This window comes from Rhopalosiphum maidis, chromosome 1, assembly GCF_003676215.2.
Source record: "Rhopalosiphum maidis isolate BTI-1 chromosome 1, ASM367621v3, whole genome shotgun sequence".
In the NCBI taxonomy this organism is placed as follows: domain Eukaryota; kingdom Metazoa; phylum Arthropoda; class Insecta; order Hemiptera; family Aphididae; genus Rhopalosiphum; species Rhopalosiphum maidis.
In genome coordinates, this window is record NC_040877.1 from 27999120 (window position 1) to 28060067 (window position 60948).

The following is a 60948-nucleotide window of genomic DNA, read 5'->3' on the forward strand; positions in this document are numbered from 1 at the left end:
AGATTTTTTTTGCGATAATAATGTGTACCTACTACCTTCTAGGTACCTAGTCACTTATCGTGACGTCCCGGGAAAAAATATGAACAAAAATAGAAATTACATATAACAGGTATAGGGCACCACTTGCCACTCTGCAGTCTCACTGCTTGTGTGTAGTAACCAACATCAAATTTTGGGTTACTGTGCTAATATACTTACGAGCCTATACACCTATACAGACATACAGTAAACTTACAATAATTAAAATTTACCACTAATTATTAAATGTCAAGAATAATAAGCATTTTGAATATATCAATATAATTTTTATTACAATATTACTTAATGAAAAAGGAAAAAAAAATGTTTGATTCGATTTTATGGAGCAATACATTTTTATTTAATAAAATGTATTACAAGGAAATCGCCAAACTATGTTAAGATTGATTTGTTTCACTCCAAATTTACAAGTCCCGAACGATTGGTGATTATTTAATGAATTCGTATTTAAGATAAAGTTAGTAAAAAAATTACCATTAAGAGGACGCCACACACGGAAATGAAACCGACTGACGACCGATAAAACGCGCTGTTAGGTGTTTTCTAGATAGTTTTAACCAAATTTTCACCAACAGAAAATAATTTAAACTGTGTGTAGCGTTTTTATTTTTTCGACAAGATAAATATATCAAGAGTTAATTAGGTTCGGAAAACGTAAAAATATCACATTTTTATAACATATATAATTTTTTCTTATTAATGATATCAAACAAATAAAAACGCTACGACCACCCGCGGACTTAATAGAACTATACATGTTTTAGATTTTGAGCAGAGCGATGAATATATTAATTACTCAATGATTGAAAAATGTCAAAAATGTGTGCCTTCTGTGTCTGAGGAATATTTTTTTCTAGTTGAATCGTTTTTCATCATAAACAATAATTTATTGTTGAATTTAAATTTAACACGTTCATTAAATTATTAAAGTGATCTGCAAGCTGCAAGCTGCAAGCTACAATCATATTTTGTATTGAATATTCTATTTAGAGCTTCATGATACGTGTGTAATATAATTTACTCGTATTTTAAAGATTATCGGTAATCGGTGAAAATAATTATTACATTAAAGAGACTTAAAATGTATTATCTTAATATTATCTGTTTAATATAGAGACTCGTATGGAAAAAATATTTTGAAGAGGTTTAAGATTATATATTTTCATACTTTTATAACAACAAATTCATTGTCATAAACTACTTTTACTCTATAAAAATATTCATGTTAATTTTCCTGAAATTTCGGAGTGTATTTGAACCCACAAAGGTATAACCAACCCTTTTTGGGTACCTATGCGCTTGATAGTATAGCTGAACGTCAAACATCAGTGTGAATATGAGATTAAGTGAGCCATAACAATTTAGTGAAAGAAAAACGTATCGAAAATGTTGAAGACCACTGACTTACACCACCATTACTGGCTATAGTCCACGCATCACCATCACTTACATATAACAGTTGTAGGTATAGACATATAGTTAAGTACTTACAGCGAGAATAAAAGAAATTTATTTCAAGAATACTCAATAGGATCCCTCTTCATACTTATATATTATTATATGGATACGCGTGCAGTGTTCTATCAAATGCCGTATTAGGCCATTTACCGTAAACGTATATCGTGTTCGATATCTATAGTCTATACCTATATATAATTCATTTTATACATTTATTTGGTCAATTAGTTCTCTAACGATCTTAGTTATATTCTTATATTGATTTTAAAACCATAGTTACGCTAATGAATTTTATATTTGTATTTGTGGCAATTCTCCCGTCGAATCAACAAAACACGTGTTTGCATATTATTTTCGATACCACATGATAATGACACGTTTGCGTACGTATATAATGACATCGTCATAGATCAGTTAAAAGTTAAATCTGAAAACGCGTAAGAAATTTGAAATTGACAAATTGTGATTTATGATACTTGACAAACAAACCGTAAACCAATCAATCATATAATGTATATGGGTGCCCGGGGGCTCAGGCGCCCATTGAAATTATTATGGAATATGAGGTATTGGGCCTAATACCCATTAGAATATTGGATTTTACGGGGACATTATATTGACCAGGGGCTAAGCTCCATCCCCCAAATTGTACTTTTATGTCTAAGACACTACTAAGGCACCCATTAAGTTTTTTTTTAATTTGGCGCCTATGTAATCAATTGTCTTAATTTTTTTCACTGCGGATTTACGTCGTGAGCATGGGCATAACATATTATAAAATACATGACGTAGACACCTAAAATATATATATATATTATGTATAATCGTATAGATATATTATATGCGCATAATAGGCTACACCGTATTTCCTATTGGACTAGAAATCTTTTTAGTCTGTTTTGGATCTTGTTCTTGTATATATTATACATTTTAAGTTATGCAATAGGTTTATAATTTAACATGAATACATTATAATATATTCATGCATACTTTGGCTCTAAGGTTTTGCGCTCCTTACCGGGTGGCCATAGCATAATATGCATTTTGTACATATTAACTATATATACACAATAATATAGATACTCTGTACGTCTACCCGTCTACGGTATCTGAAGTCTGAGTCACCGTAGTCACACACCATGCGTGCTGCTGTGGTATATAAATGAACATATGATTCGAGTCAATCGAGTCCGATGATAATATTTGAATACAAACCAAAGGTCATCGTACGACAAGTATAAAGTTTTATTACGGTTGACATACACAATAACTAATAAGATGTATACATATAATTGTGAACATTAAAAATCAGATAATTCCGGAGTTAATATGTGACGTGCAATGTACACAGGACGAGGACAGCAGGACAGAAGAATGAATCCGTAATATAATAGATAAATAGTTACTATTAATAAAATACGTGCGTGCTCCATACATCAAATGGTAGTATAAAGCGTGTATATGTATGAGTTTAATATGTATAATATTCTATAGTATATAATATTTATAACTGACTATTAATGTGTAAAATAACGAGAAAACGGATAGACACAGCATCGAAATTCACGGTTCAGTTGATATAAATGACATGTTACACACATAGAGAAAAGCACATGATTTTGACACATTTACAATTTGTGTGATTAATTTACTAATTTATTATTTACAAACTTATAATATTCATAATGTTAAGGCATTTTTTTACACGACATATTTTGTGAGATGGTATTTTGTGCTAATTTCTTAATCAAGCATTACATATCAACTTCATATAATATTTAATATTTATATTACAGCACTAAGATTATTCTATTACAGTTCAGTAAACAATATTATAGTTTTCTTTATTTTATTATAATGTATTATCAAAATGTTATCGGATAATGGTGAATGATTAAACATGTATTTACAACTTTATAAAGAGTGTGGACATATTTTTTTTTTTTATAGAAGTTTATAGAACGTTTAGGTTTATCGTTTATAGAATAGACTATAGTCGATGATTTAGCTAATACAAATACCGGTATCTAAATTCCTAGTTATTTCCAACATTAATCACTTAATAATATATAATTACACAGTACATTCAGTATAGTTATAGTGTTCTACTATAGTATTTTTTTTAAAAAAAAATGTCTTTATATAAGTGCATTAAATCGTATTTTTTAAGGCATTTTTCTTGTTTTTTAGAACATTTAATATTGCCTACTTATAATATATATATTACATTATACACTGATGAAAAGTAAGACTAACGTTGTTATATTTATTTCGTAGTTTCGTAATACAATTTATAAAAAAAATACCTTATATAAACTCACTATGTTATCTAAACTTCTTTAGTTACACCCTCTGGGACCGATTTTATATGTGTCCGTCTGTTTGTCAGCAGTATATAATATACTATACACAGTATGTGTAACATGGTCAATGGACAATGGTCATTCATCATATATAGCAAGACAAATACAAATTACAATTTTGTATCTACTACCTATAGACATCAAAATCGATTTCATATATAAGTAGTAAGTACAAACGCGTCGTCGTAAGAATAAACGGAGAAAAAATAAACCAACTGACGTGAACGTCGTTAACCGTCAAATATAACAAAAGAAAAATTAAATAAAAACGAAACGTAGATTATAACTTCAGAAAATATTACATCATACTACATCGATTTGCTATGTATTTCTATATTCTGTTTTGGTAGTTTGGTGATCACTTATTGGATTAGCAACAAGTTCAATTAATCATATTCTACTCGATCAATCAGGATATATTTAAAAAATCTCATAGGTATGTACAATTTTTTTACATTTGTTCACAACGAAGTAGAATTTATTTTAACATCAACAGTAAATTATTTAATTTTGACTTATTATTTTATTCTTAGTACCTACCTATAAAATAATATTAAAAGAGTATCAAAAATATACATAACACAACATAGATTATAGGTAATCAATAGAAGTTCCTTTTAAAGCGGTTAAAATATATGTAGGTATTTATTACAAAAAAAACCACTTAAATTTATCACTTCTACGTTATAAATACTTATAATAATCAAAAAATAATGATGAAATATGATCGTTATTACCTATATTATTGTAAACGATGAATCGTAGTAGCTCAGAAATTCACAAATGGTCGATAAAATAAATTGATACTTCAATCCATCAACTATTATTTTAGTTTATTCGCGAGCGTAATGTACTAATATAGCAGAAGTGTCTCAAGCCAAGATTTATTTATACAAGACAAGAATAATACAATAAGGATACAACCATTTTCTAAACGACATTCAAATATGGTTTTAGAATTTAGACTTTGACTATGTCGAAGTAATTATCCTAAATCTAAATTAATTTAAAGTAATATTGAAAAAAATATGAAGATATCTGAAAATAAGTAATTGTGGGATCATAATAATATTTAAAAACGTATTCTCGAATTGCCGTCATATTACAATAACATTTTATCATTAGGAGTATTTTATTATTAATACACATAAATACATATAATGTACCTATATTAATTTTTTGTCTATAATTATTCAATTCAATAATGATCCATCGTATAATATTTTAAACTACGCACTTTTAAACTATACTTAATTGTTTCTATACGGTTTTTTTTTATATCCACTATTCAGTATCAAAATATAATTATAATACAATTATTGAATTATATATCAAAAACACATCATGATAACAATACAATATAACCAAATAAAAATTCATAGCTTATGTATATTGATATTAAATTGAGTTTTATTGAACTAAAAAATATGAAAACAATTAGGTATATTTTAATATATAGAATGTTTATTGATTACTTCTACAGTTAAATTACAGTTATCCAATTAAATTAGAAAAACATTGTTTTATTTACAAATCGGTTAATTTATTAAAAGTAAGAAAATGTTTCAAATACTAAATGACAGACCTACATAAAATTTCAATGTATACATATAAGTGATCTTTTAACTGTTATTTTTAATTATATCTAAACAAAAATTACTAAAAGTATAATTAATCACCCTACCAAATTATACAGATATCAATTGATGATACTATTTAGATACTAAACTAATGTTTTAAAAATGTAATGGTATACAAAAAAATAATGCAAATTATTTAACGTGATGGTATAAATTTATTTAAAAAATCTGGTAGCTGATATTTTCTTAAGGCATAAGAAACTATTGAATCATATATAAGACGATTCCCCACATATTTTTATTTAATAATGGAATATTTAAAATTTGTTTTTAAAATTTTAAATACACTTGAAAATTATATTTTGAATATTTGAAATCTTTTTTATCATTTAAGGTTGTGGTTATTTGGTGATATAAACTTCTGTTTTTCAAATAGGAACCTCCCTTATTATACTGTAAACTGTTGGGCAGATACATTTTTTCGTTTTTTCGTTTTACCGTATCTCTTATCTTACCTATTTCATAAAATAAATATGAAAAATGATTGTCGGCGACTTGACTTCCAGGCTATAGAGATACTCGAACTATAATTCATTATACTTCAAGTTTAACAATTCGGAAACCCCTTGCTCGAATTCCAATTTAGATACAGAAAAAAGGAAAATTTCCATTGAAAAAAAAAACAGAAGTTTCTATTGCAACAGAACTACCCTTAAGTGGTATAAAAATAATCTCAAGTATTCAAAAATATCTAAAATCAGATTTTGAATAACTGCATTATTAAAGAAAAAAAGAGAAATTTAGTGGACTCTTTATATGTTTTTGAAATTATGATTATAAAAATATGTCATTGTAATTATATTAATCAGCTGCTAAGGGTATAACAATACAAAAATTCCGAAAAAAAAAATATAATAACAGTGAACATAAAAAGTTGTATGCAGCCTAAAAACATATTAATTAAAAAAAAATATTAGAAAAATGTGGCATTAAAATAATAACACGTATAGTGACAATAATTATGAAATATAACAATGAACATACGCAATCATATAATCTATAATCATATATTATAGAGATATCTCATATGTAGGTATAGAGGAATGACTTATGTACAATTTAATATTAAATTGTCAAAAATCATTCTTTAAATACACATTACACAAAAAAACGGCATTTGAACGAGAACGTAAACTAATAATAATACGTCTCAAAAAAAGAAATTCGTCGGAAAGTAAAATTCTTTCATGTGTTTCTATATTTTGCATAATACATCTCAGTGAACAGAATTTTCTCTATTCACAGTCTATTGCAGCACGACGTCCGCCAAACAAATTAATCCTGTATATAGTGTAGCGAGCCGTGTATTACAAGCAGATATTCAGTGTTTCGGTGTAATGGATTTAAGTTTTAACAAGGGGAAAAAGAAAATCTTGTGTAATTAATATATTAAATTGAATAAACGCATGTAATGAAAATAAATTGTATTGCTCAAACTCAAATCGATGTCAAATCTCAACTATTTTATCATTATCACAACATTAAGTTATCGACGTAATTGTATAAAAAATATTATTATAATAACGGGAGAGTCTCCATATATTATTATTATGTGGGCAATATGATACTTTTTCTATGAGTTTGACAAAAACTACCACCTACTTCTTATTCGCACATATACGGCATACACCACACGTATTGTGTATTGTATTATGATTAAATTTTATGAATATATAATATAATCTTAGGTTATATGTTTTTACAATATTATTACTATATGCGCAATACGTCAGAAAGAGATTTGTAGGTCCGCAGTAACTGCAGCAGGGAAGTCATTATTTCGACTACTCTGGATTCTGGACTTGTAAATACGCGTACGTGCACGAAATAGTCATAGGAAAAAAGTAATTATATTCTTTAAACTATTATAATAATGTACTAATCCCACGTACATCCGTCTGAAGTCCTGCAAATGTTCGCGGTCCCGTCCTACGCGACAAATGTCAGACGCTGCGATCACGCGATTCGCATAAGAAAACGCAGGCAAATAGACAATATTATCGTGTGATATTTGTTTATGATTTATTATTATGGTAATATACGTGTTGCGGGCAGCTTATGGCGCAAGAAAAACCAATAGAGCGCGGGCGCGCAGCAGCCAACTGGCAACTGGACATCTGCAAGCTATGCATCTAGGTTAGCCCGGAAAAACGAAATTCAACGCAAATTACAGGGTAGCCAGTCAGCCAGCGCGATATCCTGTTTTCCCGCACTATTTTATGCCCGGGCGTGGGATATAGATGATATAATAGAGATCTATATAGTGTTTATGAGCCCAGTAAAACTGCACGACTGACATCCCTTTACTATGGCATTGTAAAAGATCAGCAGCCTGCGTATTCAATCTTGAAAGAGAATGAAATAAAAAAAAAAATATTTTTTTTTTTTTGTCCGTTTCCCATACGCATGCGAATTTCGTGTTACGGCGGGCGTCAGAATGTCTATTGCGCAGTAGACGTACATATTATTATACTTGGAATTTTTATGTTAGCACGTTATCATAACATTTTTAGCACAATTCAGTCATTATGCTATTGGTGTCAAAGAAGAATGTATATTTACTGCACGAGACCGATAAACGCAAACGAGCGAATAATCACATAACGTTTTGTTATGTACAGACGTACAGTATAATATGAGTATACGAGTTCCTACTATAAAGTAGATATTATTATAGACATCTATTATGATGACTGATTTTCCTAAAAAAATGTGGCTAAAATTTTCAATTCAGCATTTTGTTCTACTCGTCCAAGTATTTGTTCATTAATTGAAAAAGGAATCCAATGTGAAATATATTTAAGACAATGAAGTATAAAAATTTAGTCAAGCTAAATAGGAAAGTCAATTGGTGAAAAAAATTTAAATACCACATTCCACATTATTTAAATTTATAAAAGTTTCTTTAAATTAACTTCGATTTATTTAATATTGGATTACAGTGGTTAGAACATTATATACCCATTTTATTATTAGTATTATTAACAAAATACGTAAATAAAACATAACTTTTTAGTTATTGATTTTATACGCAGTATAGAATGACTAGCAATCGAGTTTCCTGATGATTTAGTACCTAATATAATTTCTATATGAGAAATCGTACATTTAAATTCGTCTAATTTAAATATTATCAAAAGTATAAATACCAAAAACATTAAAAGAAATATGTTTCTATTTTTTTTAAATTTATTTTTATACTGATATAATTAACGCATTCGCAAATCAACAGTCATGGCGTAAAGTTTAAGTTTTTCATCAGTATACAGTATACTAATTTGTTTTTTATAATTGCACAGTTAATAAAATATTTCTATGTATATTTATTAAACACATAAATTATTATTGATGTTTCCGAAAAAAAAAATGTTTATAATACACCTAATTAGATGAAAGAAAATCATTATGAAAGCAAGGTGTAGTAGCAAAATGAATAAATTTAGCCTTGTCTATAAGATTTATCTAATTAAAAACTTCGCGTTATCGTTCATTACATTTTTGCGATGGAGAAAAAGATAAGACAATAACACCTATTTATTATGACTACGAGTATCAAAAATAACTAAGGTAAACTGACATAAAATGTTTATCATAACTCACAATCTTGTAATATTTGTAGATAGAGAAACGATAGCAAAAGAAAAATATTAATATTTGCTGAAATTATGTTGCAAAACCCATATTCGTTAGCAATATTTTTTTTTATATTATTTATTAAGAATTTAATATACAATCTGTGAAAAAAACAATTTACAATAAGCTGAATAAGCATATTATTTAATTAGAGAATATAAGACACGACAAGTATAAATAAAATAAGTCACCCTTCACCAGTGCCACTTGTTTTACAGGATTATTAGCGATATTAATCACAATTTATAAATCATATAATAATAATAATAACAATTAAATTAAAAGGCGGTAGCCGGTATATATTATTATGTAATGTCAAAAAAAATCACTTTTCAAAAATTATTATATTTAAAACAATTATAATATGTAAGTTAAACATAGATATATGATTGGAAGAGCCCGAAGAACATATGATATTTTACAAAGTATTTACTTTGTGAGGCAAACAGTGCAACAATATCATACTATACACATGTGCCGATAAAGTGGACACGACGACGCACTTTTCGCGCGCATAAAAGTACAAATGTACAATCGTCAATCACGGAACGGTACATCGAAACGATAGACGACTGACTCATAGCTTTGGACACAATTATCAACAATCCTAAAAGAACGATTTAAATTAAGAACGAATTTATGGTTAGGGTGGGGGCTGAATTGTAAATAATAATAATAATAACAACTCTGACGCAAAATAATGTATTTTTGCATTAAACAATGCATGCGTTTTAATTTTTCGGATTCCATAAAATGGTGGTAGAAAGATGTAAAACTGTATTCCAGTCAACGTTGCAAAATTTTATAGGTATTCCAGCATCCAGCTGCCTGACGACATTTTTCAAGTTAAGTTATTCTACACAAGTTTTTGTCGAAAATAACCTCCCGGTGTGTCTTTAGTAGTAAGTTAATGATTTGAAAAAATAATTATTTAAAACCAGGAAAATGTTTACTCTGCAGCTGTCTGCCTATTTATATACTATTACATATCTATATCTATACTATTATATAAAATCGTAAGGGTTTTTCTACGACCGCGCTAACCGAGAAAACTACTGAACAGATTTTTACTGTTATATCCGACACTCTGGCACTCTTCTGAAGGTTTTAGTACCACTATTGTCAATAAAAAATAATTATAAAGTTCTTGAAAAATTAAAAAACAAAGCTAATTTTTTTATTCTTACCAAATACTCCTACGTTTGATCTATTATTCACGATTTAATTTTATTGGTCACTACAGTTATAATTATTTACGTACTCTGTCGTAAATGAAAACATTTGCCGAAATTAAAAATTACAAAATATAATACAATCTATACTATTATATAAAATTGTAATAGTTTTTTATCTGTATTTATTTTTAATAAAAATATATAAAATAAATAAATAAATAAATAAAATACATTTATACTGCTAGAAAAATTTCAATCTGTTTTCATTAACCGTTTTTTATATTTACTTGCCGATCACACTAAACAATAATATTTGAATAAAAAATTCTACATTTCATGGTCCGAAGGTAAAATTATCAACCAATCACGGGCGAAGTCGTAACGGGTCGGCTATATTATATTATATTATATTTATAGTCTATTTCTAGCGTATATCTTATTGTCGTTGAGTATATGTCAGTACTCAGTATGACGGTATTCCGAATAGGATTCAATATTAAATTATTCTATAGAGAAAAAGATTCTGAGACAGTGTGTTGATCGTCATTCGTCAGCCTCTATTTTTCAAAATATTTTCTTGAATGTTTAAAGACTTTAAGTAATTTATTTTAGATTCTAAGCGAAGTGATGATGAATGTGTATATTGATTTTACAGTGATTTTTTTTTGTGTTTGTAAATATTTTATAGGACAGTAAAAATACTTTGATTTTTAAAAATAGGGGTGGTTTCTGTAAGCAAATTGAATTTTATTAGTACTTCGAGAAATCAAAAGTAAAATTTTTAAAATTAAATTTTATTATCGAGAAATACGTGGATTTTTACGCAGATTTAACAAAACCGATTTTTTTTTTGAAACGAATAACCGCAAATACTTGAAATTTTCACTATATGCTTATGTAAACATTTTTTAAATGTTTCTCAATGTTTGAAGTTTAAATTGTTACGACATTGCATCAATCATTGTATATTTATCCTACAAAATAAAAAATAACTTTTTCCCCTTAAACAATTTTCGTAATTGTATTGTAATTCAACAACGAATAACATGATGTTTATATTATAATTTTCTATATGCATGGTATCATTTTTAAAATATTTTGATTTATAAAGTTTTTTAAGCATGAGAAATTGTTGATATTTTTTAATTATTTTTTTATAAATGACGACGGGAAATTATTCACAGAATCAAAATTTTTGAAAATCTAGTACAGATTTGTATATGAATTATTCTTATATCAGTATAAAAATATACAGGCACATTTTTTTATTAAAGCATTTTAGGTTAAAAATGTTTTAAAAGTAGTCAAAATCAAAAATAATTTACAAACTACATACCTATTTTATTTTGTAGTAAGAAAATTATAAGATTTATATTTATATTATAATTATGTTTGTGTAACTCAAAAAAATACTACTCGTAAATTTAAAAAGTAAAGTTTTAGCCATTCCGTATATTATTATTATGACTATATATATATATATATATAAAGACAATGATATTTCCAAAGTATTATGTAACTGATCGTATATTATAATTTAATGCAATTAGAAAAAAATATAGGTAAGTACTTATCTTATAAAATATCTTTAGAAAATAGAAACATATTATAGGCAAAGCGATCTCCTTTTTTTTGTTAATTAAATATAATATAGGTAATATTACTATATTCCATAGTATTATTATTATATGATTTAATATTACAACAGTGTCGATTATTCAAGGGATTCGAAATAAGTCAATAATCCATTGCCCAAGACGGAAATAAAGCCGTATAATCTAGTTTATAGAGGTGTCCTAGTTTTGTATAAGGGCCAAGGGGAACAAATTAACTAACAATTTAAAGAAACCACTATGAACTTAATAACAGATATTAAATATTTTAATATACGAACGCTTCACTTCACTTATTACAGCCTACAGAGTACAGGATACATAAGTATCGTATATTTTAAACGTTGACAATAAAAAATACGTTCTCAAAAATACGTCTGTCGAATTGAATAAAAAACACGACTACACAAAGATTAACAATCCAAATACCATATTACCATAATTATAATAATATGTAAATTGTGGTGGTTAGAATGTCAAATAGCGATGATACGCCTACGGGACAACCACAGTATTAATATATAATAATATAGTAATAGAAATAAAGCCACACAAATAAAAGTATTTTAATTTATTTTATCATTGATCGAAGCACAATCAAGGCACAAGTTTTATAAAAAATATTATAAGCCATTTTATTTTTACACAAATTTTACAAATAACATTAATATGAATACGAACATACGGTCGACCAAGAATTCTCAGTATTCTCACGTCTCATCCTCATTTTCACTTCAATAATGAATTTAATCAAGTTCTGATTTTTGGAATTTTTAAGTATACTTATATTATACTTAAGGATAATATTTTTTAGACACTTAGATTTTTTTAGATTGAAATGAGCGATGACGATCTGTCAGTCTATTACAAAGTATATTTTATGATATATTATTTAATATATTTTACTAAGTAATTAATTTTATTATTAGCATTTTAATTTAAATTTTACCGAAATCAATGTATTCATTATTTTATTATTTATTATTATTTAGTTATAATTATTGTAATACTACAATTAGTACATATTTATATCATTTTCAATGGCCGAATCTGTGGACAACTTTTTTAACTTGGATGAACATAATAGTTTGTGTTTTATAAACACTTATAAAGTATACATTTGATAAAAAACAATTAACTATTTAAAATATTTATTAAATGGTCATATCTTTTGTAATATTATTATATAAATCTGTTTATGTATATCAGGATATTTTGAAAATATCAACAGCTAATTTATCAGTAGAAATGCTGGTCTTAAAGAATAGTTTACCAGCTAGCTTTGTATTTGAAGACTTGAAAAATCAATGTTATAAAAGTTCGTTTCCAAATGTCTATAAACTAGTTCAAGTGGGAATGACAATTCCAATTTCTTCTTCAACGTGTGAACGCTCCTTCTCAACTATGCGTAAATTGAAAAACTGGTTACGCACCAGTATGGGCCAAGAAAGATTTACTAAGCTATCTACGCTTAGTATTGAGAGAGATCTTACCAATAAAATAGAGGGGAAAATTATATTGCAAAAATGTGCAATATCAAACAGAAAATTAAATCTTGTTTAACATTAATAATTAACGATTACATTTTATTATAACTTATAATATAAATTACTTTTAAATATTTGTTTTTATTTTTGATAAAAATTTATAATTATCGCAATGTAGTTATTATAGTATTTTTTTTTGTGGGGGGGGGTGTACCACGGATCTATGTACCATAAATTATTTTAGCACCCCCTAAATTCACACCCTATGTGCACCTATGATTTTCATTTTCATTTATTATTGTTATTAAATTTTGTGTCAACGCCGTCTTACTGTAGAACGGTGTGAATAGATCTGTGACATGAATAAGCAATAACTAGCTTAAATCAATTTCAACGTTTAAATTTTTTGAAAATGTGTATATAAATTATTAATAAAATATAATAGTAAACATTAAAGTTCCAAGTCTCATGATTAGTATATTATATTATTAAATTAAAACAAAATAATTATGGTTTATGATAGGAAAAATGCACAAAATATAATTTTGTGTTTTTAAATGTAGAAAAGATATGGAAATTTACGAATGTGTATTTGGGAACTATGTCACTTCTTTAGTTTTCACCTCGTGAAATAATACATTACTATAACTAATCTAAACAAAAACATTGCATTTTTTTCCATAAAACAAGTTTTTTTTTATATTTAGGCATATGCGCATATTATGAGATATTATAATATAAAACAATATATACATATATATTTACATTATAATGTAAAAAATCAAAAATGTTATATGTCTGTAAATCAAAATAATTATAAACATTTGAAAAAGTTTAAAAATATCTGTTATTGAAATTTTTCAAGAAAATTGATTTTGGTAGGAGTCGTTCATGCTTTTGGTGAATTACTGTAAATATTGTTACCAGTAGACATGTCAATAAATCTAAAACAGTTAAATACATATTGTGGCTGATGTTGTAGTGTCCTCATCTATAGTCTATAACTTATCCGTTTGACCAGGAAATTAACTGCCGAACATTTGGCTAGTTGACTGTTGTTTAATGGGCACACGCCGTGCAAAACCGAACCTTCTATAACATTTACATTTTTGTCATGCAAATTATATTATTATTATTAGCATTATTACATATTATTATATTATAACCTATATTAAAGTCGCGTAACAAAATATGTTATTGCGGATCACGTGCGACGTGCCCGACAATATACCATCAGGCCACGGTCGGTGGGCAATTATTTTTTCGCGTTACTGCGTGTTAGTGCGTAATTATAAGTACCTATTTCATTATTTAAACCCCGTTAAATTGTTGGCTATTAAACGTAAAAACGTATAATTCAATAATATCATATAGGTTTGCATACAATGCCCATATAATATCTCATGTCACAGCGTTATACAGTTAGTTTTCGAGTAAAAACCATAATAATTATATAAAATCGTATATTAAAACAATAGTACATTAATCACCGACAGATAAATAAAAAATGTTATAGCAAAAAATGAAACGAAATGGATGTTTGTTAATTGTTACTACAATTGTATTCAAAATTGAATTTAGTAGAAATCTGGTTACTCATCGGTTTTTTATTATAGTTTATTGCGCATTATAATATTATAAATTATAATAGTGTGTATGGTGCGTTATTTATAAAATAATTGGTATGTACCCTTAATGGTAAGGATAGAAGAAGTTTGAGATTTATAGAGAGATGAACAATGAGTTGCATTTTCAGCACTTCTATGGCGTCAACGACTGCGCAATTTTTGTTCTTATTTTAATTCAAAGTTTGTGTAACAATTATATCATAGATTTATAATCTATGTAACATTCAAGATATCTACGATATACACATAATGACATATTATTATTATTTTTCTTTGTGTAAAAAAATAAGCTCTCTTTTGGTCTTTTGGTTTTTATAAACTTATATTATTTTTCTTAACTATTAATTTGCTCTAATTTATTTAAATCCTATGAAATTGTACGTCATGCTCAATCATATTAATGAATTACTATTTTATAAAAATTGTATTTTATGTGTCTACTTATAGCTGATCCTAAACATATTTTATCATACATTAAATGTAATTGACAGAATAGCTACATTTTGAAGAAATTATTCATTATGTAACTAATATTATATTTATTATAAGTATTTACGTTATAATAATTTTTTTTTAGTATAGTTTTTGTAAATAAATGATCTTTGATTCTTTGATTATCGGTTGAGTAACATCGAACATTGGTGACCGCAATTGGTAAAGGTACTGTATTTGATTTACACTATTATTTTTGAATGCATCGAACTGATAGATGATAATGATAGTTTAGAATATAGATAGATAATATATTAATATGTGTAATTAATCTGTAAATCATAATCGCAAGTATGGATAATTGGCCTTTTTAATTATTGTAATGAATATTGAATATATTAATTAATCTATAAATAGATTAATGAACATTGTACACTATACAGTGTGAATTGAAAAATATTTATTTCGACTGCTATCGATGATACTACGAGAGTTACTCATTATTACTCATTACTCCAAACAATATCCAAATAATATCTGTACTACCTAAAATGGCTAAAATTTTTTTAAATTTTAAAGGTTATTAGACATGTATACAAATAAAATTATGCAAGAACAAATACGTCATCGATGAAGGACCTTTTTAACGTGTGCTATATTATTTATTGATTACTACATTATTATACAATTTTTCTGGATTGTAGACTCATAGGCGCAAATAGCGTTTGAGATTTGGGGGGGGGGCTGAAGCCCTAGCTACTGAATGAAGCATTGAAGCATTTATACAGGTAATTAACACCTAAAAAATTTTTTAATACAACATATATATATATCGTATACTGCTTACTTAATTACAATATTGACAGAAAATATAACTTACTAAAAGTTTTTTTAAATGTGCTATTTCATCTAGTTATAATAGTCGTCAAAATTATATTTATAATATATAATATACATTATACATTTAAACACCACATAACTTTTAGGAAAACAATAGGAATTATTACTGTAAGTATGGCTTTAGAGCAACAAGTAACAACAAAATAATATAATTATAGAACACATTTTTATTTTAAAAAATGTACCTAATACATTTTTAGAGCTGCATTCTTCGGTTGGATTGAACCTATTAGTTATTATAGTATAGCCCGTATAATAGGCGTATAAAATATGACGTATAATAGCCAAATGGGTACATCAATATGAGCTGCAACAATAGACTCCGTAATAAGAATGCTTATTATTCTTAGTTCTTGGTAGGTATTATGGTTTATGGCTATCTACAATATACAATAATTATAAAAATAATACCACGATAAATAAAATTTGTTCATTTACGAATTACATAATCTTAAAAATACGAACACGAATATTGCATCATAAACTATAATAATACTGATAAAGCTTAAAAAAAATTAGGAAATGTTTGGGGGGGCTATTGAAGTGTTTGGGGTGGCTTAGCCCCTAAAGCTCCTCCCCTATTTGGGCCTATGATTGTAGTATGATCGTAATCTATTCCTTATGGGTGAATAAATTCAATTTTAATAACATATGACAGGCATAGATATACCATTATATTATATAATAGTTTCTATTGTTCGTAGGTAAATTATATACAAATAAATAATATTTCTTTTGTCATTGTCACATTTTTTCATTATTTTTTTTTTTTTTTTTAGTTAATTTTAAAACCAAATAATTTATTAAACACATTAGCTATAAGTATTAAAATGTTGTACTTGTATACATCATAATTCATAATTAAAAAATAATATACAATGCAATTATTTTTTCTTCTATGTGTAATATGTATTGTTTATATTAATCTAGGTTTTCAAAAATGTTATCAGCAATTAAATGGCTTCATGTATAAAACTAATCGTTATTTAAGACACGCACAACATATTTATTAACAAGCATATTACTCATAAAAATACAATTCATTATGATTTTAAAATATATCTTATTTTAAAATTATAATGAATTGTATAATAATGCTAATGTTAATTTTGGATAAAATATAAATAAAAATTACGCTAAACAATTCATCGGTATTTAAATACTTACCGACAGTGTTTAACAAGGACAAAACAATTTATTACAATAATTTGTACACGTAAGTAATAGATCTACGAAGAAAAATATATGTTAATATAAAAGATTAAAAAGTATGTGTTTACAACATTTAAACACTGTATTAAAAACCACTTGTACAATCATTCCTATTAAATGTTATTTGAGTTCATTCTCACATTAAGGTAGTGATGCTGCAATAGAAGGACAATCCAATCTAAATGTTTACTTTAATATATGTAATAGACGCGCACACACACGCACGCACACACACACACACACAACACACACACACACACACACACACACACACACACACACACACACACACACACACACACACACACACACACACACACACATACACACACACATACACACACCCACACATATATTATTATACATATACACAATATAAATTACTGATTGCATATTTGCATTAAATATTTTTCTGGAATTAATTTAAACAAAGACGTATATTAATAAATAGTAATTATACAAAATGTATATTGTTTTATGCTGTTATAAACCAAAAGTAATTGTGATAATGTGATTAAAAATATAGGTATAGGTACTAGGTATATCGTATAATATATAACTTAATAATCACTTGATAGGTTTTACTTTGTTCGTACTTATCAAGTAACTTGTAGACAATTTGTAGAAAACAACTGTGAACATAAAATTAATATATATATTTAATAATAGTATTAGTAACATTTTTAGGTCTTAAACCACGGACACGTGAAAATGATTAAAAAATTACTAATCATTGATTATTTGTAATTGTTTACCTCCCTCCTCCCATGAACATATCTGTATACTCACCAATGTTTATAACTTACTAAAATACAAATATAATTTAATAAATCGCTGGAAATTCTTTGAGTATACTAATTTTATTGTTACTGTATAAAGTATTTAAAATAAAAAGTTTACATATTTTTCTAGTACAGATATGTACTTTTTATGGTTTATTTTTATTTGAACGACGCGTGTCTATAATTATATAATCAAATAATTCATTGAAATAAATTATGGTCCTTGTTTACAATAAATAATAATTTATACGCACGATTAAACTTATAATAATATTGTGCAACATGTTTTTCTAATGGCATCTTGAAGAGAACGCAGAGCGATCACCACCCCCACCGCCGGATATATTAATTTAAGATATCTTTTTACATTACAAAAAGGCTATAAAGCTCATACCTCTAAATGTTAGTCAAAATTAATATTGAAATTTAATAAAGTTGTGCACAATAATATACATGATAGCCACATATTGTTTCAAATTAATATTTTTAAAATCTTTAAATCTTATCATTTTTAATCATTTTTTATAATGACATTTATAAATTAATCGAATATAATCTAGGACTATACAGTCGATCACAGAATTTGGACGATTATTTTCGATTTTTTAAAAATTATTCAGTATTTTATTGCTTTAGTTTTAATATTCCCTAGCTAGTGATACTATCACTGAGTAAAACTCAGATATTTTAACTATATGCATATTAGTATATTATAAATTATAATTCTAGTCTACTAATTACTATATATCAAACTAACCTGGCTCGGCTGGCCCTGTAGACCGGGTGCGTATATAAATAGTTTTACATGTAAATATCTTATGAGATTTCAAAGGGAATTGCGTCGGTGTATACTTACCTGCCGCCTACGTCAGGAGTATTAAGCCCGCACAAAAGATTAGTTTTACGCATTTATTACAATATAATGCGTACTTTTTAGTATCTCTTCTTCAACGTATACTCATATAGCTCGATCACTCGTATAATTTTACAGTGTCATACGTCGGCAAATTAACAATAATAAAACAATAACAACAATAACTGGGTGGCCGCGGTGGTGATGTTATAATGAACGATATGATATTTTTATGACATCATTATTATTATATTGCTCGCCATGTGCCGGCTTTACCGGGAATTTTTCTCACTAATAATTGTATATATATCACAGTGGGTGTAGAACTCAAAATGTGATGATTCTTCCGGGGCAGGATCCCAGTCCCTGCACGTCCACCCCCCTCCCGACAAGGGTGTCTTCTACGCCAACAATATATATGGTTGCACGCGAATGACCGTGGGAACTGGGTACGCGACGCTTTCCCTTCTCGCGAATCCCGAGATCGTATAATATTATATTATGGTCCTACTCCAGGCCGTGTGTTTTATATCCGACGCATACCTACGTTATCGATATTTTATATTATAATTATATTAATGTATCCCACGTCGTATATTATACGCAATATGATATTATTTATACAGGGTGATTCTCCAAGTACGTGTTCATCACCCCCTTTTTCTTCTTTAATAAGTCGCGGTTATTTAAAATCTGATATTTTAAATTTTTAAATAAATTTAAAGACCCTATTTTTAAATTCTTAAGATTTTTTGTTCTACTTACAGTGTCTTACGGAGATACAAAATTCTGTTTTTAAAATGGTAATTCCCTTTTTACATAACAAATTATTCAGCGGTTAACTTTTCTGAACATTTTTACATAGATATCAAAATCAAATTTCGAATGAATAGTTTTCGAGTTATATTTAACTTTGTGTATTAATGATATATCTATAAACATTAATTACTTGTAAAAATGGTTTAAACATAATAAACACTAGATCCAATATTAAATATATTTTAAATTTTTGTAAGACTATTTTTAAGGACTATTATTTATACTATTAGTATAAACAGCATTTTAACAACTACAAGAAATGTCAAGTTCATCAAAACTATCAAAACAATTATCGACTAAATAACCTACAATAAAAAAAAAGGTGGTTCTCATTTGTAAAACAAGAATTTTGTATCCACACAACATACTCGTTAAGCAATTCAAGAATTTTAAAATATGGTCTTTAGTATATTTAAAAATTCTAAATATCAGAATTTGAATAAATTCATTATTAAATGAAACAATGGGGGTGAGCATACTTGGTGAATTGTCCTGTATATTTATGCTCACGTGTATTACACATTTACACATCATACGGAGTGTTACATTTTACACACCGATAAAGCGATAATGAACCATATTTTTGTCGCAGTATTAAACGTGGTTTCGATACTTCTCATAACGACAATCTAAAATTTCATTATAATTTATTTGATTGAACAATGGTCGAGAAAAGAACACCTTTCTGAAAAACGGTCAATAATCATCGAAAAAATGACTGTATAATATGGGTACTGTAGAGTTTTACTGTAAACATTTAATTAAAGATGCAGCACCACAGCGGGTCGCATATTTTGCAAGACGACGCCATTAATTGCGAAAAAAGTACATTTGTATTTCCTAAACTTAATTTAAAAATGATAGTGTCTCGGGTCAAATGAAATATGAATCACTCTGTATGGTCGATAAACCCGCGTACGTTCGTAACACGAAATTCCAAACGTTCAGCGGTTTTAAATTTTTTTTTTTTTTTTGTTAAACGTACATAATAACTTCAGTGGTTCGAAACGGAAAAAGTATGGAAAAAATTTACATTCAAATTTCTATGAATTCATCAATCCCGTATTGGCGGTGTAAAACGTGCCACGTCACATTCTACCTTTGAACTCGTTTCGCAACATTTGTGCACAAACATCGAAATAACGATATCAACTCTCGGCTGTAAATTGCAATATAATATACATAATATTACAATAATAACACGAGTTTATAATAAATAATAATATATCTACGCTGCAAATCGGTAAACAACGAAAAAATATATATAATATAGATACCCAAAATTGTATACTAATAAATAATATAATAATATTATAAATATATACAAATAACTGACTAAGTGCCTTCTTCATTGAAAAGCTTCTTAAATGTATTATCCTAGCCATCATATAATCGATCATCATTATCATTTATAATTCTATTTGTAACAGTTTATGGATCGTATTATAAAATAAAAAATATACCTAATATTATTGATTTTAACGTTACATCCAGATCTAGAAATACGACCCTGCCAAATTTATTATCAAAAACTTAAAAGTGCAATCGACTTGTATCGTTCGATTTTAAAAGCAATTTTAATTATAAATAATACACAATACTATTAACATAATTATGTATTTAAGCAATATCGATGTATTATAAAATTAAAAGAGAAAAAATCAAAAAGCAAAAATTGTGTAAGAAAGTTATATTACAAAAAAATACAAACTATTCTTCGCAAGGAAAGTTTTAGGTTTTTAACATTCGTTATGCGTGTAATTGCCAAATATTATACTGAAATGGTTAACAGTTGGTTGGTCTTATAAATAAGCGAATGACAGTTATTACAATTTATATTGTTTTATCAGTAGAAAAAAATTTCCTGAAATTATAATAACGATTCTTAAATCAGGAAAAAATTTTAATTTTTTTATAATTATTTCTGAAAGTGGAGAACAAATCGTTTTAAAATTATACTCATGAAATTAATTACATGTAATATACTAATATGAAAATAAATAACTCAATTTAAAAGGATTTAAACGTAAAAATAGCTCTTGAAGAGGGTGTATATTTCAACTATCAAAATATCAAGTTAATTTTCAACAATAAGTATTAATATTGAAGGAATTTTACCTACCTAACGCCTATAAGCCTTTATTATATAACTGATGTTTTAATACAAATATGTATTTTAAAAGATGAATAATCCAAAGAATAATGTAAAGAATGTAAATTGTTATCATATCATAATTTCCGGAACGTAAATTTATAAAACATATAAGTAATAACCTAAAACCGCAATGCAATACCTACACCTAATTCGTTAATCTATTGAAACTCTATATAAAAAAAAAAAAAAATACTCGCAGGTCTTAAACACAATATACTATTATTTTTAATATTTACAATGGAATAAGATACTGCTAAATTATTATTAATTAAGTCATAGTCTCAAGGAAATGACTGTAGATTATTTTTGTATGTCACAAAAAACCCTTATGAAGTCACTTTTTAATTTTTATTTGCGATTAAACTGTTTATCTAAAGTTTTCGACGTGTTATTATTAATGCATATATACTTAAATATAAAACGAAACCGAAATTCTTTTAAAATATACTAATATACATACAATTTTTTAGATAATAATATTAAACATATTGGCAATTGGCATAAAAAAAATATATAACTAGGATAAGAAATATTAATAGTATTATGTCTTATTAAAATTTATTTGGAAATATTTTACGGAAAACTGATTACCTCAATGTCAATAAAAATATATATTAATGTACTTAGTATGTATTCTATATGTAACTATAGTTATCACTATAAAATATAAATCATTTGTAATAAAAAATATTTATTTTATTCATTATTATATTAATCATGTATTCATGTACCATGACCACATAAATGACAATATAATTTTATTTTCGCCTTATTTTTTCCTGGTATTTTAATACTTATGATAAATGACTCAAATCTTATCGGTGATATTGAATTGAGTCCATGCTACTTTTATGTGTTTGAATTAAGTCCAGCTTATTATCTTATATCTTTGAATTGAATACGTACAGATAAAATGTCATAACTACCTACACAATAAAATTCACTCAAAATTAAATGCTTTTTTTCATTTGAGATATCCAAATATTTTTATTCTCGTGGACACTCTTCTGGGATTACAGTTTGATAGATATATAAAATTAAAAAGCAAAGTAAAAAAACCATGTAAAGAAACATAAGAAAAAGAAAAATTTTTACGTGAGCAGACAAATAATTAATATATAAATAACCAAATTTAGAGATTTGACTTTTTAAAATCTGTACCATTTTAATTTTTACCAGCCACTATTTAATTATTAACATTATTATATTACACATAATTATTATTATTATTTTAAAAATTTTATTATTATTAAAAACAATGTTATCAATCAATAATAGGCTGAAGGGACTCAACTAGAACAACCTAACAATATTGGTCGGACTCAACTCCGATAACCCAAAAGTATTTGCAGGACTTAATTCAATACTTGGGACTTAATTCAATGTCAACCAATCTTATAAATACCCATGTAATTATTTATCAAACTATCGTACGTCTAAAATGTATTACATTTTTAATTATGGATTTAGGTCATTTACAATATTATTTTATTTACAGTTCAAAAACACGAGTCGTTTAAGAAGTCTATAGTATACTAAGGGTGGTGTAGGACGTAATAATGTTATTGTATAAAGACGGTATAAGATCGATAATATTCTTGGCAGATAAAAAATAAGAGCAAACAATTTAGCGAGTTGTTAATGAAACCAAACCGTTGTGATTTATAGCGTTCGCCGTTAAGTACGTACGCCGTGTGCGTTAATCGGTTTCATCCTGTAACGGCTGTAACATTTTACCCCAAACGTGGAAAGTCGATTATAAAAAATAGAAGTTTGGCTAGAGAGTTGTTTGCCCTCCGGGACTATTTACTCACGTTATATGTATATGGTATAAATAAAACGCAAAAGATCAATTATTATTCGCCTCTGGGTAATATACTGGTATAGACATACACGAAATAATTATACCTGCAGCTACTTTCTTCAATACACAACGATTGTGTGTTTCATCTTGAGAAAAGTCTATAATAATTATAATAAGTAGGTAAATAACAATTATTATGCTAAATATGTTAACATTTAAAATAATACTATCGCAGATCAAAGAGTTGTAAAATACGTACACAGTTATACATTTATTGACTTATTATATCCTTTAATAGTTGGTACAATACGTACAAGTAGCAAAATATCATACGTATTAGGATTAAACAACACTACAACTTTGTACTGCTTATTTTTATTGATTACTTTATATCAGTAATAGTATAAACTATACAGACATGCGTTTAGATCTAAAAAATAAATAGCTATGATATGTCAAAATTTCCAATAATAAATAATTTACTATAAAAATATACAGTGTTTCACCAAATATGCTCACCCCCTTTTTTTCAATAAAGAAGTTACTTTGAGACTATATTTCCAAATTCTTAATTATTTGTACAACTTAAGGAGATACATAAAGATTAGAGACACAAACTTGTGTTAGCACAAATAACTTGTACTATTTTCCTACAAAAACAAGATACCGTTTTCCTCCAAAAAAAAAGGTTGGTTTCTATTTTCCTCCACATTATTTTTGACTAAAATTATGTCCATATTTTCCTCCAATATTTTAGCCAGTGTTATAGTGTTGTGTTCCGTATTATAAAGATAGAGTATGGCTAGGATCACATTTTGCGCATATCTGTTGGTTATAAATTCTGATTACTTAATTTCTAGGTATGTAATTACAAAAAGTAAAATAATTATTCATATTATGTCTAATTTTTATTTTATTTAAACAGGTATTCATTTGTTGCTGAAATGTCCTATGATTATAAAAAAATATAATATTATATAGTGTACCTAGCGATTTTACTATATTTTACATTTTGTCTGGTTGCGTTATCAGTGTTATCACTAACCACTTATTATTATCTAATTTTTTTTTATTATTTTGTTTATTGATTGATGCATCTTTATCGACGTACGATTTTTACTTACTAAACTAACTTTACTATCTTGATACTTTTTTATTATATTCATTCTCTTTTTAGCCACCCGCCAAGTTCGGCGCGTATGATCTATTATTATATTTTAATTATACTTTAAATATTTAATTTGTCCTTTTATTTTTAATTTAACATTCTAAGAACAAATAGTGATTTTATTATTTTGGAGGAAAATGGACAGTGGAGGAAAACGGTATATCGTTTTTGGAGGATCTGCCTAAAAAATGATACAGTTGACAATCATTGCAGTTGGGAAATATACTAGTATTTTAAGCATGGGAATGTGCAGAAGTATATACAGGTAATGCAAAATCATCAAAGAGGACTGTTCACTCTTTAAGGATATTTTGCTTATTATTATCAGGGCCGTACCGAGGACACAGCACTAATATTTCGGTTCGTAAGTCGTACATAAGCACGATTTTCACGACCTGTACGCACGTCTATAGTTTTAAGTATATAATTATAGTTTAATCATACCATTACTTATAAATTATAAATTATAGTAATAAATAAATATGAATAGATTGTGTAAGTGTGTTTTATTCAAAAGAGAGATATTACCAATTGTAAAGAGATATAACAGGTACAATGAAGTACAGTGGCGAACATAATATAGTATACTCTTACTTTGATGGATTCAGTGATTTATCCATCACACTGTAAATCATAAATCATCACTGTAAAAATTGATCAAGACCTGCAGATACAATATTTACAAGTTCTTGGCATAATCTCTCCACAACTTCACTATTAAACAACTATGCCAAAAAGAATAGCGGTGATCATACTATAAAATAAAAACTCGAATCAGATTTAAAGTAAAGTCTTGCAGTAAAGCTATATAAAACTGTTCCAGTATAAAGTTCCTTAAGTGAATATAGACAGTAGATCACATTCAACAGTTTTGAATCAAATTCATTGTGAAAGGATACTATCATACAATTATTAAAGTTTTACAATTTTTAAAAAATTATATACTTTATTTTAAAATCCGTGTTAGTAAAAAAAATATATTTAAGTAAACAATCTATGTTAAAATGAATTCCTCCTCCTGCAAATATGTACACACCAGCTTAGAATATTATATTATAAGTTATAATAGTATAATCATTAATCACTGAGATGATTTATACATTTACACTTAAATATTTAAAATAATAAACGTTCACTGAATTATGTTGAGTTTAAAGTAAGAAAAATATTATACCATATCCATAATAATTATTATATCAAAATATATATAAATATACAACAATACGACAGTCAACTATGTATATACCATCGGGATTTTTATTTTATGATTAAATTCAATGATTTGTGTTCGTGACATTTGAGTCAAGTATTAATTTTGTATTATAGTGCTATACTACTATTATAGTCTAAACTCAATGTACTATAAGCAATATCAGATGTATAATAATTTACATCCATTTGTTATAAATCATTATTATAGTTTAATAACAATTAGTAGAACTAGATAATAAATCCAATTACTAAATTATATAATAGGTACGGCTATTATCTTTAAAACATTATATTATAATATATAATACGAAACGATATTCGTTGAATTCGTCCAATACAAATGAAATACGCTTATTATTTATACATATTATTATTGCTGTGCGAATGCCAATAATATATACACATAAGTTTAAACATACTAGTATACTATCCACTACCTATTATTTAGTAATACAGTAATGCCCTTACATATTTTTATTATTTCACATACTATAATTACCCTATTCAAGTTGTAATAATAATAAAATATAAACCTATAATTTGTAGTCTGTTTTCAATATTTTATAGATTTATAACAATATGAGATAGTATTTATTTTTAATTTTTAGCAGTCAATGACGATTTTTATTTAATTTCGTTTTTATATGATATAATAAAATTCTGTTTCAAAAGTTTAATGATATATGCAAACATAATAAGGCAATAGCTATGTATTATATAATATAGTTTACTCAATTTTTAAATAAAAATATCTTCAAATATAAATTAATATTTTATGTATGATATTTTCAGTTTAATACAATTTTAAAACTTTATTGGACAATTATTTTATGTTATATGATTAACAATTTTTTACAAGTTTTTTAGTTTTATGAAATTGTCAACATATTTATATACTTACTTTATAGATGTTTATTTTATAGTTTAATTTTCGACTAATTATTAATTTTTAGTTTCAGTCATCATTTGATTAAACAAATTTTTAATATCTCTAAGTATATCACTGAATTTTATAATTAACTTCAATTTTAAAATTGATTTACAAACATATTTCCAGTTTATTAGTGCATAGATAAGTACTCTAATACAGCTAAATAATGGTTATATTGTATTTGGTCCGTTTAAAATGTTTTTTTTGATTGTGGGAATTTACCATTGATTACAAATTGATAATAATTGTAATAATATATCACTATTTTGCACTGAGGTGAACGAATCGTTATTAGTTTATTATAACTATGTGAATATGACTATCAACTTTTAAGTATTTCAGATATTTATTATTTTATTGTAACCTTTTTCTGGCGATAATAACTAATGTTATAATGTTATATTTATATTTATATATACATTATATGGTATTAAAACTTATAAGAATAAAAAATACAAATAATTCGATTATTATTCAGATAATACGAGAATAACCTAATAAAGTTAATATTAACTATTAGATCAGCAATAATTATATATTATAAAATGATAATTTTAATTTTTCGATGTTTTTAAAACTTCATAATTTTAAATAAGGTTTGGAACATTGGAGAAACATTGAGTATATGATTGAATGGATATTGTCACATTGAACATATGATATTTTATAACTTTATATAAGAAATAAAAAAATAATTTATAACCAATTAATACCTAATGAGTAAAAATATTTCTTATGTACTTTTTTTTTTTTTTACTGGGCAAATAAATAATAACTACAACTTTTATTATTTTATAGATTTGTATGTATAAATGTAATCGTCAATAGACAATAGTAATTATTATATTACTCGATTATAGTATGATTATCTATATATTTTTACAAAGAATTCTTGCAGATGTTGTAGTAGATAACATAACTTCGTACGGTGTATACTTAGTTCACCGATACCCAAATCATATAGCAAAACTAAATTCTATATTTTATCTCCTAAGTAGGAAAAATCCAAAACAATAATTAAACTTAAAATTTTGTTCAAAGAATGGTTAAAAAATGTTGAAGAAAAGTAAGTAAGTAGTATACTAGTATAATATATATTTTATATCTATAAAATATATAATACATATATTTATATAATACATATAAATATATATTCAAATTATACCATAAATACTATACGATCCAAAATTGATACATTTTATACACCTGCTGTACTTTATTTTTCACGTTTTTTTTTTAATTTTTAAATTAGTATTTTATTTAAATAAGGTTTTAATTGAAATGATTACACGAGGCTTATTTATCACAAGACATAAGTGTATGGGGGTGAGGGAATTTACAATAAATATGACATAAGAAAAAAAAATGTTTGTTTCGAATTATTATGCTGCAGTATATGTTACTAGTTACAGTTTACAAAGAGATATTACAATATATGTAATATCATACAGGATGAATAATCCAAAGAAAAGTCTGATACATAATAGCCAATCATGAACTATTATACGTGTACACGTCAGTATAAACGACTCCATTCTCCCGGCCAAAGGGTTTTGTTAAATGGAGTGTGCGGGGCCCCTCCACTACCGTCACATCCACCTCCGCGTCCTCAAATTACATCCGTCAACAATCATCTCACGCATTGTCGTCGAAACGTTGATTATGTACGGAATCGCCGAACAATCTACACTGTATACGAAAAACACAAAATTTTAAAGTAAGTCGGGTTGTCGAAAAATAATACATAACTATACGATATACGTATACAGGGCGTTTGTCTCACAGAGAAATACTTTCAAAACGGCCGTGTATGGACCACACTGTAAACGTCAATACAATACTGTATTACTATTATTAACACTCCCCACGATACGTAGTGATAATGGTTTTCGACGGCGAGTGGCGAGCGTTGAAGCAGAAAGACGGTATGCGTGCTGCTGTATATTATATAGTACCTATCATTTAAATAATTTATTTTAACATTTTATCGAAACTACTACTGAAACTGACTGACATCACGTATTATGACGTATGAAAATTGTATTGAAATTATTAAAATGTTGAAAAAAATCGTCTCGATATGTATTGAAAATAAATACGTAATGGCAATAATTGATGAGTTAAATATTTTTTTCTCAATATAACTTTTTACTATAGCGAGTATACAATAATTAAAGACTAAAAAAGTATAGTGAACTAGAGGCACCCCTATGTGTGCGTGCAAATATCAGCATTTCACGACGATGTAATAGCTATACGGCTATACAACAATGCAACACCCACATACAGGGCAGAAACAGCTGACACAAACTAAAATTCGTGCTATTTATTCGTTCAAATTTTCAGCTTTCGTGTTCAGTATCGGCCGTCAAATCGAGAGTATTTTGTACTCACGATTAACACAATTTTCGAATCCAATAAATCGAACGCACCCGACTGAATTAGTTTGCACACGGAGTACGGACGCGGGGTCTAAACTATGATGACAGCGGCGCGGCGGCGACCGGATGAATTGAATTCGTCGCCAAGGTCAAAAAGTGGAGAAATATAACATTACCCTCCTCCGGCGGACCCAACACCATTCAGGCACTTTCCCTGCTCTACCCTCGGGGCATTTCAATTTTAAATGTCAATAGCCCGAAATATAGCTTTGATACTACACAGCCACTGTACCACTGTGTATAACATTGGAGCTAAACACGCGTGTTAAACGCGTTTATGTAAATCGTGTTTTGTGGATGTAACGTTCGTAATACTTAATAGATTATTATGTTGTACAATGTATTTGCAAGTATCATTGTAAACATTATAAATGCTTGTTAACGCAGTTAAGTAGCCTTGTAAGTTGTAACTTACAGCTTGTTACACCCAAGCACATGGTTTTAAACTTTTAATCCGACATTTAAAATAATTGATTAAAAATTAATACTTTTCGAAGTAATGAGTATTGTAAGTTAAATGAAACACTCTGTATATATAATTTATTACCGTGGTGGTGTAGTGTGTCTATGGTCTATCGTAGAACTCGTAGTTCATAGTGCTCATATACTACCGCGCGCCTTGGCGCTGTTTATCAAATCAAATGACGATAAATCGTTTAGATACCCGTTAGGTCAGTTGGTTCAATTTACAGGTTACTGGCTTTGGCTAATTTTGTATTGATAAATCACATAAGATACGACAATAAGATAATTGATATTTCAATAATTTACGAGTTGTTAAATAGTACAACTTACCAATAGGCAATAATCGTTCCCATAAATTTTACAATCGACTTCAACTAATAATATATACTAAATTTTTTATACAAAAATATACGCGGGAGGCGTAATTCTAACTATTTATCCATGCGTTAGTGGTTAAATAATAATCAATCATTAACCTTTTTTTCAAATAATTGAATAGGTGTATAAAAATTATTTCATATTTATCTACCTTAAAAACAATGAATACTGTTCTATAAACATTTTATTGGATTTACTAACAACAATAATTAATTCACATAGTATACTATTATATATTTATCACATTAATCATGGAAATTAGTTATGGAAATATTTTTATGCTTAACACTCTATTAATTCACTAAAATAAGCTTAACCTTTTTTTAACGTTTTAAAAATATTCTCTATAAAAATAATAAATAATAACAGTTAATGGAAAAATGAACTCGACTTTCCTACATTTTTGATTGTATCAACATAAATCCTTAAAAGTTAATAATGTTATAATAAAAAAGAATAAATTAAAAAATCTTGGAGAAAACATCAAAAATGTGGAAAGTGGTTATCAAGTAGTCCTTACTCCTTATGACAAATTTAAATCTATTGGAATTCTTATCGTTTCATTAGATTAATTGGTACGTTGGAAATATAACACATTTATACATTTAAATTATTTATAAATGTGAGTATATTAGATCAGTGGTGCATAATATACTTTATACCACAATATCCATCATTTTACGATAAATATTTCACGACCCTCAGGTTGTACACTACTGTATAGAAAAAGAGACAATTAACGCTTTCAATACTTTTAAGCCTTAATATTAATATTGCTGTATTTACAATTACATTGCAATTAACCAAAATCCAAGAGATTTTGACATTTTAATCAAAAAATAATGATGGTTATCAGTTGTTATCTATCTTGTGGAGACTTGGCGGTAATTGAAACTAAAACAATATTATTGTTTGAGGACGGCCTAACATCATACATGATAGTTTTTTATACTTGAAAATTTGACAATCTTATCATTAATTTTCATGAAATTTTTATCAACGAATACATTTTAACATACTAAATATATATTTATCTATTTTATATATTTACTTTTATACTATTTTACTTAATTATACTGTATATTCATGTATATTATGTGAAAACTTTAAAATATTCAAAAAATAATTAATTTTTTTATTACTCATGCTATTTACGCCATATAGGTACAAAATAAAATTTACAGTGCTATTGACAAAATAACCAAAATTTGTAATGTATATATTTGCTTTATTTGGGATTTAAATGACACATTTTGATGTTTTAGAGCATAATATTCATATTTCAATAGTTGTAAATCACATAGATACGTAAGGAAATATTTTTCACGAGTGAAAGGTAAAAATTACTAGGTTCAATTTATTACGAATATTCATAGTCTCTTGAGATCAAATCAATACAAAATTTAGATTATGATAGACTTTATTATACAGAGTGTATAATGTATTGTATACTATATAGTAAAATACAAATGTTATCTACATCTTGTTTTAGATATTATTATTAATGATTTATTACCATAAATAACTAATAACTAATAATCATGTTGAATGTTATATGTATAAAATGAATATTATAGGGAAGCATCAAGTAAGTTTCCACGGGGGAAGCTGATGCTTCACTCGTAGCAACTAGTGGCACCTAATAATGTACATACAAATTGTATGATACATTGATACAATATTATATTATTAAACTAACGATTTTTGATATTTTAATTATAATTATACCTATATTCTATATAATAAATATTAAAAATCTATAAAATATTGTCATCGTGTTATAAGCCATGACTTATAAGTAATCAAATAGTTTTAATAATTTAAAACACATTGATTACAAATACCATTAGTTCATTTGTTTAATTTAGCATACGTTATTTATAATAGAGTTGAATCAGTAGTTGTTACATTATTTTAATTGATATGAGCAGTTATTACTTCATTAAATAACAAAATATCCTGTTTCAAACTTTTAAAATAAGATATATTTACAACAAATTAACTGTAATTGTTATTTATAAGTCAATAGGTGATAGGTCATCATTCATAAAATATCGCGTAATCATGTATTCGTGTCAATATACATTTTTCAATACTCGTGCGTTAAATAATAGATCTGATATTATGTTAATATTACATTATTATTTAAATATTAACACTAACGTTTATATTTTTGATCTACCATATAGTTTTATTTTAGAAATAAAACAAATATTTTGTTTCTACATTATAGATTAGCAGGCCAATGTCCTATCAGTTTAATACAATGTTCATTTTTAATCTAAGCCAACTAAATGTTTGATTCTTGGTGTATTTTAAAATACTGTAGTGTGAACATAAATCGTTATTCAACGATAACACGCTTAGGTTCGATTACTAACAGTATAGGTATAAATGGTAAAATACTCTTATATATTATTATTATTATATTATACAACATGTATTGTATTTTATCGCACCATCGCATCAGAATAAATATTATTATGCCATTTGCTATTTTGCGAGTAGTTCATATCAATAAATGCGTATATTATCCCATGGCTGTACTTAGCACTATAATTGTCCCTTTTCGGTTTTTTCAATATTTTCATCTCCCTTTTCGCCATTTTCTCAGTACGCGTCAGCAAGTCTGTAATAACAACAATAACATTAACAACAACGTAGACGACTACGACGAGAGATCTCGAGGGGGTTTTAATCGATGAGAGAGTGGGGATAAGGTCAAGACTGACCAGCGTGAACAATTTACAAATAAATATTACAAATCGATGGGGCACACGCACTGTTGAAACGCCGTTTTGGGAATTCCGGGCGGTGAGAGCCGCCGAAACGAAAGAAACGAAAAGAAAAAAAACGATCTACGCGAAGTGAAAAGAAACGGAGAAAAAAACGTGTACACACATAATCGAAATATTTTTAATCGAAAAAATAGTGGGGAACGGTGGCCTGCGGTCGCGATACGCACAGACGTCCACAGTGCGACGTTCTCGGTTGTCCGGACACTTACACGCGCCGCCCGTTCGTATACATCATTATATTATTATTATACCGACCGTTTGAAAAACAAAATAAATCATAGCGACTGTGAATACCACGTTGTTGAAATATTCTGGGTCGGCATCATCTTCGTTGAATAATCATTTTTTTTTTCTTACATATATGTAAATTGTTATAAATTATTGAAATAAGTACATATATTATTATTTATTGACTATTGTAAACCGACATGTCGGTTTGTCGTCGATGTACCTAGCGGTTATCGCCAATTACTTCGTTGTTGCGAGTGTTGTCGTTTCGGCCAAAGAAATCTCGCAGAATATTTTTTTTTGCTGCATCTCCGTCACGCGTGTGTAGTGGTGCATCGTTGTTCCCGTTCGTCTCGCGTGAATTATAATAATAATAATAATATTGCTGTTTTATTTTGTTTTGATCATAATATACTATATTATTTTATATATTTTTTTCGTCGACTCTTGCGCGTGCGTGCGTTCGATTGTCGTGTTTGTGCGTGGTACATGTGAGTGTACCGCAGCCACCGCCACTACCACCGACGAGTAAGAGGAGGAGGACTTCGACAGTGCACTGGTAAATTTAGAAAGATAAAAAAATAATAATCGTAAAATATCCGTTTTGTTATAATAATTGGTCGTCTCGCCCGGTCTTTTTACTGGGAAAACGACCGCCGACCGGTCACCGGTGTAGGCCGTAGAATATAATAACCTAACCAACGGGCATCAACCGTATACCCGTGTCTTGTTGACGATCTCACGTGGTGTAAAAATCCGATGGCTCCGGACTCGCATGATGTGTGTGTGTGTGTGTGTATACGAGCGCGCGCTCGTGTTTGATAATCCAGAGCAGACGGACTCGTAGTTGTGGTCCAAGGCAACACATCTTATACCGCGTTCAAGGACGCGGTTTTCAAGGTCGTGTTTTCTCCCCTATAGAACAATCGTCACCACGTTATTGTTTATACAATATTATATATTTTGTAATCAGAAACAGCATCATCATCTTCGTGATATCATCACAGTTATTTTTATTTACGTTTTCATTCCATTTTTATCTGACTGTTATTGCATATACGACTCGCTCACATAACGCCGTGGCTGTCTTTAATCTATGCAGTCACTCAGATCTACGGCCAGACAAATGTAGCAGTAACAGTAACAGTAGTAACTACGTGCGTTTTTGAGGTCCACTGTGGTTTTATTTCTTTTTAATGAGACCAGCTGATAAAGAACGATTAACGATGTTCGCCGAGAATACGAATTACTATTGAGTGTTGATAACAACGTTAGTTTTTGTGGCAGTTAGGTACTACTGCCAGTCGTTACTCGTTGCGATCAATCACGTTAATTGTTTGCTCGTTGAACATAGGTTTTAAATCATTATAATTATTCTGCCAGTGTCTTTTTTTAAGTGTATTAATCAGTATTTAAAAACATAATAAATTTTATTTTCATAATAGTTGTTCGACGGAAAATTATTAAATTGTGAAAAACAATACCAAGTGAAGTTTCATTTTCTAGTGTTCGATTCAATCACAAAATATTCTGATGATAATTTATTGACGGATGAGGTTAATAATATGACGTAGAATTAATCGTAAAATGTGATATGAAACAATTTCATTGTCTCGTCGAATGAAATTTACGGTGAAAATCAAGTATATTTTTAACCGTTAGAATTTATTAACACAGGCAGGTAGTCCATTTTTTTTCGTAAGTTGTAGATTAGATTTATTGAGACAAATGTTTTCGTGGTTTTCAAATGTAAAAACGTTAGATTTTGGCGATGATTATCGTGATAATAAACATGCGATTTATTGTCGGTTATTAACATGTCTTTGTACGCTGAAAATAATGAAAAATAATTACGTTATTACAGCTTTATGTTACATCAATAATTCAATAATTAAGTAAGTTTAATTATATTTTTAGGAGAAGTACATGTTTTTTATTCGATGATAGATTTGAGTTCTAAGGGTTTTATATATCCAATATTATGAACTTAAGGAAAAGTGGTAAATTGTTTTAAACAATAGAAATACACAATTGTAGCCCTACATTTCTACTACGGTACATGTTACAAAGACGAAAAATGTATCATAGAAGAGACTCGTTTATAATATTTATTCTCCACATCGATATATATGTATAATATACATATGTATGAATATATTATATTTATGGCGTATTAAGGGTGGTTTTTTTAAGAAGTTAAAAATAATAATTTTTATCTTAATAATTTAAGAATTAACTTTTGTTCTTACCCCAAAGGAAAGAATAAATGTGATCGTGAATAACATTTAAAGGGTTGAATGTGGAGGTTTAATTTCTTTACAGTTATGTGATGAAACTAATGTTTTGTATCAAGATTTTCATTTAAATTTTTGTTGCGTGGTAATTATAATATTATTATCGTGTTAAAAAACAAAAGCAATTGACCTATAAGGCTATAACAATATTACTCAACTTTGTGATAAGCCAATCAGGTGATGAAGAATACAATTTGAAAATTTTTCAAATTGAAAACTCGATACGAAAAAATGATTGCTCAGAAAAACACGACTTCTGTTACGTACGTGTATTTTATAGTGCATGTACATTTTGCGATGACGTGTGGTCGAGACCCGAAACCACGCCATTGGAAGAGACGTGAACAAGAAGGAACCGGGACGAAAAATAATAATAATAATAATAATAATATTTACGACGCAGTTTATTATTATTGTTGTTGTTGTTGTTGAGCGTCACTTTGGTTCAAAATTCTAGTAATCCGACACCCTCCTAAACGTAATACGCAAGAATAAGGTCTGAAGGTGTGTTCACTACGATACGTGGTGGTGGCGGTGGCGGTGGCGGTGTGCAACCTGCCTACCTCACACTGAAAATTAGTATCACTAAAATGTTATCGATCGACATTCGACACCGATGACTGATGACATTTTTATGATTTTGTATCGTTTTTCGGACGCGGTAACCCGTTTTCATATTTGGCATGTATTAAATAAAAATAATGAACCATCAAACAAACAAATCCGTCAGCCGTAAACCAATTATCGCTTGTCCACATGTATACACCTAGTCGTTAACGTCAGATATTATGTTCCGGCATGATGCTGCCATGCCAGTGATTTTATATTTTGTTATTTTTATACCTATTCATAATAATTATCATATAATATAATTGTTACGGTTAAAAAATAACCATAAAAAACATAAACAATGATAATAGAATATAATAATAGTGAATATTATATAATTCGAACTTTTTACATTTTAGTAGACAATTAGACAAGGATTTTCTGTTTTCGAATATCGTACAGTGATTATTGATGTATAAGCTGTAGTTTTTCGTGTTTGTGCGAGCAACAACAAAACACGAATACCTCGTATTACTTGTCCTCTTGTGTAAAGGTATTTGGGCTCGTCATCGTCGGTATTAATCTGTGGTTAACATCAACACTCAAGACTTGGAGATGCCACACCCGTATTTTTTGTGTACAAATTATTTTAATATTTTTAATCAGCTTTTTTTTTTTTTTGTTAAAAGTCACTATATGGGAGCCGGACTGTTTTCACATTGCTTAGTCCCCAAATTTTCAATTAGCCTAACGCTCGCTAAAATAACATTCATAAGTTGTGATCTAGTTGTAACTTATTTATTGTTAATGCTGCTTAGGTTATTTTGTTGGTATAAGAAATAATATTTATATTTTATTTTACCTATAGATATCTGCAACATAAGCTAAACAATTAGCTTTCATTCGGAAACCATGTAATATGCTTATCCCCCATAATACAAATTATATTGAAATACATTTCTAGTGACTATTCAGATAAATATATATTTTTTAATTTTAATTAAATATTTGGTACTTTTTTGTTATTTTTACGACACCTGTATAATATTTATCACCCCACTAGCAACCTGTGTACAATTTATCGCCCCGCCGCCTATAAGTTATCCTATGTCAGCCGTTAACAATTTTGATATTCGTTAATTCATGATCGTTGTATCTATGATATCCGCGTGTAGGTTCAGTAAAATGTCTTGGGGGGCATGGCCCCTATGCCCCTCTAATAACCGCTTCTGTGTAAGTTAGTTTGTTGTATGTGATCTTTTTAAGAAAAAAATAAATTTGAAATTATATTTTACTACCTATATTTTAATCGCGTTTGTATTTTGTTGTGTTGTTGATTTGTCAATATATTGCGATAGATGTATTGTGTATTTGTATGTATAATATGAAGTGTATTCTTATCTTACAATCGTTATTAGCTTATTTTAAAATATTGTTGAAAATGAATTTTAATGAGTTATTTTTCAAAATATTTAATACAGGTATTCAATTTTTATAGCAAAAACTATCATATAAATTTTGTGATATTTAAGAATCTTTATAAAACTCTTATTTTTGTAAGTGTATATAATAAAATATTAATTATTAACTATTTATGCTATTATTAATTGTAGGGAATTTATTATTATTAATTATTATAATTTATCATTATTTGATAGTTTTATAATGGCGTATACAAATTATTACTGTGCAACGACGGTGTTGGGATGATAAATTTTATTATATGACGCGATAATGAAGCATTCGAAGCAATAAGTAATAACAAACTAGTCCAAATATTTGGATCAGAAATCAGAATCAATAATTATCCGATTCTATTAAAGTAGGAAATGTAATAGTTGTTTTTAAGTAATTATGTCGAATAAAAGAAGTTAAATGAATTTACTAATATATCAGTAAATATATTTTCATACCCCAGACCCGACAGAATGTTTATTCTGGTGTATCGCGATCATAAGTAGAACTATACGCAATATGCTATCTTTAAACTGAACGTTGTCAATGTGTCAAGTGTGTTGGAGATGTGGGAAAAAGTAATAGAGATATGGTATTGATTGCAGTTCCTTTCCTAAGATTTTTCTTAGTTTTTTTTATTATTTTTATAAAGTATAAGTGTAATAAGATAATTTTAAATAATATAATATGATAAGTAATATAATTAATTTGTTTAAATTTATAAATATCCATGAATACAAGATCGATAAAACTGAGACAAGGCTCAGTAGCCAAGATTCTAAGTTTTGCTATATGACTTCAAATATTTCAAAATATTTCGTTTCGGTTTGCAAGTGTTATCAGTTATATTTTTTGGAAACATAGATTATATGTATATAAATCCAACAGTATATAAAATAGTATATATAACCTGTATATATAAATCGACAGTGTACGTCTTCGGGGTCGGTCGCGTTTGAAATCTGATTGGCAACAGGTTGCGCGCTGCGGCACAACAGGTGTTTAAACTTCGTTCAAACTGCATATAATATGTGTGGGTGGGTGTGGCTGTCGTTTTGAGTAGGGTCTCGTAGAAAAATATTTGCTGGAAATTATAAAATGCGTATTATTTTTGGCTTTTTATCAAACGATTCGAAAAATCCCATTGTTCCGCATCAGTTTGAATGTAACAATAATTGTGGCGTAATCAATAATCATATTACATTATTAATTATCTTAAATCAAAATAAATTTAGTGTAGATTTAAGTAACCATATGTTTGTTAGTTTTAATAATAATAAATACACATTGTTGATCGTTCGTGGAAACATAAATTTGACGGAGATGCATTCGATACAATTACCTTGAATTACTTTTCAATTATTTTCTAATTATTTAATACTTTAATACCTTTGTAATTTAATATTTAAATATAATAATAATATGTAACAATAAATTCTGCATGCCGACAGAATTATTAGTGTAAAACGTAGGTATAATATCTTTTGCTGTTAAATAATAATTATAAGAATTTCATTTTCAGAACTTTCGGAAAAGAAAACGTCTACTATAATAATACCATAGTATTACAAGTATTTATAGCAACTAATATGGAGGCTTATCGATTTAAAATAATATACCAATAATAGTCCACAACACATTAATGCCATTGTACATCCAAACGTATAACAACATTTATATTTATATTTATTATTATTTTCTATGTATTTTTGAAAGAAATAACCATGTCATTAAATACTAATTTCATTTGAAAATCTTTTGGCTCCGAAAATCATTTTTTTTAAATAAACTATAGCTTATTATGAGGTAACTTGAAGTTTGAATGGTAAGATTGTGAATATTTGAACATTTTTAATTTTATTATTTATACATTTTAGTTTTTATCACACATTTGTGTACAATTCTATTAATGTATTTGTGTATGATGTTCAGTATTTTATTTAAGAGCAAAAGCAATGTTCTTTAAATGTAGAATAATAAACTACAACTGACAGCTGTACCAAGAAAATTTTCAAATACCAATAGTGATCCTTGTAAAAAATTAACTTTCAAAAAAAGAAATATTTGTTAAAATTATCAAAATGGGTTTATTGTTCAATTATTGTCAGGACTCAGTCTACTTCGTTGAAAATGTTCGTGATCTCCCTAATGATTAAGCTTAATCACTTAAAAATAGTAATTTAACATTCATTACATTTAAATATTTAATAATGACAACATTCACAAATATATTTTACTAGTATCAGATAAATGTGAAACTTAAAATTATTTAAGTTTAGTTTTATAATAAGATACCAAATTATGGCATTAATGGCAAATTTTACATTATTTATGTCAAAGATACCAAAATTAAATGCGTACATTAATTAGTACAAGTTTTTAATATGCATAAACTATAATAAATGTCTCTTAGTAAATATCATGTCCACGCGACTTGTACAAAACAGTTAAATAATTAAATTAAACCGATGTTTATCATTGTAACGGGTCACGAATTAAATTTATAAAGTATTAGTAATAATGTATTAGAATTTTTCTAAAGTTTAATATTAATCACCATCTATCAGTAATGGGTTATTTAAATAATGAATACTATTTCCATTGAATTAAAAAAAATTGAGTGAAATCAAATCATTATTTTTCTGATTTATTCGAATTTCAGATAGTTATAATAGTTTATTTATTTTATAAGCAAACAATTATGTTCTACATTAATATAGTAGCTATGGAGTATATCAGGAAATCTATAGACTTGATATTTAAATTATATTTGATAAATATGTTTAATGTATGTCAGATTTGTATGATATCATTGATGAAAATTAAATTTTATTATACGTATATAATACAATTAGTTGACAAATTATTAAAAAAAGTAATTTGAAACTTAAATATAAGTAATTTACATGCTTATTTATTTTTAGTGATTATTTATTGATATTTATTAAAAGGTTTAATATTTTAATTTATATTTATTATCATTATTATTTTCTAATGGGGGTTGTTGTGAAATTAATTCAATTGGCAGCAGTTGATTAAATATTTAATTTTTTCCATTGAAGAAATGTATCAGGCTTACAGCAGTTATATTTTAAATATTTTACTAAATGAAGTAGTAATAATATTTTATTTTTTACTTTTTACTTTTGGTGAAAGGGCTTATTACACCAATTAGGAATTCAGCTCTTTAATAATCCATAGAAATTATATTTAACTAATGTGTGTATATATAACATATATTATAAACATTTTGTACGGGTATATTATAAGTATATCATATTATAATATTATTATGTAAGATATTGTATATTGCTATAGTTCATAAATACATTGAACAAAAATTAATATCGAAGAATTTACAATCTAATTCATTAATCCTGCTAGATAATTTAAAAAAAAAAAATATTTCTGCTGTGTTTTTTTAGTATTGTTTTTGGCGATATTTATTGTTATTACTTATTAATAAAATAAGCTTTCACCTAAATATTTACGATATTTGCTCATAATGTGATATTCCATAGTTAAATGATGCATCTAATAAATCTAAAGATTTTCTGTCGTATTTTCATACAATTTTAATGAATTCATATTTATTAAGAATAACATTGAATTTTTTTTCCAAGAATATGGAAAAAAGTAACCGACCTTGTAATTTTTTTTATTCAGGAATATTTTGAGAAATCGTTTTTTTTTTTTATTTATTACTGAAAAAAATGTATTGTTTTCGTTTTTGGATATACCTTGGATTTTTTGGGCGGGTCCTTGGATGTACACGTGATCCATTCAGTGGGAATATAATATATATTATACGATCGGAAGTAATGTTTTTTTTTTTCGTGACAGCCTACATGGACGGGAAATAGATGAAGGGTAATCTACGTTGTTTGTGTTAACTGGAAAAAAACGGACGTCCTCATAATACATACGCAATTAATGCACATACGCTTTGTTGCTCAATTTGTGTGATTTAATATTTTAATAAAGTTTACATGACGAAACGACCATCTCGTTTCTAATGTGATCTATATTATTATTATTATTCTGTTTGATCATCGGATCGTCGTTAAATATTCACTATTAGATCTTTGCACACTTGTTGGTCGTTGCACGGTGGCTTCTGGCGGTTATCTATGTGCATGCTAGTAACAGCTATTAATAATTTTAAATAGTCATTTTTTTACGATTTCCATTGAAAAATAGTTAGTTACGACCATTGTACTAACATGATATCACAGTAGTTTGACGTTCACTATCAAACACTTTTATTTAATATATTTATATTATTATTCTTTCGTTAAATACATTAGTAAGTATTATATATTAAGAGGTATAAAATATGTATCTCATTAAAGTTAACATTTTTAAAATAAACTGAACATTTTTTAACAATTTTAATTTTCTTATTATCTTATATTTCATTTTTCAACGGATACGGTTAAAATACTATGTTACATTGTTACAAATTACAATGTAACATTCTCATAATATTATGTAGTTAATTATAATATGGTAGTAATAATTTGTCCTTTTGATAGCGATATGCGGAGTGCGCCGCTATTTTTAACTTAATAATCATTACGGTTTTTAATTTTTCCAATATATTTACAATTTTTTTGTCCATTATTTTATCTAAATTCTAGACTTTAAATGGCTTTTCTTTTGACTAACGTCAAAGACACATATAGCATATATAGCATCACATCAGACATCATCATTTAGCTATAGATATAATATTTATTCTAAGTTCGATATAATTAACTCATATATTGATATTAATGATATTTGATTTAGAATTATATAGGTATAAGGATAAATAATAATGAAGATCTGAGGAATAAATGTCTGAGGATTACGAATAAAGAAATATGCCTGGACGTATTATTTGTTTACTCCCTTTGACTCACGTCCCACACGCTACGTAACAGAATCAATCTCGTGTTGTTAGCTTTAATATTGAGTGAATAATTTACGTATTACCAAACATTAAGTAAAGAAAATGTTATAATTTTCTAATATCTATGTTTACACATTGTTTCAATTTTTGTATAAGTTATGAGTTTATGACGTTTATATAGCTGTTATGACTATGAGTTTATAAAATATTACGATTTAAAAATATATTGTATCATATAAAATCGAAGTATCATAAAATAGTAAACGTACGAACACTGATTATGTTTTTAATTTTAAGTTTGATAACAGGTCAATTTATTCTATAATATTAAAGCAAGAGGGGGGTTATACACTTTTACTACTTCTATTAAAGCATATTGGCTATGTTGTGCGTGGATTATATAGACATAAAACAAATAATATTGTACTATCATCCTCTTTAAATCATTGGCACGTGCTTTGACGCTTAGTATCTCCATATTGAGATTTTACATAGGTATTTGTATTTTGTACTTAAATACATTTTAAATTACAATCGATTTCCAATAAATTGATAAATGAGGAGTTGAATGATTTACTAATTTTAAGTGATAAGATAATGAAGTTAACATTATTATTTAAAATACTTAATTTTTTGGATGAAATTAATTATTTCATATACATATTAATATAATCTAATGTCATGATTGTGATTCACTCGGTATTGCAATATAAATAACTTTAGCAAATAAATATAATGTAATACTAAATTTAATATTATTTATTTTATTAATTTATTGAATAACGATGTATGAAATTACGTTAGTTATTTTTAGTGAATACTCTTTTAACAGGACGTCGTATTCGCGTGTGTTGTTTCCCTCTTACTAACATGATAAATTTGCGTTTATCAGAATCTATTTTATGCTATTAGCTTTAATATCAATATACCTATAATCAAATTTAAAGTTAAGAATATTATCTAAGGCATAACGTATGCTTTTATTGATATTTTAATTTTAAAGTGAGTCATGAGGATTTTAAAGTTAATATTTTACATAGTTATAATTCCGCTTAATATTATAATATCAATAAAAACCTTCGTGATGCACTAGAGCTTAGTTATTATTCTTACCTTCAAGTTGAATTTTAAGTAAATGTTCTCAACTATTAAAGCAAACAGCATAAAATGGATACGGCTGAATTCAAATTTGGTATGGTGTACGTTAGTAAGACGGAGATAGCACGTCATGCGGGTACGTCCTCTTAAATTTTCTTCAATAAATTTAATATTTTTTATACATTGCTAATAAATGATTACAGATACAATATACCCATATGAAATATCGTAATATTGTAATGAATCATACATATTATTAAACTTGTACTTCAAAGTAAATATTGTAATATAATTACTCAACTTCCATTTGTTGAAGAAACCCGCTTTGCATACTGTGCGTATTACTTCATGATTTCAAAATCATTGACTACATTTTTAGATTATTAAAAACATTAGTTTATATTCTCATTTTGTTTTGTATTATTAATTTTGTTATAATTTTAGGAAAAAGATATTTTTTTACATTTCAGTTCTTTTCTGAATTATCATTTTGTTTGTTTGGTTTTATATAAATAATTTTTCAAGATAATTGCTGACGTCAGTGACGCTGACTGCTGTGTAACGTCTAGTATACATTTTATAGATTTTAATCACATGCAGACAGACTTATTATTTATATAAAACAAAATTTCCGTTTCATTAAGTATTTGTTATACATTTTTATCTGTTATTACTTATGCAATTATATTATTATATGATTGAATTCATTAATTTATATCATATTATTACATTTTTAAATTATCGTGTACACTAGTTATTACGTATTTAAGTATTTTGTTTAAATGTTAAGTATGTATTTTCTTTATTATAGACAGTTTTTACTGAAATTACTGTATAATTAAATATTGATCTTTGTTAAACAACTATTAAAGGTTTAAACATTTAAGTACAATTTATTAAATATCAAATAGTAAACTACCAATAATTGGTGTATGACGTATGTGATGATGACATGATGTACTACTTTAGAAGACACTAGTACTATTATTAATATTATTATTTATTCGTGTAGACTGTATAGGGATGAATTTATCAATTCTTTGAATTAAATGTGATTTATAGAAGTATTATCATTTCTGAGAAAAAAAGCATAGTTTTAATTTTAATAACCATAATATTATATTTTATTTTCGTATAAAATTTCAATGATTTTGATCGATTCTTAGATTCATCGTTATCATTTCTTGTATTGATTGTTCATTTAATTTGGAATGCATCATATTAAATATAGTCATATTAACTAAATATAAAAGTTGATAATAATTGTACATTTATTATTCTATACATTTAAAAAAAACTTTTGGATAATTTATACATAATATTATATTGGCAAATTACCAGACGTTATTGATCGGTGATGACAAATTGTGGTGAAAATGCACTGGGTTTAAATTCCTATCCCTAAACCAAAAACAAAGGGCCTGATTATATTAATAATTAATTTATTATTATACATTTAAGTTGGAAGGAAAGGAATATTATGATTTCTGATAATGCAATGATAATTAATTTCCAAACTCTATCTTATTACTTAATTAAGTAAGTATTTTTATTACTATATTAAATTAATTAATTAATACTGTTAACATTATCGCATATTGCATTTTTCCATGTATTGATGAACTCTAAATAGAAAAAATTTAACTATATTCGATAAACGAAAAGCTCATCACTGCGTGAACATTAGATGTTCAAATTTCCGTAGTCCAGTATAGTTGGTATACGCATTACGCGCTACACTACACCAGTGCGTTAAAATTTCTATGGCCTAGTAGTATAATCTAGGCAATTGTCAATCTTATTTTATATTAAAATCAAGACTTGTAGAGTTTATCATGAGTAACGCGGGTTTATAAAAACGAATGAATTAATATTTTACCTATATTGTGCTTATGTAATGCTTATATTGACAAAAGTAACAATACTTGGTAGTTACTTCCAAGACAAAAATTAATTATAAGTCTTGTAATATAATATGACGTGTACATTATATATACAATACAATTATAAAATGTCAATATTGTACATTTTATTTCTAATGTATATGAAAATAATTTGTATTTATTTCTCAGTTACACATTTTTTTAAATATAAATATAAATATAGGTATTATATAAAAGTATTTCGTAAAACGTCTGAAAAACCTAGAATCGACTATTATTTTAGTTATTGATTACTTATTTATTATTGTAGTTAATTGTGGGCTTTAAGAAAATTAATGAAGTTGAAAATATTTGTAAATTATTCTAGTTTAATATATAATTAAACTTAGACATTGACCTAGACTAAATCTTTAATGATATTTAATTATCAAAGTGTAGCTTTTCACGTAAAAAACAACCATAATCAATACAATAAAAAAAGGTTTAAATCAACAGAAATTATGTTTAGATTTTAAAAAAATCATAGATTATCATCAAGTAGTATATTATCTTTATTACATACAACTATCAAAGATTTTTACTAATTTTGTTATTACTCTGATAAAGTTAATTAAAACATACATTGAGTATTGAATATGAGTTAGTTATACGTATCTAGTACCTATATAATACTTGGCATAATACAATATTATCGCATAATTTAGATTATTCGTATTATAATGTTACTAATTAGATCTGTAAACATTATATCCATTCAACAGTGTTTTAATTATAATCGTGAAGTTTTTCATCATATGAATCCAACCGTAACAAAACATAAAATTTGAACGCTTTACAATTTGATCATATTGCCAGATTATATTGTTCATTCAGGACTTCCCAGTTTTTTGTTTAAGGTAAAAACAATTAACAACCCAATTAATTACATCCGGACAATAGATTTATGTATTGATGTGTTTGTATGTGTGAACGGGTGATAATATTCATCATTTGTGTGATGAATATTAATGCGACATTGAGGGAACAAAGTCATCCAGCTGTGTCATTATGAAATCCTTGGGTCCGGGATCATAATACACCTGTGTATTGAGGTTTAAATATTTTGAAATTGTATTCGTACCGAATGTTTAAGTGTTAACATTTAAATTAAAGTTAAAAAAATTGTATGCAGAATTTCGGTGTGCATAATGTTATGTCTAGCTGTTTAATTATTTCTACCTTAACAATTAATGTATAGATTGGAATATATAATGTACTTTATCTTTATGAAATAGTAATGAAGTATGAAACGACTTGGATATTATTTCCTTATGTGTTATGTCGTAAGTTGTACCAAATTAGCAAGATGTACAGATAGTATGGTCACCTAACCTATTGTTAATGATTAAAACTTATGAAAATATAAAATATTTTATTTTTACAAGTTCATAAAAACGAGCGTTTAAATAATATTTTATCATAATTTAATAAATTGTAGTAAATTTAAACTAAATATAATACTGTGTATATAGGATTCAGAATATGTAAACGAATATATTTAGACAATAGATAGTAAATTATAGAAGCTTTAAAAAGAAAAAGTTTAATTACCTAATTGAAACATTTTGTTTAGTCTTATTTCTCACTCATTTGAGCTGTCACTGCACTACGAGTGCAAACACAACAGCAATGCTCACAGATGATCAATAAATAGTAAATATGTTTATTAAAAAGAAGGTAACGATAAAAACTAAAGGTTTACATTTTTAGAAATCATATTTAGGATATTTTAAATGAAAATTACTAAAATATTACTAAATCTATTTAAATATAAAAATATCCCACACATTCTCGTTTTCATACTTATAAATTTGTTGATGAAAATATTTTATTAAATCTAAAACATAGCGAATGTTTGCCATGTTCGTAAACGCGATATAAATTACTACAGATAATTGCATACAATTGAACACATTGATTTCTTGCGAACATAATGTACGCTACAGCTACGTCAGTACATCAGTTTATGAAACCACCTTATGAGGATGTCAGTATATTAATTACTTTCCTTCTCTCACTCACGCCCAACGTAGATAAAATGCATTCATGTAAAATTGTTTTTACGAGTTTTGAATAACTGAGTAAAATCGGCTATTATAAAAAATTTAGAGAATTATTATTATTTGTATATTTGAAAGTTTGATATAACGGTTTCATATTTTATTGTAATTTTACTTTGTATTCGACCTTAAGTATAATATAAAATTAATAAAATGATGTATATTTAAATGAATATTAAATTGTTTGGATACAATATTCAGACAAATCGATATGATAAAAATATTATTCTTTATAATATTTGTTAAAAATAAAGAATGAACACAATTATTTTGTGTGAATACGTTTTATCTTAGTTACGCGTGGGCCAGAGAAAGAAAAGAAATAGTTCTGTGATATCTTCTTAAATAAATAAATATTTTAGATATGTAATTTGAATTGTGATGTCTGTGATTCCCACCTAAGAATAATTCTACACCACTGTTATAAAATGTATTTATTAATTTTTATTAAGTAAAACAACTTCCTTGAAATATATTTATACACATTAATTATCTAGAAGTCTTTAGTCCGTTAAATGTACAATAAGACGTGTAAGGACAACTAAATCTGTATATGCGAAGAATGGAAAACCATACACAATATTCTTTCGTGATTCCATAAATCAATGGTAGTACTTGGTTTTTAAATTGTTATTGTAGATATAATCACGCCATTGTTTTTAAATACCTACACATTTTAAAGGAAAAGAAAAAAATAATTGAATTTGTTATTTAATGTGTTATTGGGGGAGTGTTACTATGTTAATTATTATCTGTTTCATATTTGACTGAGAATAATTCAATTCGCACCAATAAAAATATGCATTAAGTGCATTATTTTTTATCACTAGTAGGTGGTAGTCATATTTTTGTTTCACTGCGGTTATTATCATCGTGTAAAAAATGTATTAAGTAATTTTATTATTTATTATTATTGCGTTCAAAAAATCAAAAACGTGTTGAAAATATATCATAATCAAATATTAAAAGTAGGTTGATTATTACTTTATTGTACATATTAAATTTGTGTAGTTGATAATTCAGAATATGTCTATGGTTAGGTCTGTTTTTTATAGAGTCGTATAAATTATGTCAATACATTTCAGTCTTGACTCAAACATTTTTATAATATAAACTTATTATTTTTGAAAAGTTTTCTCAACATAATATGTTCATGTTATTAAATTTATTTATTACTTAATTAATTTAAAAAAAAAAAATTAAACGAACAATAAAATGTTTATGAAAAATAGTTGTATGTGTTAAATTGGTTACTAATAAATATACGAACTTAACAGGGAAATTAGCTTTCAGGATTAATATAATTAGTCATTACGTAATTAAAGCGATGATAGGAAGGAAGAAACTAGAGTTATACGAATTGCGAAGAAGTTTTTATTTCATGTAATATTATATAATTACACATAGATAATTTTTTCTGATACACATTATAATATTATATTTGTTTTTTGCTCTGATACGAATTTGTTGATAATAATTATATTTTGTTCTTGTTCAAGACAAATGATAAATATATTATTTATCTAAATACTTTTATACTATTGTCAATACTATTATAACTAGCTATTTGTGTAGATTCCTTAAGTTCTATATTATCGGTCTACATTGATTTTGTACGTATAACATGAGGTAGTGCATTTTAACGTATTTGTTATTAGAATGGGATAATATTTGGTATCAGTCTATTGTTTAAATAGTCATGTTTGATAAAAATGTAATTCAGCTATTCACATAATATAATATAGGTAGCAACTTTTCATTTTTATAATTTTGTAATCCAGTGTAGACTAGCAAGTTATTATGCAGACAATATGGGTTCGTAATAAATTACCATGTTTTGGGATAATATATTATGAATTATCACCTTTTGGTCAAAATTGTAAAACGCAATACCATCAACTAAAAATGTCACACTAAACATGCTAATTTTATGGTGTGTATTTATCTATTTTCGATTATGTTCGATAGGATGAGTACTGAATGAATGACTTGACTGGCTAATTACAGGAAATGCACAAATTACTTTTTTTTTAATTTCACGATCGAACATTTTATAAAAATTTGTTTTGTTACACCTTTTATTAGACAGATTAGCTCACCAAAGTGCCTATGAAACACAAATTGCAGGAAATTTGAAACGTGTTCATGAGTAACGTTTTTTCACCTATTATTTGGGCGTTGGAATTGTATTTGCTATTCAGGGTCTATTTCATAATTTTTTTTTTTTTGAAGGTCAATTGTCTCTTTTTACTAATATTAATCGTAAATTATTTGTCTAGACTTATCAATGACTATTAATTTGCAATTTTACTATTATTATGTATACACTTATACTTGACTTAAAGTAGTTTTTATTGCAATTCAGTTGAAATTGTATGCAAAATGTATTGTAATAAATACTATGAGTATAATATTAGTATAATCGTTGTCACTTTGTCAGCTTAAAAAATAGAAAGAATAATTTTTGTCTGTATAAAACTCAGCGTAAATATTAAAAACGGTGTTCGGTAAGCGTCTGACAGCCCAAACTTTAGTTACGTCAACTTATTTATTGCTATGTTTCGTGTTAATATTCTTAAATATATTATATAAGTAGCCTATGTTGAATAAATTATGTTCTTAAAACAACATTAGAACCAATCAAATAGCAACTAAATCTAAATTTATTCTTATTATTATTTAAAAAAAAAGATAAAAATACCTATGTATAAATCAAAAACAATACTTAGTCGCAAAATCAAGGTTAATAAAAATTAAGCTTAGAACCAGGCCATGATAATATAACTTATAAATTAAAAGTTGATCATATGAATGTTAGAAATGTTATCTATTAACAATGTTTTTTTTCTCACAATTTTAGGTTTTATATATGTAAAATATATTCTTATTCAGTGGTTCATACTTCAATTTAATAGGTGTTGGTTTGACTTTCGAATTCGGTCTCATTGGTGTTATTAAATATCTCGGAGCAGTTAAGTACTTATAATAATAATTAACCGTACATTAATATCATTTAATACCTTACATTCTAACATGCTTATAAATAACAATACATTATCAATATCTGTTAATTTTTCGTTTCGTTTGTTTATTATTCTTATTACTTTAAATTTGAATTTATTCTCTTTTAAATTAGTTTAAATTTTGATTAGTAATAATCAAATAACACGACATTTATGAAATTAGATTTTATTAAATGTATTCTAGTAAAAATACACCTATATTATAATTTATAATATGCGGGTTCATAAATCCAATTATTATTTTGGGTTTAAAAGTGATGAATTATTTATAAATTAGGTCCGCATAACTATTTCTGTCGCTTTGTATCATGTTATTGTAAAATTACAATAAAGATTGTTTAGAAGGTAAACATGATTTTATAAATGAAGAACTATTTGAATTTCCATTTAAACTGTTGAGGTTATTATTTATTATGGTTAGATAATAGATAGGTACTTACTATTATATAAAGTTTAAATATTTGTTTTATTTATTTTAGTTTTGTATTATAGTTAATAATACTATTACCATATACTTCTATAAGTTTTAGTATTGTTTGTATTTATTATGGTATATTTGTTTCATCAGAATTCGTTCGACGTCGATGCAAGTCACAAATTATGATTAATTAATAATTATAAAATAAATATACTAATTATTTTGAATTCAAAATTGTACATTGAAAAAAGTATAACTAAGATAAGTATATATTTTATGAAATCATGCTTTAAAATGTATTATTTTTAATATATTATTGGATTGTATCAAAAGAAGTAGCTGAGTAGCTGTACCCTCATAATTTACAGTTTTATAAAAAAATTATTAGTTTTTATGGTTAATAGTTATTGTCGGTAAGAGGAATTGGAAAAGAAATTAAAAAGTGTTAAGCAGTAGTTCATGTATGTTAAATTTTTTTAAATATTTAACCATATAAAAATATTTATGTAAAATGTAACTAATAAACTCGAATAAACGTGATTTTTAACGTACTTAACTGTGACGTTGAGAAAATTCTTTGTGTTCTTTTTTTATTTAGTTTGTAGTTACTCTTGTTAGATACTACCTATGTTAAGCTAATCCCGTCTTCTTCAGCAATTTATAAATTATGTTTGGTTATGTTATTATGTTTATAATTTCGATGACCGATGTCGCCAAAGCCAGCGGAGCGTGCATTTTGATATTAAATAATATCGAACTAATCTAAATCATATTTTCGTTTAAGAATTCGCAACACACTTAATGTATAAATATATTATAATATTAATATGATCGATACGATTAGGTTAGGTCTGTGGCATAATACCAATGTGCGTAATAGCGGAATATCAGCGTTGTAAGTGGGTCCGTTAAAAATGATCCTCGGACCGGCAACTCGATAAATATCCGGTGTAAAACCACATTAGCGTGTGCTATTATACGAGTTTTTCACACACGTGTATTGTGCATGTGTGTATATTGTATTGTGTGTATATATATATGTATAAATTATATTATGGAGTTCGATTGACAATCTCATTTTCGTACGAGGCCTGAGGCGGCTGTCCATTTCAAGGTCTGCACTTTGTACACTCCACTCTCCGCGTTAAAAAAAAAAAATGAATAAATCTCGTTCCGCAGCAACAGCTCTTCGCACAGCAGCCTTTCATTCCACATTCTAATGAACCCGGCCGACGGACGCGTGTCGATCCGACGCTCAGCGGTGTACTCGCACCTATTATAATGATACCAGCGAGCGCGTGTGTAAATAATAATACTGTATAATAACAATATTATTGTGTGTATATAATATAAGGCGCACACACGTGTGTGTACCGTCGCAGTCGTCGCGATCGTCGTCGTCGGAGCAGACAGCAGTTGTAGTAGTAATAGTTTGGTAGTGTCGTCGTGTCGGTCAACGGGATCCAACGGTCGTCTTGTATAATAATTATTGTAGTAGACAGTAGTACCTCGTTGGTCGTTGGTCTGGTCTGTCCGAACGTCGTTTCCGAATACCTACCCAAGTCTAAACATTTACCGATCCACCAGCAAACCGTTTAGGTACATTATATAATAATATGGCGGACGTACCCCGCTGTACGACGTACGTATCATGTAATAATAATTAATAATTATTTGAGAATGATGATGATGTGTTATTTAAACACGATTTTATTTAAAACGTTATTTTAAGTTATATAGCAGTATAGCAAATTTGACGTGCCCGCCGGAGGCTAGTTTCGTCCGAATATTTTTGATAAGTGTTTTGAGTTTATGATGTGTTTTGCAGATGAAATCGACGTCGCATCCAGAATACCTTTCATCTACACGACCGGTCAGAGATAAGTTATGATACCAGTTTTATGATAACCGGCTGATACGAACACGTCCTAAGTCTTGGCCCGGTTTGCGCCGACCAATAATTCTAAAATGGTGGTAGATCATAGTGGATCAAATAGTCCAGGTAAAAATAAAATATAATGTAAAGTATACAGTACCGATAGTTTATAATGTTTAAATTCCTATTTTTTTTCTACCCCCATCAAATGTTCTTTACTTGACGAGATAATACTATGTTATTTGATACTGCTGTGCGTTAACCAGCGTTCAATATTTTTTATCTAACACCCGGTACGTTATAACGAGAATGCCTTAAAGAAAAACAAAAAAACTACCTTTTAAATTTATACCTATATCTGAATAATAATTTCTCTGCACAAAACAAAACATATAGACAATCATGCGACGATTCATGTTCGCTAAAAATCAACAACATTGTTGTTCGAAGTACTACATTGTACCTAGTACCATCATTAATTATCGCGAATTTAGTTTTTCGATCCTACCCAAAACCTGATTGATTATATTTTAAGTACAATGTATTTTATTTTGCGTAGGTAATTATCTAACACTCGACTTTTTACATCATGTTCGTTTTAACTGTTTTAAGTAGGTACCTGTTTAAATTATTATATTATTTACATATGCGCTTTTTATTTTTTGACATTCGGCCAACAGGCAACATTTCGCTCAACTTGTTTTAATAAATTTATTAGGAATAACGGTTAAACGCTGCGGTATTGGTACAATATTTTATACGCATGATATGATATTTACCTAGCTATTTTAATGAATCCATGTGTCAATGTGTCATAATAGTATTTTAATTGGTGGTATAATATTGAGTATAGGCACTCTATATACCTTAATGTCTCCGTAAAAACTACGAACTAACTAGGTCTGACTATTGCGACACGTTTCGTTAGTTTTCAAAATATAAAAACTCACGATGATGATGAAAAGAACAAAAGTTGTTATTGTAACAAAGTACGTCGTTCAGGAATTTTGGTTGCGACCATCTAAAACCGCATGTAGATATTCGTTTATTTATCGGCTTAGGTGTAGCTTGTTTTTTTTTCAAAACACGTAGGTAAGTGGTAGGTAATACAATGATATAATACTATATACTCAACTCCCATGCGTATAATATAATACGATTATTATTATTATTTTTCGTATTATTTATGTCGTTTGCCCATTCATGGTTGTTGGTTGTATTGTAATAAAGTCTCGGACCAATTGTATAGTCACCACCACTGCCGTCGCCGCCACCACGTGAATCCGCGTGCTCTCGACTCAACGTTCAATAATCGAAAAGCAAAAAATATATATAATATACACATACGAACATAACATGTACACGAAAACAATACCATTGTACGGATTCTTCTCATTCTCTTTCTTTCTTTTTTTATCTCTATGTATAATAATATTACCGTGTATTTTCTAGTAATATTGTTGAGAGTTGAAGAAAAATATCGTTTTATTATTTGTAGTTCGTGATCGTACTTATTCGCGATGATCAATTAATTAGCCGCGCATATTGGGCTCGAAACGATTCATGAAAATCCGTTCAATTCTTATTGTTGATTAATAATTACTGCGTGATGTTAAAATATTCAAGTTAGTTCTTCGTAGACACCGAACAAATTTTTAATCTCCGATTAGTTTAACTCATCGTCGTCGTCTTTTATTTTATTTTCATCTTATAAGAGTGGCGTATTTCAACTGATTTACGAACGTTCGAAGTTTAATATATTGAACGGATTGCTCGAACTTTGGTCCTGTCTCCTGTACGCTGGTCGTGCCAGGCTGCGTCGGCGGTCACACCGAATAAAAATCACTATTATAGACCGACGACTGTTAAACTGTATTGTAGTGTATTATTATACGCGTATCGTCATTATTACTATTATTATGTGACATACACTTCATAATAGTAATATAATATAGTAGTGAAACCGGCGGCGGCGTGTCGTGGTGTCTCTCGGGCTCAACCAACTGCAGTCGTTGATGAATTCGGCCTTTGGCGTGTCACGATCGTTATTACAACGATATGGACCCTCCTAACGGCGGCGGTAAAAAAAAAATCTTCTATCATATTATGTATACACGCGTTTCTATTCTCGTTTTCTTCACCATGTTCATACACCATCTCGAGAACACGCAAAACTCATTCATCTCCTGCAAGTCTAAATCACATATGCAATTACGAGTGAAAACTAATGGCGTTTTCCGGGTTTTAATTATAGGTGTTCTATCGTCTTGTAGAGAAATACACACACCTCCCTCGCTATATTATTCTCCAAACGATAATATTCCAACAGTCGCACCTATCATACGGCGGTTTCTGCCGATTTCAACGGTTTAACGTAATACTATATTTATAATCATTTTTCCAGACACGAAATACAATAATGGCAGGGTAAAAAACCAAGAAACTATCGATCTAAAAATTAAAAGTAAGTCGCGTCCATGTCTGATGTACGTTTCTACTGCGCGCTTATATTATTATACAACTGTAGTAGTATAATTTCTATTTCTACTTATGTGTGTTATACGGTGTTTTTGTACTTTTTTTAGGTGGAACGTTAGATAGATACGAAAAAAAATTAGACGCCATCGAAAATGGTTCTTTTCCTCCCACCAAGGAGGTTGCAGATTTCGAACAAGCAATTGAACTCACAGGTAATTGCAAATGCTGATGTTTCGTAATATTTATACATTAAAATATTAAACAGAAGTCTTTGATTATCTATCTATATATTATATAGGCATATACTTATTTTTATAACAAATGTATCCGATGTGCTTGAATTTCGAACATTAAAATAAAATTATCAATTTAATTTATTGCTGTATACATTTTATCATAAATATTACTAAACTTTGTTATTTATTCGATTTTTAATTCATGTCACACTTTAAAGTAGTGATTACCGTTCATCAATAAATTAAAATTACGATAATTATAAAAAGGCTAATCAGTGAAATTTTACCTTTAATAATTAAAAATAACAATTAGTGATGTGTTTTTATTTTTGAATGTAATTTAATAATTAAACTTTGTAAAATTTTCATCAATTATAATATAATATGTAGATATATTTATTTAATATACCATATCTACAAACTGAAATTAATATAATTTATTTATTATTATTATTATTTTAATAGCAATACAATTTTAATTTGTAATTAATTTCTTGTTTAATTTTATTGTTTCTTTAGGTTATGGAAAATTCCATTATTTACTGTTGGTTGTGTGTGGTTTTGTTAGCACCAGTGAAGAAATGGATGTTATATGTATGTCTTTCATATTACCATCAGCCCAATGTGATCTTAAGCTAAATACGTCCTCCAAAGGATGGCTCAATTCAATTATATTCATTGGTTAGTATGATTATATTTTAATACTTATTTAACATGTCCTCAATAACTGTATAATAATGTATTTTGTTAGGTATGATGGCTGGCGCATACATTTGGGGTTCGCTAGCTGATGCATTGGGTCGTCGTAAAGTATTAATTGTTATCAGTTTTATGAATGCCCTGTGTATTGTAGCATCAACTTTTGCACAGTCTTACGGTGTATTTATGTTCTTTAGATTTTTAAATGGAGCTGCGTAAGTGAATCTGGTGGATGTAAACCAATAAATAAAAACTTTTTTAACATACTTTAATTATTTTAGATTGGGTGGTAGTGGTCCTGTTATATGGTCATACTTTGCTGAATTCCAGCCTAAAAACAAACGTGGTTCAATGTTGAGTTCGATGGCAGCATTTTGGACTCTTGGGAATTTGTTTGTAGCATGTAAGTACAAAGGTTATTAATTGTAACAATGATTTTAATGTTAGTAATATGTACTTTATTTAGCATTAGCATGGATGATCATACCACAAGATATTGGCTATAGGTCCCCTACCTTTTTATACAATTCTTGGAGAATATTTTTGGCTATATGTTCCATTCCTAGCGTACTTGTTGCTGTGTTCCTGTTTTTTTTACCAGAGAGTCCAAAGTTTTTATTGACTCGTAATGATCACAAAAAAGCATTGGAAGTATTCAAGCAAATCTACGCTACCAATACAGGAAATGATCCTGAAATGTATCCAGTAAGTTTTATTAATATATTATAATAGTGTGGAACCTATAAAATATTTTATATTACCAAATGTAAAATAAAATCTTTGTATTTATTTATTAAAATTTAAAAATAATAAAAGTACTATAATTTGAATGTAGTTTAAGAGTGTATTTTGTCAGTTTTATATAATAAAAATGTGGTAGAAATAAAATACTATTGAATTAAGAGTTTTCAAATTGAATATTTATAGCTAAATGATATAAACTATACAACTTAACCAAACTCAAATGGTTTAATAATTTAACAAAAAACACTTTAAATAAGATATTTAAAAAATAAAAATATAATAATAAATCTGTGTATAATTTTAATATTATAGGTTAAATCATTGGTAACTAAATCAAATGCTATTGAACATGATAGTACAAAAAGTATTTCTTTTAAAAGTATGACTGAAGAAGTAGCTCATAATACTAAGATGATATTTATGCCACCAATATTAAAGTATACGTGGATATCTATAGTAATCAACCTCAGTTTTCATATTGGGTATGTAAGTTTATAATTGTATAAAAATTAAAAAGTAATCGCAATTGGCTTTTTTTATAGCTATTATGGTCTCATGATGTGGTTTCCGGAGCTATTTAATAGATTTGATGAATATGCTCGAGCCCATAATGGTAGTGAACAAGCACTTGTGTGCGAGGTATTGTATTTATTTGTATATTTGTACTTTATATCAGCATTAACTTACCAATAAATTATTATTATGTTTGTTATTATAACTTATTTATTTTTATTTGTTGATTGAATAGGTGACTGAATTTGTAGTTAAGACAGGATCACACTCTCATGTGGACTTATGTTCAGACAAAATCGAAAGCGGCGTTTTCCTTGAATCATTTATTACAGTGGCAGCTGCCATTCCTAGCAATATATTTGCAGTATTGGGAATGGATACATTGGGTAGAAAATTCTTTTTAGGTAAGGTATAACTAACTATTAGATATCTATTATATTGCACAAAGAGTTCAACAGTGAAATTACTGGATGATTTAAAAATGTAATTATTCTTTAAAGAATGAATTTATCATTATTCATCATATATAAATATAAAATATAAAAGTAGCTATTTGATGTCCAATACAAAAAAAAAAATTATTTCTATACACTTATTTTACCAAATACCCTCTATTAAGGTGTATGCATTCTTGGAGTCAAAACTGGAAGTTTTGCTTGAGTTTGTCCAGCATATTAACAACAGATTTTATTTAATTTTGTTCCAATATTATAGAGGAATAGTAGATTGGCATCAAACATTCATGAAAAAAAGAGTTGCAAGCTGTTAAATTAGAATGATGGGGTCCAGGGATATCCATATTTCTAGAACTTGCTTTTACTGAAATTCTGTGTTTACCTATTCAACGATTTGTTTTTATTAAATTGTAGGTTGTGAGGATAATGACAGTCTTAATATCTTACTTGCTACCATCCCCACCACAAATTTACTTGTTTCACTGCTAAACCTTGTATTTTGAAAATATATCAACTATGTCTTATTCAGTTTTCAGTACAATGGCATCTGGAATATGTGCTGTTGGCTTGTCACTAATTACAAGTAAAAGACAAAATTTAGTAGTATCTGCTATTTTTAGCAGTGCTATTAGTTGTGGTAATGCTGCTTTGGATTGTTTAATCACAGAAATTTTTCCTACAAATTTAAGGTAGTCTATGATAAATGTTAATAATATAATTTGCCATTGATGAACAAAGTTAGAATGTAAATTATTTAATAACTATTTTTTTTTAAATATTGATAGAGCTACTGGAATGGCTATATCAATGGTAGCTGCCAGACTTGGAGGTATTATTGGAAATATTGTTATCGCTGCGCTACTTGATCTATATTGTCCTTTACCTACTTACATAGTAGCTGTGCTCCTGATAGGTATGATACAATTTTATAATAATAATACTTAAAAACATGAGTCTTCAAAGCAACTTTTTTATATTTCTTTTTCTAGGTGGAGGACTTTTGTGCCTATTGTTGCCTAACACCACAAGAGAACCATTAACGTGACCTATTCAAAGATTAGAAACAGATTTTAAGTCTTATCATTATTATTTTACTTTCATTTATTGACATAACATTTTGTTAGTTTTAAAACCTTTATAGACACATAATATGCACACTTATTTATATATATATAAAAAAAAAAATTCTTCTAATATAATTGTATTAATTTGTTGTTTACTGTATAATTTGTATAATATGTGTACATTAATACACATGTTTGTATAGATATTTTCCAGACAAAATTTCTAATACACTATTGTTTATTTTATTATTATAATTTTTTTTTTTTTTTTTACTGTGAATTTCTTGTGAATATACTGTTAACCTTAATATTTTAGATTCCAGTATTTAGTTAAGTTACTTTACAACTATAATGTTAAAATTATATATATACAAACTAAATACTATTCTTAATTTTTTTTTATGTTTGTTTAGTCATAATTAAAAGTTTTATGTAATATCAAATAAAAGATAAACAGTTATTAAATCTAACTTTTGTACAAAAATTAATGTAAGTGAGATTGGAGTATAAATTACAGAGGGTAAAAGAACCTAAATATAATCCAGAATGGTCCAAGAAAGTAGTTACGGGTTATGATATTCTCCGGAATACTTCATTTAACACATTTTTCTTTGTAAGATGTGTAGCATGTAATTGGGAATTTATTTTTTTGGTATGGTTGGAATATGTAGCCCTTAGATTAGTAATAATATGAAGCAAACCAAATAACTAATATGTTAATATGCAATAATTACTGTGATAATATGAATTCGGTCTTGGGTTTTTATACAAAAAATTCTGTTTATGAGTTAACATATTAAGTATATGTATATCCTATTAACATAAATAATATAATATTCACTTAATTGTTAATTATCTAATAGATCATATTTTCAAAAACATTGTCTGTATCTCTTAATGATTATTAAGAATGTATAATATGTAAATTCCTCAATAAACTTCTGTCATTTTAGGCCACTAGAAAAATATATCCTGTATATTATAAATGTACATTATGTACTGATGAAAGAAGATAGTTTGAAACATAATATATAATAATAAACTAAATAAAAACTAACTTAAAATTTAATGTAAAAATCATAATGCGGATGGGTAAGAAATAATATTTAATGCTATAATGGTAAAAACAAAAATAACTTTTTTAGATCCATTATTTGTTGGAAGTAGTTATAAAAGTGGAATACTTGCTATAGATGAATACTTAAAAATAAATAACTATTTATCACTTTTAGTAAAGCACTCAGACAATTGAAAAGTTTGAGTTTTAAAAATGAGATACTTTGAAGACAACAATTTTAATCATTTATACTAAACAACATAAGGGACATTGTACCACTGTCCGCTATTAGTACTTATAGTACTATAGTACCTATTTTCAACCGAATAAAGTTATACAAACTGATGAAATTATGAATTAAAGTTTTATTTTTTCGAATTAACGAATTCAGGAAAAGTCTGGTAGTGTCGTTCAAATATCAAATTTAAAATGTTTTTCGATTCTATAAACTATGACAAGACTACGTGAGTATTATATATATGTATTGGTTTTTTGTTAT

The 60948-nt window shown here is 27.2% G+C and overlaps 1 protein-coding gene across 4 annotated transcripts; it reads left to right on the plus strand.

Moving 5' to 3' along the window:
* The first annotated feature begins 33573 nt into the window (after positions 1-33573).
* LOC113560901 (synaptic vesicle glycoprotein 2B) lies at positions 33574-59644 on the plus strand. 4 transcript variants are annotated; one of them, XM_026967021.1, is made up of 14 exons: positions 33574-34173; positions 53156-53329; positions 55608-55667; positions 55789-55893; positions 56437-56598; positions 56669-56831; positions 56898-57019; positions 57083-57321; positions 57673-57842; positions 57903-57999; positions 58109-58277; positions 58858-59017; positions 59114-59241; positions 59318-59644. In XM_026967021.1, exons 2-14 carry the CDS (start codon positions 53296-53298, stop codon positions 59371-59373), a joined length of 1665 nt encoding a protein of 554 aa, XP_026822822.1. In that variant the 5' UTR covers positions 33574-34173; positions 53156-53295; the 3' UTR covers positions 59374-59644. The 4 variants fall into 4 exon arrangements, with proteins under 4 accessions (XP_026822822.1, XP_026822826.1, XP_026822824.1 ...); XM_026967023.1 differs by lacking the exon at positions 33574-34173 and adding an exon at positions 52545-52969; XM_026967024.1 differs by lacking the exon at positions 33574-34173 and adding an exon at positions 52545-52926.
* Positions 59645-60948: the final 1304 nt, after the last annotated feature.

What these genes read in the sequence shown, in the direction of transcription:
- LOC113560901 (XM_026967021.1), top strand. Translation starts at nt 53,296, where the DNA reads ATGGTGGTAGATCATAGTGGATCAAATAGTCCAG. An exon ending in ATGATCCTGAAATGTATCCA is followed by an intron (nt 57,322 to 57,672) that starts GTAAGTTTTATT and finishes TTAATATTATAG; the next exon opens with GTTAAATCATTGGTAACTAA. An exon ending in GGGTAGAAAATTCTTTTTAG is followed by an intron (nt 58,278 to 58,857) that starts GTAAGGTATAAC and finishes TGTCTTATTCAG; the next exon opens with TTTTCAGTACAATGGCATCT.